This window comes from Eptatretus burgeri, chromosome 9 (genome assembly GCF_056783735.1).
Source record: "Eptatretus burgeri isolate ZD-2024b chromosome 9, Ebu_testis_v1, whole genome shotgun sequence".
Lineage (NCBI taxonomy): Eukaryota > Metazoa > Chordata > Myxini > Myxiniformes > Myxinidae > Eptatretus > Eptatretus burgeri.
In genome coordinates, this window is record NC_140969.1 from 66,448,175 (window position 1) to 66,520,263 (window position 72,089).

The following is a 72,089-nucleotide window of genomic DNA, read 5'->3' on the forward strand; positions in this document are numbered from 1 at the left end:
CTCTATGTTGGAGGTGACGCTTTGGTGTGGACTGTGTCCAATGGGGATCGGCAGAGTGCTCGTCACACTCCACATGTTTCGATGTGTCTGTATGTGTGTGTATATATATATATATATATATATATATATATATATATATATATATATATATATATATATATATATATATATATATATATATATATATATATATATATACACACACATTACGAAGGACACAGGACAGCAACGGAGATAAACTCCGATTGCCAGAGCCAGAATTGCCTGTTTATACATGAAATAAGTCCTTAACATACGTTTATAATAAGTATTCTGCTGTTGCACGATAAGTCCATTTGGCTCAATGGTTATTGCAGAGGTTTAAGCAATACGAGCAACTCAAGTGGGTTCTGTGACATTTTCAGCAAATACATTTGTGATGCACAATAATAATAATAATAATAATAATGTATTGAAGCAAATGCATTCTTATTCATCTGATGGTGCCAAACTGGATATTATCTTCGACAAGATGGACATCTCTTTGCTTTCTTTTTCCTCCAGAACATATTTTGCAAAGCGATTAGTTTTGCCGCAAGACCCATGTTCCTTCCTAAATGCTGATTGATGATTGCTTGTGTGCCTTGTGGCATACACCAGGGAACTTGCACAAAATCACTTTATGGACAGGTTTTCCTCTATTGTCCTGTGGTTGTGACTTTTAATCATCTCTCCTTCCCTTTTTTTCTGACGAGATGTGTAGTTAAGGTCTTCTACACTGAAGTCCAGTGGACCCAAAACTAATCAGCTGTATAATTGATTTTGCAACTCATCTTGCACAACAATCTCGGATTGCAACTCAAGTGCACAATTGCAAAATAACAGTTCAGAACCATGAAAAAAATTTTCCTTCAAATGGATAAACAAGCATCGACTGCAAACAAAAATGTCTTAAACTTACAAGATTAAATCATTTCTCCCTCATGCGCCACCACCCTCCCCCACTTCAATCATTTCATGAGAGAATACAAACATTAAGCAGGAACTAAATTTCTAAGTAATCAGTAGAGAAGCGGCTATGACTTGCATTTGTTTTCTTTATTTGTAGCGAAACATGTTACATGCTTTTCACATCTCATCGGGGTAAACTACCTGCACTGAAACCTATTTGGTAAAACAAACAACAAAAAAACAAATCGCAGCTCAACAGTGCCTTTCCCAACAAGGATATGAAGAATGATTAAATCGAAAGCAGCAATTGAAAGATGTACCTTTCACTTTGTGTTGCATTTCCTGTCGAGCACTACACAATGGGTGTTCCATAAACATGGTCCTTAGGAATCCCATTGAAGCTCAAATCCATAATTTCATATGTAGCCTGTGGGTGCTGCTTGCAATATTGCTGGGAGCACAGCTGTGCCCCCATCCCATTTCCAGTGAACTGGTACTCATTTTTCCGACCTCAGAAGGATGACAGGCCAAGTCAAATCACCTGCTATTTAACAGCAAGATGGGCTCAAACTTAAGAACCGAAGATCTTAAGCCAGCCACTTCAACCATCAAGCCAACACCGGGCTTATCGCTCAAGTACATGGTGGTGTTCCAACAATACCACTTGGTCAAAATTAATAAATAAATAAAGTCATGTGAACAAACATCTGCCATTGGTATGAATTTGTACATCATGTTACATCAGTTTTTTTTCATGGAATGGTGTCATGATTTCCATGCGAAAGCGTATTATTGGTGTCTTAGCATACTTTATCAGTATAAAGTCGACGCAGCTGAGACAGCAGCAAAATCGATCAATGTTCATAAATAATTATGAGCTGCAGCATCTTATGAAGAAACCTCTGAGATTTGCTTGAAATACAAGATCATGGGAGGGATTTAGTTCAACTTCAGTTGCACTTATTCTGCGAATCCTTTGAAAGGCATTATTAAAGATCAATTATGAAAACGCTTTCGACATTATACAACATTATGGACAAAGCTTTGTAAATACTGGAGGTTTTTAACAGTAATAGTTTTCATAATGCCTTGGAGAATATCCTGCAAATCTTTAAATTTCCTCAGAAAGCTACGATGAGCATTGTATAAACAAACAAACAAACTTGATCGAATGCATTGTTGGTTTTGCCTCGATGCAGACAACTCGGTCTGCCTCAAAAACCAAGGAGAGAAATTAGCAAAAATCATGCAAACAATTAAATGGAAAACAATGGGATAGATTTTTTTATGGAGTCTGTATACAAAGAAGACAAATGGTGGGATTTTATGTGCATATATACACACACACACACACAGAGTCAAGAAGGCTCGTGGAAGAGCCAGTGCACTGAACGGATCAGGCCATACAGGCTGCATTTACAGAACACAAGATGAGCAAGCCTCATTGGAGTGATGGATTACTTTTGGATACAGTGTCAAAGCTTGTGGAGGAGCTAGAACACATGTCACAGGATGCAACAGAACAAAAAGAACAGTAGAAAGAGGGTTGAGACACAAATTTGAGGCAGATTTGAAGAAATAAGGGACACTTGGAAGAACGAGAGGCAAGGGGCAAGAAGGCAAGAATAAATAAGGCAAGGGGAGGAGACAGGGTGAAGAAGACTGATAAAGTGGCAAAAAGTCTTTTCAGAGAAAGTTGGTTCCAAGTGTGGTTTGTCCAAGGAAGACCATGGCTGGCTGGGAGGTTCAAACGTTCGCACAACAACTTCAAGCGGATTGTTAGGGAAGTAGATGAGAGGGTTTGCCAGATTGTCTTTTCAGAGATGCAGTGAGTCTGACTTCTCAGGATTGAAAAAAAAAATATATATATATATATATTCCAAGTTTTTGACTATCTTATGATTCTATCAAGGTCTGAAGAAAGGAAGGAGGCTGCTGCCTGCCGATCTGAATGATGAAGGATGTTACAACAGAGGGTGAAGTCAAAAGTGATGGAGAGGATTTTCCAAAGAGTTGGAAAGATCGTTGAAGATTAGGAAGAGCACTGTTCAAGTGATGGTACGATTGGAAGAAAAGTTGCTAAATGCAAAAAAAAAAAAAAAAAAAAAAAAAAAAAAGTCCATCTTGTAACCGAGAAAGAACAAGTGCATCAACATCAGCAGCTTAAAAGAGAAACATATAGGGCAATGATTTGTACTTGGATACAAACCAAACAATTTCAAATTCCCAGCAGTTTATACGGCAGCTGCCCGAAATAGATTTTGCAACAAAGGTGAAATGATTTTGGTTTAGGGAATTACAAAAGCTTTATCGCATATTGCATCGTCACAGGGCCAAATGAGTTAATCGGAAATCTACTGCAATGTATCGCCATGGAAAGGGACGGAAAATTAAATAAATAAATTAAAAGCATAATATATTTTACAATTGGACTTTCTGAAAAGCAAGAACCATTAGTATTGCTATCCAGAAACAATGAAATTAAAATATATTTTAAAAAAATAACTGTTGCACGATGCTTTGTCAATTTGTTCATCACTTAACCAGTGTGTCCCATGGTTTTCACACGGCTCATCAGCAGAAAGCATAACACAAGAGACTGAATCAAATTTTTTTTTTTTATTAGTGGTACATTTCAATACAACATTCATAAACGTACCAAAAATATTACTTTCACCGTGGTCTTGAGCACTACAAATCTTCAGCAGCTATTCTGTGGGACTGTGTAGGACTGTACACCTGTTCCTTTCTATCCTGTTGGGGGTGGGGAGGCAAGGCATTAAAATAAAAACAAACATCTATAATTTTATCTCAAATAACAAGAAAGCAGCAAATCTTACTGATATTGCTTAATGAGTGAGGATTGAAAAAAAAAAAGGTAACGTGAATGGAACACTTGCATACAAGTAACAAAGTTCAAATAACATTTTCATTGCCCATTCATGTCAGATGACAAACATGAAAAAAATTAAAATAGAAAAAAAATAACTAAACCCAGAAACCAATCTGATTTTGAAAGCAACAGGATCCTTGCAAACCAAGAATTGCTAAATAATACATGACCATCATTAGAAAGGGCTGGCAGGAGAGCTGAGAGCTGTGCACACTCACCACTCGGCTGTCCAGCCTGAGCTTGAATCTCAACCCAACTATAAACTGCCATCCCAGTTCTTCGTCGGCAGGAAATAATCAATGTGCACATGTTCCCTCGGATGGACATTAAACTGGGTTGTGCATTAAAGATCCCAGGGCCCTTCTTGAAGAGTAGGCGAGTTATAGCCGGTACCCTGAACAATTTCAAATTCCTGCCCTAATTGACTGCTATAAAGGCAACAGCAAACCATCCAGCATTAACCATGCCAAGAAACTGCATCGGCAGCACAAGCGCTCTGTTCAGTGTATGTGTATGCACTGTGTATGCATACACAGTGTATGCCACATTGATTGATTGATCATCACAAGGGGCAGAAATATTTGCAATCAGTCAGAGGAAAACATGTTAAATAGAAAGCATTTCAAAATGCAAAGCCAGGCCACTTTGTACTCGTACTAAAGTTGATGAAAATAGCAGCTAAAAATAAAAATAAATAAAAAGTACATTTTAATTACTTTGTGTTCTCCATATTTTCATAATAAAGATTTGTTGAAATGTTAACAAAAGCTCAAAAAAAAAAAAGGTTATTGCCTGGAGACAGACACACAATTGCAAAACCCTGTCTCACTGTGCTGGAGATGGGCCAACTATCGCGTACAACCAAGTGGATGTGAACATTTTTTTTCTCCGCTGAAAAGTTATGTAATAAGTTTGGACCTCCTGTACAGATCATAATTACCTGCCTCTCATGTAGACTTTTTCATATTAATCAATCAATAATCCACCAATAATTGAAAGCAGGATGAAAATGATACACTGTCAAGTCTCTTCAGAACAGCAAAGTTTTATGGACTTGTGGGAATGGATTCCACAGGTTGAGGGACTGAGGAAGGCTGGAGAGTGTGAAACACTTTTGGTCAGTTTTACTACCTCCAAAGAGGAGGATAAATGCATGTGGGCTAAAGTTTGGATATGCTGACACTTTTCCCAATGCCCAAAATCTCAGACATCAAGTGCCATTTCCTGGACATATTACAGGCATTTGATGGTCTGGCTTCCTGCTCCGATTATCAAGCAAACTGCGGATGGTATACAAAGCGACCTTCACATGTATGTGACTGACTTCCACTCAATCAACACATCAAAGAATCCTTTCTTCTCTTTTCAATGGAGAATCTCTCAGCTCAATTGTCCCTCTTTTGTATTCCTTTTACCAGGTCCAAGGCTCATGAAGGAACTACAACAAAAAAATAGCACCGTGGGGGACCGACGGCTATTTCCCCAACAGGTAGGGTGAAAATGAGGGATTAGGGGGAAGGGGTCATGCCTCCCCCCCCCCTTCCTGAAGTGGTATGGTCATGGAGAGTACAACGTAAGTTCATGGCATGGTCCTTATGTTTCATGAAGAGTTTGGTCTGCATTTGGCCATCAGATTTTGACAAGATTTTAAAATAAATTACCTGAATTTGAGGCAAACCCCCCCCCCCCCTTTTCAGCCTCTTCTAGGGGGCAGACAACTCCACGAGACCCGTCCGGATGCATTGCACCAAATATGATCTGTATCGCTCAGGCAGTTGTGGAGAAGATGTTTCAGTAAAAATGAGGGAATCGGGGAGGGGCCCGTGGCCCCCTTTCCAGGGGAGATACGGCCATGACGAGCACAACTTCAGGTTAGGGCATGGTCCCGATGCCACATGGTGAGTTTGGTCTGCATCCGTCTGACAGTAAGATTTTTTTCAATATAATATCAATATTTGGGGCAAAACACCCCCCCCTTTCAAGAGGGCACATTTAGATGGGGAACAACCCCCAGATACCTCGCTATCCTGATGTATCGCAGCAAATTTGATCCATAACACTGAACAACAAATTTCAAAAATTTTTTTTTACTGGAGATGTGTAAAGTGATTAAGACTAATTTGGGTACGCTGATTTCAAAAATCATAACCGTTTTGCTGTATCACGTCAGGATTTTCAGGAACAGAAATATTCCCATTGCCTAGAAGTCAGGATTTCAATTAAATTTACATATGTCTTTAACATGTCTATTTCGTACAATTGTTGTTAACTTGTGTTATATTTCTTTCTTTCAGATAAAGATGAGTAGGCGTTCCTGTACCAATCATCCTGACAACTTCTGTTATGTCTGTGGTCGGTATACCAAAAAAGATCAACAGCGAAGTATATCTGCAGCAGTGAAAATGAAGGCCGCCTACTTTCACTACTTCGGGTGTAAGGTGGGGGACCAAGAACAGAGCTGGGCACCACACATCTGCTGCACAAGCTGTCACACAACCTTGACTCAGTGGTTGGTGGGCAAGCGCGCGAGCATGCCATTTGCGGTGCCCATGATATGGCGTGAGCCGCAGAATCATCATGATGATTGTTATTTCTGCTGCACAAGCATCGCCGGCTTCAACAAGAAGAATAAAGGTCACATCAAGTACGCTGACTGCATCTCTGCTCGTAAACCTGTGCCTCATGATGATGAGAACCCCGTTCCAACACCTCCAGCTGATCAGAACATAGCTGTAAGCAGTGGTGAAGAGGATGGTGATGATGAACCTTTTGAACCCGACACTCAAGAATCACACCTTCTGAACCAGGGAGACTTAAATGATCTTGTAAGAGATCTCTCGCTGTCAAAGGCGAAGGCAGAGCTGCTTGGATCAAGGCTGCAGCAGTGGAATCTACTTGAACCTAACACCAAGATATCCTTGTTCAGAGCACGTCACAGAGACATGGCCGAGTTCTTTGAGATGGAAGACACGATGACATTCTGCAGTGACATCAACGGTCTGTTGAAAGAACTTGGGTGTGATCACGATCCTGCAGACTGGCGCCTCTTCATCGACTCGGGGAAGAACAGCTTGAAGGCTGTTTTGCTCCACAATGGCAACGAGAAACCATCAGTCCCACTGGCTCACGCGTTCGGCATGACAGAGACCTATGAGACTATGCGGCAGCTGCTTGATTCCATCAAGTACAATGACTTCAACTGGCACATCTGCGGAGACTTGAAAGTGGTGGCGGTGTTGTTAGGGCTGCAGTCAGGCTACACGAAATACATGTGCTTCCTTTGTCTCTGGGATAGCAGAGACGACAAGAATCACTGGACGAAGAAAGATTGGGAAGAGCGAAAAGAGCATGTACCTGGTCGACACAACGTGAAGCATGTCGTCCTTGTCGACCCAGCCAAGGTTTTCCTTCCACCACTCCACATAAAGCTCGGATTGATGAAAAGTTTTGTACGGGCAATGGATCTGAATGGGCGTGGGTTTTTTCAAGGAAAAGTTTGGCAACACCTTGTCGGAGGCCAAGATCAAGGCTGGTGTCTTTGTTGGACCGCAAATCCGACAGATTATGAAGGACGAAACTTTTCCGACAACTCTAAACCCCAAAGAGCTGGCAGCGTGGAGGAGCTTCAAAGCTGTGACGGACAACTTCTTGGGGAACGAGCACGCGGACAACTATGAAGAAATAGTGCAGCAGCTGCTGGAGTCCTTCAGGAAACTTGGCTCCAGGATGTCCCTGAAAATCCATTTCCTACACCAGCACCTGAACTTCTTCCCTGACAACTTGGGAGCAGTCTCGGACGAGCACGGCGAGCGATTCCACCAAGAGATTTCACTCATGGAGACGCGTTACCAAGGGCGGCACAACCCGAACATGATGGGCGATTTCTGCTGGTTCCTGCATCGTGAAACTGACACAGAGCAGCACAAACGCAAAGCCAAATACCTAAAGCATTTTTAATTACATTCTAATGGAGTTTTTCTGTAATTTCTATAATTTTGAAGCATTCATGATGAAATAAATGAATAAATGAATTTTTGTAAATTTCATTGAAATCCTGACTTCTAGGCAATGGGAATATTTCTGTTACTGAAAATCCTGACGTGATACAGCAAAACGGTTATGATTTTTGAAATCAGCGTACCCAAATTAGTCTTAATCACTTTACACATCTCCAGTAAAAAAAAAATTTTGAAATTTGTTGTTCAGTGTTATCAGAGTAATGTGCACGTGAACTTTCGGCATGCTCTGCCTCCATTTTGTCCTTTCAAAACGTTTTTAGGAATCTAATTTTTTTTTAACAATCCGTTTGTTCTTCTGCTGATAAGGTCTTTCAAGGCAGAATGAGCACCTCCTGTGCAAGACTTGTGTTGAAGGCAACATCTGCAAATCCATGTGACCATTACACACATCAGTGGCTCTTTTGATTGGTCTACATACCTGGAAATGCTGTGTGGAGGTGTAAAAGTACGAAAAGCATTGCAACCTTGCTTGGATTTTTGATTTAAATTATGAGTGACAACGTTTTGTGAGTTTTGAAAAATTCGATGATCAGATAGGGGGGAAAAAAATGAAATGTCACGACTCTGACATCCTTCGTTTGACTAAAATAGGGAGGTTGTAAACATATTGAATGGACCAAGTCCTTTATCCCTATTTTCTACCTTCTTTGTCTTCATCTCATTCTACGTATCTCGTAAAGTGGACTGAATGAGTAGTCAGCTGCAGGGCTCTTTCTCATCAATGTGGTCTTTACGACCATTGACCATCTCTGATGGAATTCAACTCCCTGACTTCTCATTCGGTCAAATTATCCTACGAGACAATTTTCTGTCTTATTTCAACTATAGTTGTGCACAGGGGCAATCGCCAGGTGAGATTAAGTTTGGTCTCACCTGCCGTTGAAAAGTAAGGGCCATGAGTCCCCACCACATTTTACTTGAAATTAATTATGTCCACATCCTTAAAACCCTTGAAACCCTAAATGGATAGGTTTGTCCCTCTTTTGTTATGGAGAGAGGTCGAGGCTCATGAGAGCTTTTCAACATTGATCCACTGATTACTCACAATCTCCAGATCAGTTCACTGCCACCTTGTTATCAATCTGCGTATACCAATTTCACGCTCACAATTTACTGGCGGCATGGATCTCTACCTTTATAAACATGACTACATCGACTTACTTACCCCTCAAGTAGTTTTCCAAATATTCCGCATTTCTGAAGCACCGTTCACACACACACACAATTGGAATGCTTTTGAATATCCTTTACAATGTCAAATTATCTTTAATGTCACGATGCGCTGATTCGTTATGTGTTGTATGTGTGTATAGCAGAGTCCTTGATATTGATCCTTGTTGTGAGAATACTTCCAAGTGACCTTAACACGCAACTCAACTCTATACTGTTCATCTTCGGATCAAAACAGGTACTTTTATTGATTACAAATGGCTTCTCATTGTTAACGAAGCATACACTCACAGTTAAATGGAACTTGCTTCTCATTTGAGTGGAGACCCTGTTTACCTGTTATCTATATTCACGTTTGTGAGTTTGTCGAGATCGATGTTTATATTTTGTGGAAGCTCCATTAAAGAGGTCCTATGATGTTGCATTGTAAACTTGTTTCTGGTGTATATATTTGCTCTAAATTTTATGGTTTCAATCAGTTTAGTCTACATGTCAGTCGTCTAATATTGATGGCTTTCCGAGTCACACAACGTCTTCATCTGACTGTCTAGTTTCTCTCCTACAGTCTCTTCTCATGAACCACCTGTGTTTTCTTCTCCCATCAATTCTTTACATCCTGTACTTCTAGGCAATGGGAATATTTCTGTTACTGAAAATCCTGACGTGATACAGCAAAACGGTTATGATTTTTGAAATCAGCGTACCCAAATTAGTCTAAATCACTTTACACATCTCCAGTAAAAAATTTTTGTTGTTCAGTGTAATCGATCCGGTAGTTTGTGAGATGTTTTCGACAAATGGTAACAGATGTACAGACCCAGGGACTCGCCATGAACTTATTTTGGAGAAATAACCTAATCTCTCACACATCAGTGAGACAAATACATGAGACAACAACAGACAAATAGCCACTGAGAATGGGAGAAATAACTTTCTGGGGCACTGGATATTGGCGACACCATATTCATGACAGTTTTTCTCTTCTCACTAATCAGGTGTACAAGATACCAAAATATGCAATGTGTTTGTACTCTATCCTTTAACTCAACGAAGCAGCACAGCATTTCTTGGTACGACTAGGCCATGGTCGGAAGCGAACTACTAACAAACAACTGCCAAGTCTTGTTCCTAACTTACAAAAAATGACCTAATGATCTGACAAATCCCATTTTCATTGAAGATTACCCTCACAGCTGCAGCACTGTTGACCTGGAATTCATAATGCTGCTCATCTTTAAACCATGGCAAACCTCAGCAAAGTTTGTCAAATATATCCACTTATCTATGCGAGTGAGTCAATGGAAGAGATTCAGTCTCTTTAGAATTCCTCAGCCTCACCTTTAGCAGAGACTTCTTCTGGGCTGACCATATAAAGCTGGTCTCCGAAGCCAGTCACAGACTGGGCATCCTCTGTCATTTCTTGAAAAATTGGAACTCAGACTGGACAGGCCTTTGTTTGTCATCAAATGGAGCACTGAGCTCTGCATAGTCTCTGTCACCTCTGGATTATGTGGACTCATAGCTCTCAACTAATGGCATCCTCCACGAGGAGGCAGAGCACACAAAACCCTTTGTATTTAGCTTGGTGCATATTAATTTTCTCCCTCTCTCAATGTCGCCACCTGTTGCCCCCATCGTCAGTCCATTGCCGACAGGAGAATATGTCAGTACCTTAATTGTCACATCACTTTTCCATTAAACTATGTTTTGTACAAAATAAGTAAAAAGGCATTAAATCTGAAGTGTCATCAAAAGCAAGATCAATCTTCGTCATGCATTCAATGAAACACCAGATCAAACTGTGCTCACTAGCGTTGACCGTCAGACAGTAGCAATGACTCACAAAAAGGCAAACAAGTAAAGAAAATAAATGCAAAAATTATTTTCAAAAGAAATCTCAGGAAACTACAACACGATTCGGAATAATGCATACCCCCGCCAGGCTAAACGGTTTACATTTTGTATCGCACTGAGAAGCCGGATCTGCATCCAGACCATTCGTCCTCGTCATACACTAAAAGCTAATCAGCTTATTCAAGTTTTATATTTTTTTGTATACAATGTCGAGGCTCATATGAGAGGTAACACACAGAACGTATAACAAAGGGAGCAGGAGACAAGAGGGGTGGGAGAGGGAAGCACAAAACGGTGGGGAACAGAGACATGAGGAGATCTATGGAAGGGAGAGGATGGGGTGGGAAGGAAGGAAAGGAAAGGAAAGCAGGGAATTTGAAGGAGGTGGGTTTGGGGTGGATTAACAGGGGTAGCAAAGATCACGGTTTTGGATGGGGGAACATATGAGATGGTGAACAGCTATTTTGAAGATTTGGAGGGAGGAGTGCGATTGAAGAGTGTGTGTGGGAGTACGAGTTTGAAGAGAGTACTGTTGGCCAAGCAAATCATCCACCAAGTTGTCAATCAATGCACAACTTTTGGAAACATTGCGCTATACAGTACTATATTAGTTATGGCCCCATCTCCCAATGGTGAAGAATCACTTTTAAAAATAAATAATTCTCATCCAAATCTGGATTCAGATCTTTACCAAAATTGAATCAATTCTTCCTTATCACACACCCAATGTGTCCACCAAGTTTCATACATATCCATCTACAACCTTTTGAAACATTGTGCTGCACATCATTTTTGGCTCTCTCAATGATGAAGAATCACTTTTTTAAAATTAAAAAAAAATAATTCAAGTATCTGGATCCCCATCTAAACCAAAACCTAATCAATTCGTCTGTCACACAAAGAACCTGTCCACCAAATTTCATCCAAATCCATTAAGTTTTTGAGATATCCTGCACGACTCAGCACCCTCACCTGCATCCTCTTTGGAGGGGTTCACTGGATTCTAACTCAATCATGATAACATCAAGTTACATCGTATCTTCAATAAAAATTGGAAGCAGTACCTGGTGTTTCTATTTGTAGGCATTTTTACTGAAAATGTAATCATGTGCGTTCGTATTCGTAAAATTTTCCCTTATGAATCCCGAACCGGCAGTCGACAAGGTTGATAAAAAATTTTCCCTTATGAATACGAATCCCCATTTTTCCTATTTAAACAATGCCCCGACATTCGTGGAAAATTTTCAGGAACACATCCCCCACAAATGTCAGGTTCTTACTGTATTGTTTTCGGCCCCATCTCTCAATGGTGATCACTTGAAATCTAAAAATTCTCGTATCCAGATCCTTCCCAAAATCGAATCAATCTGTTGTTGTCACACCCAACCTGTTCACCAAATTGTGTCCAAATCCATCCATAACTTTTTGAGATGTCCTGCTCAGACAGACGCAGACAGGGGTGAAAACACAACTGTCCACTTTAGGTGGCAGAGATAACAAACAAGGACTAAAGTCTAAGTGAGCTAAAAACTATTCTGAACACTTGGGCTCTGTGCAATGACAATGTTGATGATGATGCTCAACACCTCCTGACCAAATAAATATGTATTTTTAAATTGACAGCATCAAATGGGTCTCATGACCTTTTTTCTCATTAACCTCCGCCGTCGAAGATGGACGGAGGTTACTGTTTTCACCCGTTTGTTTGTTTGTTTGTTTGTGAACAGTATTACGGAAAAACTCCGACGGATTTCGACGAAACTTGGTGGGGGGATTAGGTATGGTCCAAGGATCATGCCATTAGATGTTGGACTTGGTCCAAAGTCCGATATGGCCGCTATGGTGGCCACTTTGAAATAAAAAATTGAATTTTTGTTTTTGCATTTCTACATGTTTTAAGTGATTTCCAACCAAAAATAAATACATTTGTTAGAGAAAAAAAAATTTGCAACTTTTTTGAAAAAAAAAAATTTCAATTTATTTTAATTTTTTTTTTTGCATTTCTACATGTTTTAAGTGATTTCCACCCCCCCCAAAAAAAAAATTGTTAGAGAAAAAAAACCCAGAAATTTTGCAACTTTTTTTCAGAAAAATTTCGATTTTATTTTTTGCCATTTCTACATGCGTCGATCTAGTTTAGTTTATTCAATCGTGGTTCAGTAGAGTCTGATCCGTTTTGACCTGCAATGAATAGGATATCAGGTTCACTTGAGTGACCCAGCAGTATTGGCGGTGGAGGTTTTGCACTCTACCGAGTGCTCCCCCTCTAGTTTGGATATAGGTTTGAGTATCTGGTGGGAACAGACTGGGAATGGTAATACAGAGACAGAGGTGCATAAGAAGGTTCAGGTGGGTGCAAATGTGGAGGAGGGGGGGGGAGTGAGTAATGGTAGACAAAGATATCAATGGTATTGAAAGGGAAAGTTCTGGTGTCTTGTGGGATGCTGGTATACCTTTACGGCCTCAAAACGCTGGCACTGAAACAACAGAAGTTACAGGTTTGTGAGAACAATTAGGTCAGCAGAATTGCTGGAGTTAAGAGGGTGGATAGAAGGAAGATGGATGAACTGAGGTAGTAGATTGGTGTGCAGAAGAGCCCTTGATAAATCCACAACTACAACCAACTATTACCACTACATTTCAATGGTCCAAATTATTATAATCTTGTAGGATCAACCAGGGAGCATTGTTGGGTCAAGTCTTTCATGAACTGGCTGGCCAGACCTGATGTTTGAAAGTGGCTGCAATTTAGAATTTGACAAGAGTACCGGCAACATAACTCTGCTCGTCTTCATACCCAACGCCATGGTATCTCTATGGTCCACATTCAAGGCTGGCAGAAAGGGTATCTGGCTTAACGTACTACCAATGGATGTCAAACCCACACGATGAATCGCCCCTCTATGCAAAACACCAGGGTGACGATCTACGGCTGGGTCGAGACATGAACCCAAACTTGACAGCTCAAAGGCAAGTACGCATACCTCTTACAAGCCCTTGATAAATCCACGTGTTCCAGAAACAATTGATAAAAAAGTACTAATAATAATTTTCAAAAAGGTCAAAAGTGACTTGACCATTCGACCCACTCAAAATGAGCATGATAATGACCATAAGGAAGGTTTCTTACAAATTGTGAAAATACCAGTACAGATTTTGGAACATTAAAATGTTAACATGGTGCACCCGATAATATCAGTCAAGGTTGATAATAATCATCTGAAACCAAGCAGTTAATCGTGCTGATGATGTGATGGTTACCCCAAGAAAGGTTTATTAGCCACTATTCAAACCTCCAGATTTTTCTCCAGCGAGCCCAGGGTCGGGGAGCCGAAAGTCCAAGGAGCTCAGGGTTAAATAAAAAATTTTTTTTTTTTTTAAAATTCAGATCGGCAAAGTCAAAACTAAACATCCCTTAAGCAAAGTGTGCAAAGACACAATTATATTTCAACAAAACATCAGATGACGCAGCTTTCGCAAAAATATAAATCAAAGATCTATAAAAACCAATGCAGCACTGAACTAGAAGAGCACTCGGTAGTGCGCGTACCTCCGCCACGGAATTCCTGATCCACGAGAACATTTCTGGCCCAATACATTTTTGATATATCATGCTATATATCGTTTTTGGCCCAATCTCTCAATAGTGACTTTAAAATATATATATATATATATATATATATATATATATATATATATATATATATATATATATATATATATATATATATATATTCTCGTAGTCGGATTCTGATCTTCACCAAAATCTAATCAGTCCGTCATTGCCACACACCCAACCTGTCCACAAAATTTCATCAGGATCCGTCCCCAACTTTTTGAGATATCCTGCACATAAACAGAGGGGTGAAAACGAGCTCCTTCACCTTCGGTGGCGGAAGTAATGAAATACCATGTCTTGTAATAGCCACAGAAAGGGCGGGTTACCTATTGTGCTTTACTGCTTACCAGGCTTGCTCACATTTTGCTGCTCAGTTTCCTTCAGTTCTTCTGCAGTGCAACAAAAACAACAAAATTAGTTCATCAGTTGCTTCTTTCAGTACTGTAAGGTCCTGTGATCAGGAACACTCAAATGTCAACACAAAACTAGCACCGTTGGATAAGCTCACTTTAGCAAATAAATTACAACAGCGAATATATTTGTTTAATCATCAGGACGATCACGCCACCTATATGGCCAAATACGAACTGCATGTTGAAGTTATTTTAGGGGGCAAGGTGGTTATGTCAACCCCAAATTGTTGGGGGCAGGCTTGGAAAAGTAAACTGGAGAGGATCCCTGATCTAATGAATGTTGATAAATGACCGGTCAGCAAGAACCCATCTGTTAGTTTATACGAGATCAAAATAATCATGTTATATAAATAATAATCAAGTACATCAAGTCTTCCACTCCCATTGAACAGCATGTAGTCTGCAGTGTAACAATTTAAGATCTGAATGGTCAAGTGTTGCATCTAATAGATAATGTAGTACATGCATGAATGCCAGTGCATCCTGTCTTGTGAAAAATAAAAAAAAATTAAAGGTGATGCATCGTGCGAGCAAAATCAGAGGCTATGTTCAATGATCGATTGAAAGTTGCATTTTCCACTTCACAGAAAAAAGAAAAAAAAATTGTCCATTTACCTAATGATATGGAGAGGGTAAACTGGTCAACGTCAATAATAATGAGAAATCCTGCATTCTAAGGTTGGTTGGTGACCATCTCTCAACATGTGGTCAACCTCTGGACAAGGTACAGTCCTTGGAGCTCTTCAGCCTTGCAATCTGCCATGAAGTAGCGACATAAGGACAATCGCATACCCAAGCAGCAAGTTCAATCATGATGAAGCCATAACAAATCAAGTCTCTCACCCACCCCCACTGATACTTTTTGTGGATAATCCCACTTTACAGATAGACAAACAGAGATAAGCTCTGCATCTTCACCAGTGGTTTGGAAGGCCACAAAATGGTGGAGAGTGCATTGGCCATCTGATTCCCCAAGAAAATTTTCCTATCCAATATTTCCTTAATCTTCACGATCAAATTGGTGGCTATTCCTACTGCTCTGCAAATAGCATTCCCACCTGATGCCCAAAGTGACCTTATTCAGCAACATACAGGCAAAACTCCAAAAAAAAAAAAAGTACCTGGACAACGGAGTTTGCAGAGAACATAATTATATCCTTCAATGGATACCAGCTCATGTCAAAATGAAGAACGAGCACTTTTACAGAGTTGCATTTTTTTTCTTTTTTTTTTAAAAGATGAAATGAACCACAGCACTGCTGGACAACAGAAGATTTTACATTTGCACAAAAACATGCTGCGTTCATCCAATTTAAAATATATATTTTTATATGTCCCAATCATCGACTTGATCGACTCTTGATCGTCGACGGCTCTTGATCGACACTGCTGTGACGAGATAGCGATTGAGATCTAGCCATACTGCGGATTGAAATTAATTACCAGTGGATCCAATGACACGACAGGCTTTTGATTGCAACACTTTTTAGTGAAAGCACGCGTTTTAAGCAGACCGTTTCAAAATGATGCTTTGCAATGATCTAATCTAAGTAGCTCACTCCATCCTCATCAGTCTATGACGGTTTTTAAGAGATAATCAGGACGTGACAAAACCAACCAACTCCAAGCAGGCGTCGTCTTGCATTGCCTGGGAGCTGCTTAGAGTTTAATCCTTCCTTCGATGTCTTAAATGTAACATGTCGAAAGTGTCTTCGATGTCTAGAGCTCTAAAATGTACAACTCGCCTCTGTAAAGGTGGTACAGAATCTTGCATTCCTTCCATGGAAGGAATGGAATGGAATCAAAGGCCCTGAGGCTAATTGGTCTCTCTTAATAGGAAGATAAAGCAAAGGAACTCATTCAGCTGACCAGACAATGCAATCCGACACACATCAAATGAGGCGTTTGCTCAAAAGATGCCTTGCGAGATTTTGTTGCAGTATAAAAGCAGAGTAGTTTCAAAATCCATTTTAAGCAAATTTCATCCTGCCATCTAAAAAGGTAAAATCAGATTCACATTGTCCAACTATGATTGTTCCACCAATAACATCAAATATCATTTGTAAATCACCAATATTACACAACTCAGGTCTTTTTATTAAAATCGGGGACAATTTGAGCTGCGATAACACAACTAAGCACCAGCTCTCGGAATGCAAACGAGCCGGAGTGCGCACGCGCGCAACTCTACATTCCCTGCCTGCCTTCTCCAAACCATGAGAGAAATTACATATCAGCCGCTCCACTGTACTTTCACCAAGTGAGCGTTATGCAACATGTCCATTTTGGAACCATGTCCAACAGGATGGTGGAGAGGTAACGCACCTACCTTTGGAGCTGTCAAATCAGTTCAATTATTAGTCAGACTATAAACTGTCAGATTGTTGGTTCAAATGCAAAGTGTTGCATCAACTAATGCGAAATCCCCTTGGATAGATGATGATCTGGGGACCCCTCTGGTGGAATTGCTTGGTAGACAATAAGACCCCATGGTGTCTTTCAACAAAGAGTAGGTGTGAAATCACCAGCATCATGATAAAATTATTGCCCTAAACTACAGGGAGCACTAGACCCCCTCCTTGTAGAAATTTGTGCACAACTCTTAATAAACGAACAAATTTTAGTATTTGCATTTTGAAAACGAGTTTACTGTGATTATGGTATTGATGCAGAGGAAGAGTGGGGGAGGGAGGGAAGGGTTGCACATCTGAGACAAATTCCATAAAGATGACTGCCCACTCAAAGGTTCGAGGAAGCCTGGTGTTCGCTTAACGGTGAAGGTGGCTGGCTTAAGATCCTCGGGTCTCAAGTTCAAGCCCATCGCTCCGTTTAATTAACACCGATGGGATCACACCTGCACCCCCAGAAAATGATGCAGCCAAGCAGCCACAGGCTGCATACAAATAAATAAAATAAATGTTTTCGAAAGTGTGCTGGAAAGACCTCAATTTGAACGCAGTTATAAATAAATAAATAAATGAATGAATAAAACCAAGACAATGCAATTAAAAAAAGAAAAAGTGCAATCGGAGATTGCAGACCCTCCGGACGACTTGTTTAGAGTGGTGTTTGTGTAGTTTGTATGGTGTATTTTAGGTGGTGTAATTAATGAGACATAACTAGAAAGTCACTTTATAACTGCTGGCAGTGATGACCGGGTGCCAAGAAATCCCACTTTGAAAGGACACTTGCCCTGACCCATGACGTTTATTATTATTATTATTAAAATTATTATTACTGATTCCCGATCATCAATTTGGATTCAGACCAGGTCACTCTACCCTGGATATGCTGTTCCTGCTTTCCCCAACAATGGATGGAGATGCTCAATGCCAGACATGAGATCAGATCCATTTCCTTAGACATATCATGTGCTTTCGATATGGTCTGGCACACTACCCTGCTCACCAAACTCTTCCTATGGTATCCAAGGCCATCTCCACTCATGGCTCGCATACTTCCTCTCCTGTCGCAGTCAACGTGTGGCCCTAAATGGAGTTCTTTCATCCCCTCTTCCTGTGCAGGCTGGAGTTCCTCAAGGTAGCGTTCTGGGCCCTGTTCTTTTTCTGGTTTTCAACAATGATCTCTCCAACACTCTGGATAATCCTCGTTATCTCTTTGCAGACGACACCACCATCTACCATCCTTCAGATTGGAAGCAGCAGCCTCTTCACTCTCTGCAGATCTGGATAAAATCACACGCTGGTTCAACACATGGAACACGTTTTTAAACCCTGACAAATCTCACTCTCACTATGTCTCTCCGAAAGGACTGTCTAGGATTGTGCAGAGCTAGCACTGTTGAACGGGGGACATTGTCTCACTTTATGATATCGGGAACACCATAGCGGACAAAGATCGCGTCAAGTCGTGGGATCACTGACTTCGCACTGGTAGAGGTCAAAATGTCTACCTCAACGAACCAGGAGCAAGATTCGATGTCCACCAGGAGATATTGTTCCAATGGAAAGGGTCCTGCGAAGTCGATGCTCACTTCAGACCAATGATGAGCAAGCAGGCAGTTCAGCAAGCAGCAAGCGGCAAGCAGGTCATTCGGTGGGGTTCTGCAGAGTGTTCTGGAGTCGTGGAAAGGCAGGCAAGAACGGATTTGACAGTTATCTCGACGAGGCAGTCGATGTACGTGAACCACACTTTCTCGTGGAGTAGTCTCTTCGTCTTGCTGATGCCTTGGTGACCTTCATGGGCGATATTGATGACTCGCTGTTGGAGTGACTTCAGGATGATGACTTGGGTACTATGTAGCAGAACATTGTGCTCGTCACTGATGAACAGTTAATCTCTTACAGCCTTCAGTATATGAAACGCTGAGCAATCGATTGAGTGGTCTCGAGGTGGATGCCACTGGTTTAAATGCACTGCATTCATCACTGCTTGTAGAGTGGGGTCAGCTCGCATTGCAGTCTTAATTTCCTGAAGCGTCAGTGACTTTGGCACCATGGTGGAGTACAAAGTGAACACATTCATCTTCCACTCTTGACTCATGGGATGTTTTATCAGCCGTCAGAACTGGGTGGTGACTGAGGTAATAAGCTGGGTTGTTGTTGCCTGGCTGGTAACGAAGCATGAAATTATTACACCTGAAGCCATAGGTTCCACCGTTCGATGCGGATGGACTTTCTGGAAGTGGAAGAGTTGTAGATACCTTCCAGAGGCTTGTGATCAGAGATGACTGAAGTGATGGCCATAAATGTTGAGATGCAATTGTTCACAACCTCAAACTTCCACTTGTGCTCCACGCTCTGTCTGCGAATAGCGAGACTCCATGACTGGCATCGGTGACAATGTGATGAATGCCCTCATCTCTTTGGGATATGTAGGGTCCAGTATCCACAACAAGTTTCCAAGTCAGGGCTGTAGTAGGCCATGACCGTAGAACTAGTCAGACGTGGCAGAAGTTCATTTACAGCCATCTCGTGTTGACGTCCAGTCCCATGGTACATCGTTGCATGCCAGATATTTAAGTGGCTTCGTGACCTTGGCATAATCTATAATGAAACGTGAAATGCAGTTGGTCAGGCCAAGGAAGCTTCATACTTTTGTATTGGTCAGCCTCGACGCCTTGTGGATGGTTTCCACCTTCTTTGGGTCAGGTGAGATGCCGTAATTACTGAAAATGCAGACATAGAATTCTATTTTGTCCTTGTTAAATTTGCATTTTCCTTTGTTGAGCAACACTTGTCTTTGTTGGAGGTGAGCAGTAGATTTTTTTTTGCTCGATTCAAAGCAGGAAATCCAACCTTCACCGCCGGATGTAGTGGTGTGAATTTTACTAACGCTCAACACGTACGAACACAGCTAGGTGTGCTCAAAGGAAACCCAGCAGGCTCTTTTATTGAACGGAAATTATTTTATTAATTAGCTCACGTCACGGCCATGTCTCCATCCTCTCTCAACCGGAATGCCTTTTCCCATTCGTTGAAACCCAGCTCAAAGATCATTGGCTCGCTTCTATGTTCAGTTTCACAGAATACTACACATATGGCATCATATGTGTGAACATTGTTTCCTCATGGATAGGTGGTCATACGTGTAAAGTTTTGCCTCGATCTGTTCAGCCATTTCAAAGAAGATTTTTTTTAACAATGGTTGCTAAATCATGTGACATCAATTTTTTTTTTTTCTGTGGACCAATTTATCTCAAGATGACCCTCAATTTTTCATACTGATCGGATGTAGCATTCTTCATATGCAATGACGTCACAACAAAGGCACCTATGACTTTTTTATTTATTTATTTTTTTTAATCACTTATTCCCCATGAAGAGTACTTACCATTTGCCAAGTTTCAATGTTTTTCATGGAGAAGTTTGAGTTAGAAGTCCAAATTTTTTTTCTGTTTTTCCAACATGGATGCCACACCACATGATATCATAATTGTCGTTAACACATTCTACATGAATAGTCGCTTCGATGGTGAGAATTCTCAATTTGACTAGCAGTCGCAGAGAAAACAAGCTCGAATGAGCTAAGATCCTAATCCTCTTAATGATGACGTCATAAAAACGAATATGACGTCATTGTGATGTATAAGGTTTGCGATAAATTATCTGTGCTAATGCCCGGCTTGATTCCCGCAAACAAAATTCAAACAGCTTGCTCAGTTTCGGAGATAATGGTATGGGCGATTTCCATTAGCGGCGATATTATGACGTCAACTTTTTTTATAGGAACAATTTCTAAAATCGGAGATGATTACTGCCTGTGCGTGGGCTTTCTGCATATACGTGGCAAGTTTCACGAATATCCGATGAAAACTTTGGGTTGTGAAACAAAAAGTCAAAAAATAGGGATGACGTCATAAAAATTCATATGACGTCATAGTGATGCATCAAAAGTGCGATAATTCATCTCTGCTAATGCCCTGTTCGATTCCCGCAAACAGAATTCAAAAAGCTTGCCTAGTTTCGGAGATAATTTGTTAGGCGATTTCCATTAGAGGAGATATTTTGACGTCATAACTTTTTTTTCTGGGAGGAATTTTCAAAATCGGAGATGGTTACTTGTCTGCGCAGGGTATTTTTACATATATATGCCAAGTTTCAGGAAGTTTCGATGAAAACTGTAGGCTGTGAAACAAGAAAGTCCACAAAAACAACAACGTGAGCAAGACTTAGAGATCCTCCACGAGGATCTAAAAAAAAAAAAAAAAAAACCAACAAGTTCTGTGCAGACAAGCAACAAACAAACGGACGGACGGACCCAAATGCAATACCCTCTCCTCTGGCAAGGGTAAAAATTCCCAAAAGCATGACAATGATTCAAAAGGGATCTCTAAAATAAATGTAATAATCACAATTTTAAGCTATCCTCCCAACATCTGTTAAACAATCTCATCCATCAAAACAACCCGACAAGACTTTCCACTTAACCACTTGGTGATCAAGCTAAAGGAGTCAGCGTTAAGGATAATTACTCAAAGCAATTATACACTTTACGAGAGCACAGATGGGATAAATGTACACTTACTTAGTTGTTTTGCCAAATGCCAAGATACAGCCTTGGAGATTTTAAGAGGCAAATGTTTGAAACAGCATCGTTAAACAGGACGGTACCAACACTTGCAAATAAAGCCACTTGCAAAATGGCATTGTCATTTGATACCAATAGGGTTCATAACACTGGGGGTGGCAAAAGAGGAAGCCTGTGGTAATAGGGAGGGGGGTGCAGCATGACTAAAGGCAGCTTGGGGGCAGGACAGCATAGCAAAATGTGTGAAGGGTGGGGGGGGGGGACAAGAGCACAAGGAGGGGTGGGATGAGGGTCGTGAGACTCCAGATAGCTTGGGGAGTGGGAAGCAGGGGTTGGGGTCGTGTGCCACAAGATGGCAGGGGTGGGAGTCGTGCACTGCAACATGGCCCAGAAGAAAGGGGTGGGAGTTGTGCAACGCAAGATGGCGAGGGTGGTGGGGGTGGGGTGTGGGGTGTGACGTCATGTGGCGAAAGATGTCTGAGGGTCACCTGGTGAAAAGGTGGCAAGTGATGAAAAAGAGACATTTCCAGAAAAGTTGGCATAAATACAATCCCATATTTACTCAGTACAACAATGGAGATAAGTGTTCATACCTCAGTGAAATTGTCTAATGCACAAGTCAAAGATGCAGGGAGATTATTGGGCTACAACTGGTTGATCACACATCAATACGACTGCACATACGGTATAAAATGTCTGTCCTAATCTCCCCTTTTGATCCTCAAATTAATGACTTTCCCAATTCACCCATTTGTGTGCATCCTGCTTCGATCAACAGTTTCGATAGGGATCGATCAGAAAATGAATCTTTGTCAAATGTAGTGCTGCAAAATACAATGTGCACGGACGCTTTGAAACAAGCTGACGAGAGCCTTGCCTTGTTTCTCACTCCTCGACTTGTGCAATTGCTCACATCCAATGATGATGGAGCACAGCAACAGAACCTCAGCCACAATGGCCAGGAAGGGCCAGAGTGCTGCACGCATGCTGTGGACACGCAGGATTTGAACAAAATGTGCCGTGCCAGCTGAATTTCTCGCCTCGCACCTGTACTCTCCTGCATCGATAAGCTGTACTGAATGCAGCAGCAGCACCGAGTGTCCGTCTGTGCTCGTCACAGTTGCATGCGTCTGGTTCTCAATCTGCAGGTAAAGATGACATTTTTGAGTAATATTCCCAAATACAAAAATAAAAATAAAAAATACAAATTTAAGCTTTCAGCACAGGTTAAAGTCTGTAGGAGTTGGGCCAGGAGAATGATATGGCCATAAACTACAATAAATTATACATTATTCAAAAACATAAACTCAATTTCTCTTCAGTTAGTTTATTGAAACTGCTGGAGCGTATTAATGTCACGTTCACAATATACAGTATCTTCAAAAATATATATTGGTCCAACATGCCTTCTGGAAAGGGCACACCAAACACCAATTTTCTTGATCATGTAATGGTTTTTTTTGAATAATGCATGGGAATTTTCTGTGGTCAAAATCCCGGCGTCCTGGCTATTCATACAAGCAGACATATGGAACCACGCCTCATCCATAAAGGTGCCGTTTAAAACCTGATCCCCCTTTTCTATGAAATTTGGGATCTACCGACCAAAGTTCACACGACTTTCTGTGTCCGAGTGCAAGGTCATGAACAACATGCAGTTTATATGGAACAACCTTCATTTTATTCTGTCCAGCTACATATGTAGAGGTTAGTGAGACACCTACTTGTTACTTGTTGAGAGTCGAGACAACCATCCGAGCAATTTTGAGCTGCTTTGCAAATTGTCGAAAACATCCTGCAATACCACATCGAGACTTGCCTGTAACACTACCAAACTTTCCAATAAATGCTTTTACACAATATCAACAAGGTAATGGTCCTTTGCGAAATTTCTCTTGAAACATCCTGCACTTCAGTGGTGCGATATCCGACCACAGTAAAAACTAGAAGGGCACTCGCTCGAACACACACCTTCACCACGTAATGCCTGATCCACGAGAACATAATCGGGCCCAATACATTTTTGAAAAATCATGCTACACATCATTTTTGGCTGTATCTTTCAATGGTAAAGAATCACTTAAAAATTAAATAATTCTCGTATCCATCTCCAGATGCGGATCGTCACCAGAATTGAATCAATTCTTCCATGTCAAACACCCAAAGTGTCCACCAAGTTTCGCCTGAATCGTCCACAACTTTTTGAGATATAGCGATATATTTTCAGTTTTTGGCCCTTTCTATCAATTTTAGAAATTAGGCCCGTGTTGACCTTTTGACCTTAAAATTAATTGGTAGTTGAATTCAGCGACCTGACATGAAAATGCTCTTCAAATTTCAAGTCAATCGGATTAAAATTGAGGGTTTTCGAAATTTTGCCTCAAATTGACTTATCGGCCAAATTTTACAAAAACTCCGGTGCGGGACCGTCGCAGGGTCGGTGCCATGAATCTGAAAATTTCAGAACGATCGGTTGAGCGGTTTGGGCTGGAGGCGAGCAGACACACACACACACACACACACACACACACACACACACACACACACACACACACACACACACACACACACACACACACACACACACACACACACACACACACACACACACTTGTCGAAAAAAAAAATTGTCCTCCCGAGGTCCCCCTCCCCCCGAGGTCCTCGAGGCTCATGCTGGCTCTCGATGCCCCTGCTAGCACCCAGTACAGATTACAAATTTCTGCTACAACTTGAATGTCAAGCTTGGCCAGACAGTTTGAAATACTGAAGATAAACATTCCTCGGCTGACCCCACGAGGAGGTGGGAATAATTCTGGTCATTAAAGTACTCATCATCGTATAGTAGTCAAAAGGCATTCCAGTCAGTCAACACAATGGGAATTATTGTCACTTACTTATACAGTGAAATGCAACCGCCACGTTTATGCCCCATTCTGTAGGAGACTCGAGAGTTAATCTTTTCAAAAATTATAATTAAAATTATAAGAAAGAGCCTTTTTAATTTGTTAATTTTGTTATAGATATCCCTTGGCAACCCCATTGTATACGCACTGACCAAATCAAAATCACCTTGACACTAATTATTATTCATCCTCCCCTTTGTTTCAACTTCATCATTCCAACCAACCCGAATCTCACCTTGTCAAAAGCAGTGCCATTCAACTTCATCCAACTCCATGACACCGGTGGGAAACCATGAAGACCAAGAACGCAGTGCAGCTGCACCTTCGAACCAACGTACACAGATGTGTACATGCGTTTATGTTTTGAGAGGACAGGAGGACCTTGAGGGAACACATTTATTGCTTTGTGAACCCTCAAGCTCATTGCATTCACCACAAATCAGAAATTTGTTCAATTTACCCAATCTTGAATTAAATCAGTCTTCTTCGTCTCCTCTTCCGTTTATAAGGGATGAGCTCCAATGGCACCACACCTCCACCCTGCCCATGATACTACTCCACGTCAGTCCTCAGCCAACTCTCCACTCCCCAATCTCAACTCCACCTTACCATTATTCTTCCTCACACAATCCTCCCATCTCAACCATGGTCTACCTCTTTTCCTCCTACCTTGCTTCCTCAACCGATCCACTCCAATTGTCCCACCCATCTCAGCCAGCATTTCAATAATTTCCCCATCAGTTCATCACCCTCCTCATATCCACTCTTCACTCTTGCGATTCTCCTGACCCAGTTCTCACAAACATGCAGCAACACGACGTGCAGTCTCACAAACGTGCAGTCAGTGCCACCATCTCCAGACCGTAAAGGTAGGCTGGCTTTGCACATGACATCAGAACCTTCCCTTTCAATTTTCTTGATATCTTTCTGTTTGCCATTAATCCCTCCAACCTCCTCCACTAATTCGTACCTACCTGACTTGCCATCCTAAGTCAATGTCCCCCCCACACACACCTAAACAAATTTCCCTGTCTGATCTCCTTCCCCTCGAACCTGATCTCCTCTCCTCCTCTGCTACCCGACCCACATCGCCTCAGTCTTCTCCAGACTCATCTTCAGCCCGTGCTTCCCAAATGCCTCCTTCCACTCCCCCAGAACCTCCTGCATCTCCCACCCACTCTCCACCATGACAGCCAGATCGTCCACATACATCCTCCCAGGATACCCCTCAAGTTTACCTTCCAGCTTACCAGTTCCATCACCATGATAAACATGAGTGGACCGAGCGCGTTTCCCTGCCTTGAACCGATGTTCACACTGAACTCAGACAACAACAACAACAACAACAACAACAACAACAACAACAAAAAAACTCTTCCCTTGCACATCCCTTCTACTGATGGAATTTCTGCTTCCAGCACTCCCATCACCATATCTCTTGACACAGTGCCTCAATATTATCCAGAAATTCTGCATCTTGCAGGTAAAAGGTTAATGGCTCATAAAACACCAACTTTAATACGCCGACACAAAATCAGCAAACTCGATGTAAATTTTCACATTACCCCATCTTCCACAACTGGTACTACTCTTCATCTCGTCTCCATTTAAGGTTTCTTCTTGAAGGAAAGATTTGAAGGTTCCTGAGTGTTCCTTAGATGCTCAGGCCACACACCTGCTGCACACCAAGTGATCTTATTTTTTTTTTATCTCGATGGCAATGCGACATGTCGTCCGAGTATGCCCACTGGAGGCGGGATCGGCCTCAATAGGTCAAGTGGCATTGAAACCCGGGAGCTCCGAACATTTACCACTTTGCTGCCTTTTGGTTTTCAAGCCTACAATTGGACTCTTGCAAAAGACAATTGGCAAGCTCTGATTAGAACACAACATGATTGTGGGTTTTGCATCGATTCTATTCTGGTAGAAGGAACCAATGAAAATAGGTTCGCTATTTCACGGAATAGAAGGCAGTAACCTTTCTCAGCACAATGGAGCACGACAACAAGCTATATCCAGATGAACAATGCAGAAATATCACATTTTCAGATCAAATGGCCATTTCCTTGTACCCCATTACAGGTAGACATCATTTTAATTATCAAGGTCATCAACACTAAACAGTTTCATTGTCATGAAGAATTATATCCATCTTGTGTTGGCTCAACGGTTGAAGTGGCTGGCTAACTATCTTAGGGTTCCGAGTTCGAACCCGTCGTCCCGTTGAAATACCACCAAGTGGGTTGACTCAGCCCATCACCCTTCCGATGTCAGCAAAATGAGTACCAGCTTATTGGTGAACCAAGCCATTTGAGTATCCTGTGTCTGAGTTGTGACCCGTCCAGGAATGTCCTCCTTTGCCAAATGAAACTGCCTCTGCAGCCCTATGGGCCTCATGGTGTGAAAGGAACAGGTTTTTTGTATTCTTTATCGAGACCTCCATTTTTTGGAGCGATGCGTTGTGCAAAACAAGACCAATGCCATTTTGTTTTTGCGGCTTGGCTAATAATAGTTGCCCGTCTGCCAAAAGAGGACTAGTCTTTGCGAATACATGAAGCTTGCATTTATCTGGAGACGTCTGGCTGGTTATTCAGTCGTGAGTAAACCAAGTTTGTTTACAATAAGCTCTTCTGCAAGTGAAGTAGTAGTTGTCATGCGTGACATTTCGATCACGGCATTGTCACAAACACGCGAGTTGCTCGATGGTCTCAGCTCCTAGGTTCCGTATCAATCGTTTCCAGGTGGCTTGTCAATAAAAGTCTCGCCTTGAGAGCAAGATGCAAGTTCATCACAATTCCAAAAAACAACAACAACAAAAAACATCTTTATACTATATTTGCAATTTTTGGATGGAAAATATAGTCGAAAAGAACAGCCACCTCCAAATGGCAGAGGCAGCTTGTCTACAGTCTCCCATACTTCATCCAGAGATGCTAGCTTTTCCGCTTGCACATGCTCACACCTGTTTGAAAGTCCAAAAAAACCCCCAAAAACAGACCATGTTCTTTAATCAATCGAGAGCCGATATTTAGATGGGTTTACCTTTCTCAGGCTTTTGTTCAAGATGACTAATCGTTTCCAAGATGGATACAAAGCCCAATTACTGCCATCAGTTCCCCAATTGCTTTTTCAGAGGCATTTTTGGCCCTTATTTTGAGCAGACCCATTTTGTATGTCAAACGATAAGGTCCAACATTTTATCAGTCCCAAACTGAAATCACCACCAAGTGTGTCAATATTTTGCTACAATTTATAATGCCTGGATATTACCAAAAAACATTTCCATTAGGAACATGTAGTGCCAAGTTTAGCTCCAGTGTGATCCGTCGCCTTCGTTTTTACAACCAGAACCACGGATGGATTCCTGCTTCTGACATTCACCATGCTCTATTAGCTATGTGTTTGCTCACATCCGTAATCCAAGGATCGCAATCTGAACCAGATTCTTCACTACCTATTACCACATCAGAGAGATAGATGATCTACAGTTTTAGTTTTTTGGGGTTTTTTTTTTTCAAATCTCCCTGCAAACCTTCCAGGATCATTTTGGAAACCTGCACTGCAGTACACATTTCCATCTGGCAACAATCTCTTCCATTCTGTTCAGAGTTATTCACCTGAAAAACAAAATAATCATCTCATGCCATTCCTTTCGTGCCGTAAAGGCACATAGGGCAGTCGAGGCAGTTGAGGCAGTCTCGTTGGCAAGGAGTACAGTCCTGGACGGGTCGCCACTTTGACGCAAGTTACCCCGAATGGTTGTTACCACAGTACGCTGGTACTCATTTTGCCGACGTCGGAAGGATGACAGGCTGAGTCAACCCCACCTGGTATTTATTCACAGTCCAGTGTCTTGTACTCAAGACCCTAAAGCCCCAAGCCAGTCACCTTAACCACCAAGCCAACAACAGGCTGACACACAAAACAAGATATTGAAACAAGCAATGAAATGTAACCATAGTTGAACACCTACTCACCAATAATTATGTTTAGCAAGTCGATCAAGTTTGGACAAGGAAGTTTAAGGTTTGCAAAATTAAATTATATATATATATATATATATATATATATATATATATATATATATATATATATATATATATATATTAGGCTGCCTTGCTGGCATTTACCTGTTTCAAGCAGACACCCTAGAGTACATCTCAGGTGTATCGATCACTGTGTGCTTTACAACTTGCAAGGTTTTTGAAAAAATATCGCAAGAAAAAAATTTCACATGCAATCGAGAACACCTGATGGCATCATGGGGAACAGGTACAATGAATGCTACAAACAGAGGAAAATTTACAAACAAGAGGCTGGGGTACATTTAGCCTGACGTGCAAGTCAGAGGATTAACAGCAAGGTGCTCATGTCTTTCGAGCTAGTTTTTCTTCACTGGTGAAATAAATCTGCCAATGCACATGTTAAACCTACCTTGAACAATGATGGTTGTGTTCACTTGATCAGGCCCTTTGAAGACACAAGTGTACACGCCAGCATCCATCAGGTTTGAAACCCTACGAGCGTAAAGATCGACAAAGGGCAAAACCAAATCACTGCACAAACAGATACATGGTTTCACGGGTATCTAACCAAACAACATACCAACGGGGTGTTGACGGAATCAAACAAAATATAATCCCCAAGATCAAAAAAAAAACAAAAACCAGCATCAACCATGAGTGCGCACTTCAAAATCATCCGGCTCATGCAAGCACCGCCGAATGGTAATTTAACTTTAGTACAAGTCCAAAAACTGGATTCATTGTGTGCATTGTGGGGGGAGGGGAAGGGAGTTGATAAAAAGGACAGTTTGATTGACAATTATGAAAAGGTTTATTTTTTGTTTTATGTCCAGCCTTGGTGATAGTTGGTCAGAAACAAGCCGTTAAAACGTACAAGGGGCAGGCAACAGGTGGACCACACAAATTGATAAAATAAAAATTTGTTTAAAAAAAAAAAATTCAGTCATACAATCTTCCCAGATCATTAAACAATTAGCCTGGAGATTTGCTTCAAATTCAGCTTCCTCCACCGCTTGTACTCACGTCATCGAGCATGACATTTCAGTTAGCTCCATTTACCATTGCCTTCTGAGTTCTTGCCTCACACTGCTGCAATCTCACTCGAATCCCACTGTCCACGTCGATTATGCCACAGTTCGTCCCCCACCCCCTGCATTAACATCCATCCCCTATCATAGACAACATGCAAAAGCTCTTCCATGAGACTTACATTAAAACATACTTGCATCACCACCTATGTTCGAGGGTACTCACAGCATCATACAAGCAGGGTGGACTCTATTCCCCAAAAATAAAAATAAATAAAAAAAAAATCAAGAATTACATACACATCCTTGGCCTCTGGTATCGGTTCGACAAAACAACTTCAACCCCACATGATGGAACTTGGATCTCCATCTTCACAATTTCAAGTCTCGGTGTCACAATAGACCCAACACATAAAACGTACAAGTATGTTCTTAAAAACTTGCACAATATTGTCCACATCTGTTAATGATGAAATTATGGATTACACTGAACAACAAATTTCAAAAATTTTTTTTTACTGGAGATGTGTAAAGTGATTAAGACTAATTTGGGTACGCTGATTTCAAAAATCATAACCGTTTTGCTGTATCACGTCAGGATTTTCAGGAACAGAAATATTCCCATTGCCTAGAAGTCAGGATTTCAATGAAATTTACATATGTCTTTAACATGTCTATTTCGTACAATTGTTGTTAACTTGTGTTATATTTCTTTCTTTCAGATAAAGATGAGTAGGCGTTCCTGTACCAATCATCCTGACAACTTCTGTTATGTCTGTGGTCGGTATACCAAAAAAGATCAACAGCGAAGTATATCTACAGCAGTGAAAATGAAGGCCGCCTACTTTCACTACTTCGGGTGTAAGGTGGGGGACCAAGAACAGAGCTGGGCACCACACATCTGCTGCACAAGCTGTCACACAACCTTGACTCAGCTGTTGGTGGGCAAGCGCACGAGCATGCCATTTGCGGTGCCCATGATATGGCGTGAGCCGCAGAATCATCATGATGATTGTTATTTCTGCTGCACAAGCATCGCCGGCTTCAACAAGAAGAATAAAGGTCACATCAAGTACGCTGACTGCGTCTCTGCTCGTAAACCTGTGCCTCATGATGACGAGAACCCCGTTCCAACACCTCCAGCTGATCAGAACATAGCTGTAAGCAGTGGTGAAGAGGATGGTGATGATGAACCTTTTGAACCCGACACTCAAGAATCACACCTTCTGAACCAGGGAGACTTAAATGATCTTGTAAGAGAAATTTTTTGTAAATTTCATTGAAATCCTGACTTCTAGGCAATGGGAATATTTCTGTTACTGAAAATCCTGACGTGATACAGCAAAACGGTTATGATTTTTGAAATCAGCGTACCCAAATTAGTCTAAATCACTTTACACATCTCCAGTAAAAAAATTTTGTTGTTCAGTGTTACCTAAACTCACCGAGCAGACATACCTGCCTCTCCTTTCAACTTCTTCAGAATATTGCAGTGAAGTTGTAAATTTGAATTTTTCTTCCACCATTCCAATCTTCAAAACCCTTCAGATTTCCATTTTTCAATGCACAACCAATTGTTTTTCTTCTCCCTGCCTTAAAACCTTGCCTTCATTCTTCCCTTCCTCGCCAAAACCACAAATATTCATCAATTCCACTCATTCAGATTTCATTCCTCATCTCCCCCTTTCTCTCCATCTATATAAATCCTTTAAATGATCAATTTTATCTTTACTCTTCCCACACCAACTACTCGCTGTCAAATGCTCTCCAAGATCGTCCGTCTCCCTCTTTCCCCCCCCACCAACCCCCAAGTTTCACTCCTGAACAGCCAGCATACCTGTGCCTATATCTCGCATTACATTCAAACCACACAGTCCTTCTTCGTGCAAAGTTGGTCTTCACCTTTCTGCCCTTCAAATTCTCAAAAGTTAATTTTGTAACGAGTACAGCATTACTGTTAAACCCCTGCACATCAGTACCACCACCCACACCTCTTTTATGCTCATGTCTTCCCACCCCAACCCATTTTCTTTGTTTCTCCACTGATATACCTCACTGCATCCCCAATGTCCCCCTTCAGTCCACCTACACGGTGTCCCTCACCCTGCCAAAAGTGCCGTCTCCAGTCCCCAACTGTGTGGACCTCCAACATCAGAGGACTCCGCTCCAATCTGACAGATCTCTCAATTCAGGCAGCTGCTGATATGTTGAGCAGATAATGTCAGGTTTAAGCCTTGCTCACAAAAGATATCCGAGATTTCTTTGTCTCTCCCTTTCAATGGGTCTGAACCCAATCCCAGTGGCAGAGTTGCAGTTTGCATCAATACCTCCATTTCTCCCTTTCCATGTACTGCGTACCCTTCCAAATCTCCAGGAGCACCTTTGGCTGCGTCTTCCCCTCCACTCCCACTTCATGTTTGTCTGCATGTTGTACAGTCCCAACAATTACTCTCTATTTACATCTTTCTCTCCAACATGGACCAACTTTTCACTCATTCCAACTCACTCTTCCTCATATGCAATTTAAATAGTCACCATGCCAATTGGTTGGGTGTTGGTAAATTGTTCACCAGCCATGGAACTTTAGCGACCCCAAGGAACAGACTCAATCTGTGAACTTTCTGACCAAGATTTCTGGCAATGGCAAATCCACCTTTCTGGTCTTGGGTCATATAATCATGTGCTTCTGAGAGTCCACATCTCTCTGGAAAGTCTGGCAGTTCACTCAGAAGATGAGTCACTTCCAATCTGCCCATCTCAATCACCGCCCCCCCCCACCTCCCCAGATATTCATGTATTGTGGCATAATAATTATTCCACAGAAGCTCACATTCTCATATGCACTGCTCAATTCCATCTCCGCTAGTTATCATACCTCGAGTTCCACCAATGCATATACATACCTCAAAATGCCCTTTAATTAATCTTCCCCAACATCCCTCTCCCCCTTTCTCCCAACACTCAAGTGCTACCGGCATGTCTGCCAGAAGCTACAAGGAATAAAAGGTAAAGGTGAAAGCCTGGAATAAGGATCAAGAAAGCCAGGCAACAGAAGTATATAATGTCCAGATATTTAGAAGCAAAGGCCACCAGAATAAATGGATTGCAGCCTTAACCTCAATAGTTATTAATCACCATGTACAACAATAACAAACAGAGAATATATTACAAACCAAATCAAATGCTCAAATTTAAGATGCCTTTTCAAAAGGTACCCAACAGCAGGTGAAAAAGTGCAGGTTTGGTTGAATAGTATTTCACACATTACTTCCTTCCTTCCAGGTAAGTGCTGCTTCATCAGGAAGATAACCGCACTGCGACAAATTAGTCAAATCCACACGTTCTTTTACATTAATGGTCGATTGGAAATGCACAACATTGGGTTCCAAGAAGGAATATTTCAACACCATTCATGATCGCCCTCTGGTGGCTGAGAATGCATACAGTGTTATAAATGGGAACCACTACCCCTAAAAGGAAAAATAAATAAATAATATCTATGTCCCAGAAACATACCTGTCAACCAATTTTATAAGTGACCTATATTCAAGAGCTCTCAGTTATATTATTGACTTGTCCTTATCAATTGTCAGTTGTCCTTATCAATGTTAATTAATAATGATGTCATGAAAATAAATAAATAATAATAAAATAAAAAATAAAAAAAAACAACAACAGCACAAGAATGCACCAATAGTATAATCTTACTAAATACAGGTGAACCGTATATGGTCCGTTGAACAAATAAAATGTTTGAGTGTGCACTCACATTCACAACTGCGTTGCAGAATAAATAATAAATGCACATTAACAACACAAGTTCCTTCGTGTGGAGTATTTTCAGTCACCAAAGACAACAAACCAAGAATGATAGATAAAAATAAAATCACAAATCAAATAATAATTAATAATGATAATAATGATAATAATAATAATAAATAAATAAATAAATAAAAATGACACTTGTATTCGGTGGTGGCCGACTACTGTCTGCCATTGGTTTTACTTCATAGGAAGTTACATCACAATTGATCTTGCATTACAGGAAAGCTGTGGTGCGTGTGGATCTTATGAGCCATGGAAAAGACATGCGTACCTTGAGCATTGCTGCCGGGCAGGTAGAGCAAGAAAGAATACCTGGGATGAGCAGGGGGAAACCTGGGTAAGTCCAAAGCAAAATCTTCTGCCCAGAATCGATTGATCCTTTTCCACTGGCGCTGGTCATCAGCCACAGACACTAATTGTCAAGAAGTTGGAAGTCCTCCTCCTCTTTCTGATGTTCAGCATCAACTGAAGGACAATGGCCTGGATGCATAAAATTCCCACATCCTGAAGGAAAGATTTCCCTGAAGGGACACAAATTCCTTAGCAAAGCATTTCCTTAGAGTTGAGGAAATCCTAAAGAGCATAAGCTATTTTAGGCAACCAATCAGATTTGAGATAGGAAGAAGTGTTCGAAAGCTTGATGGCAGCAAAGCTATCTACAAACTGGCTTCAGGACGAGACAGAAACACGCGTGGAGGCCTTTCTCAAACTCGAGAGACAATACGTTGTATAGTTCTCCCTTGGTTCTCCCTTGAGTTTAAGGAAGGTTTTAAGGAAAAACTCAAGGAATATTCAAAGTTGCAATGATCCTTAAGAATGCTTTATGCAACCAGCCCAATCTCTGTGCCAGCCTCCAGATACGAGTTGTCATCCATGTCTGCTTTATAGGTGGGGTTCAGAACACTCAAGTCAAGCAACAAGGGATCATCGAGAGTGAACTTCTTTATCATTAAAATTCCAGCATCAAATCCCTGTGACATCACTGAAGAATCTCCTCTGAATTTCTGGAAAAATGAGGTCTTCATCACAGAGATGTCAGTGACCCCCACAGAAACCATCATGCTGAAGCTGTGTGCAACACACATTTTCTGCAGGATCATCCATTTTAACGGGTTTCATTTGGACAAATTTCACAATCAACTTTCGAAGGTGGCGATCCATCTCAAGCAAGAACCCCAATAGTCATTTCATCCACTTGAAAGTGTTCAACACCTGCAAGATGAGTCGAGACAGCTTGGTGAGTGGATATTACGGTCTTATTTGGATCCGTTTCTTTGCTTGGTTTCCCATCATCAGGATTGCCTGGAAAAATAGCTATTCAGTGTAGGTTACTAACAGTTCTGGGCTGACAACTATACAACACAAGGAAATCAGACATAGGGAAGACCATTCAGCACATCGTGCCGGTGCCACATCAACGCCACACTAATTTATCAACACAAGATCAAAAGAAGAAAATGCAAAATGTTGTTTGTGTTTTTTTGAAGTTTGTGTATTTTCTTTTTGAGATACATTTTTTTTTCCCTCACAGTGGAGGGGGCAATGGGCTTGGTTAAAAACACACAGCATCAACCACACCACACACCTTGACAAGACCCCCACCAACAGCACTCCGGACACATGCATATAATCGCCCATCAATACTCAAACTACCGAAAAACCCTGCCAACATCCCGATACCTCTATCTCCATAACTTCCAGGTATGTATCCAATTGGTTCACGAAAAAGTGACCACTATATTCGTTATTGGTGTCTGTCTGTCTGTCTGCCTGTCTGCCTGTCTGCCCCGAGCATAGCTCCGTCGGTTTTGATCCGATCCTGATAAAATTTTAGTGGGAGGTTTATATCTTGATCTAGTTGTGTTTTCCTGAGAATGTGCGTGGTGCGCCATTATGGGCGGAGCCGCGCCCAAAAAAAAACGTGTGTTTAGGGGGTAGCCGATTTCAATTTGCATCTTCTCCGAGGGAGTTTGTCGAATCTGGCAGGGGTTTCGGTATTTGGTTATCCCAATGGCACCTGCCTAGCCCCACGCAGATCGATTTTTCATTTTCCTCCCAAGGTCAAGGTCACAAACTTAGAAAATTGCGAATTTTGACATAAAAATCCATCTTCTCCGAGGGGGTTTGTCGAATCTGGCAGTGGTTTCAGTAATTGGTTAGCCCAATGGCACCTGCATAGCCCCACGGAGCTCGATTTTTCATTTTCCTCCCAAGGTCAAGGTCACGAATTTAGAAAATTGCGAATTTTGACATAAAAATCATATGACCGCCCAAACTTTGAGAGCTAGGATGACTATTTTTTATGCATAATCTTGAGGTCATTCCCCACCTAAAGTCTTGAAACCATTTTGCTCTATCTCGAAGACCATGCCGGTGGCGCCCCCCTTCAAGTTTGTTTTTACGCTGATGTCATCAAAGTATGGATAATAATCCGAGGAGTACGAAATGCCATATAGCCTATATGACATTATAGTGTTCCTGGAATGTTCCAGAGGAAGTTTTGCACCAAAGGTCATAATCCTTGACCTTTGACCTTTAAAGTTCACAAAGGTCAAATTTTCAAAGTTGTGGGAATCGAACCGGGTTTTCGACCTTCTTCGACGAACTAACTCCAATAAGCTATAGCACGTATCCCGTTTCCTTATTTTAATGTCCACAACATTGTTTTGGGACCTTTAAAGGTTATGCAAAGGTCAAATTTTGAAAGTTGTTGAACGAAACCGGGTTTTCGACATTTTGCAGCTAATAACCTGTCACTCGTACCACATCATGTTGATCATTTTTATAACTTGGTCAAAAATTATCAGTCTCATCCTTGACTTCTGAAATAATCTACATAGTCAAATACCGCTCGTGAACCATCGTCGTCTTCAGACTTGTTCCAATTTAAACTTATCTCCTGTTTCTGCTGCCATTACCTTTCCAGGGAGACCATTCCATGCATGAAGTACTCCAAGTAAAAGTCCCCTGCCTTACTTATATCTTAACTCTCCTCTTCTTTACTCTCAAGATATGGCCCCTGGTCCTATCACTGTCTACTCTGTTAAATCATTCATCTGCACTTATTTTATCTTTACCTTTCATTATCTTAAACATCTCAAACATATCTCCTCGTAACCGCCTCCTTTCTGGTGTATAAAGCCCTGTCTCCTTCAAGCGCTCCTCATAGCTGAGTCTAGCCAGGCCCGGAATCAATCTAGTAGCCCTGCGCTGAACCTTCTATAGCATTTGTCCTTCCTGAAAAGTGGTGACCAAAACTTTACACAATATTCAAGATATTGCCCTCACTAAATTCCTGTACAATGTTAACACCACCTCTTTGGATTTATAATTTATCCCCCACAATTACAACCTAAAACCCTATTTACTTTACCTATAGCTTCCTGACACTATGCTGCCTGCTTACCTCCCGTATCCATTACCACCCCCAGATCCTCCTGTTTGACACACTCCAAAATTACCCCTTACATCCTGTAATCTCTATTTTCATTGCTCTTTTCCATCCCCAACACCTTACACACGCTCAGGTTAAATTTCATCTGCCAATCTTTTGCCAATTTACGCAAGTAACAATACTTTCCTGAATTTGATCACCTCATCTGCAATCCACTTTACCTTTGTGTCATCTGAAAATTTGGAAAGCTTACTCTTCACCCCGATTATCCAAATCATTGATGTAAATGATGAATAATAATGATCCGAGTACCGATCCCCGAGGTACCCCGCTACTTACATCCTCCCAGCAAGACATCCTCCCACTCACAGCCACTCTTGGCTTCCTATTACGAAGCCAGTTTGCAATCCAATTACTACCTGACCAGCTACTCCACAAGCCCTCACTTTGGCTAACAACCCCCGATGTGGTACCTTATCAAATGCCTTCTTAAAGTCTACATATACTATGTCCATGCTATTCTCTCATCCAATCAGACACTGCTTCACAGAACTCTAAAAGATTGGTTAGACAGGAACTACCTTTAATTTGTTTGCATTATATCTAGTTGGACAGTGCTTCAGAATTTCCTGAGTGAATCTCAAAAAGCTGAAACGACTCCATTCTTTCTGAGCTATACTAAAAAAAAAAAGAAAAAAAAAAAAAAAAAAAAAAAAAAAGCGCAAGTACAGGTACAAGTACAAGTAAAGGACACCACCCCAATGCCAAATAAATAAATAAATCCTCCAGTGTGCGACATTGCCAGAGTGCCCTTCTATTCTGCTGTGCAGCACGTGGAGACGGAATTAGGAGGGAGCGGTGTACAATTGATTAATTGCATAATTAAAATTAATAATAATTGTAAAATTAATTTCTTACTCAAATCAGCAAATAGCATACCAAAACTACCAGTTTCATCCTAATCCAAGTTTTAGAAAATTAATTCATTAAAAAAAAGATTAAATAATTAATTGAATGATCAAAAAAAAAAAAAAATCAAAAATCCCCTTTATAGCCAAATCATTTGGTCACAGTCATGTCGAAACATCAGCTTCCTAGCTCAAAAGGTGTGTGAGATATTGCCCAAATAAGAAAGAAAATAAATAAGGAATTAATAAAATCGATAATTAAGTAATTAATCAAGAAAAAATAATTTGAACAAGTTTCTGTCAAAACGCATCTTCACTTTTGTCCCCAAATTTAAGCTTCCTAGCTCAAAGGGTGGCCGAGATATCGCCTGGGCAAACAAGAAAAGACAATAAAAACCGAGTCGTCCCTTCCTTCGGTGCCCGGCGATGACATCATGAATCACCTGGAAATGGAATTTGGAAGGAGCAGTGTACAGTAGACGTCATCCATAAACAAATCTCCAGAAACAGGGATTTTCTTGGTGACAAATTTCGCACAGGTTTATGAGATGAGACTGACGCACCGAACACTGAACACCTTGTGTTCTCCTTCAGGTGGACAAGGACATTGGTTGACTCCCACCGTGACATTCCATTTGTCACTAAACCCAATTAGGTTCTCCCACAGAATGGTGTGTTGGCTGAGAAAGTAAATAGTTAAACTCAAGTTTAAAATGCAGAAGTAAAGTCTTAAAGAGGAACTTTCAAAATCAATGTAAAATTCAAAGAAGAAAAATCCTGTTTGTTATTTCAATTGCTCAGCTCAGATGACAGACACAGACACGATCCATTTTAATACATTCACGAGTATTTGGTAGACTTGCCATTTGCAGATTTACCGCTTTTACTCTTTCAGACGTAGAACTAACAAGTTCCGAAATTTTCTCTCGTGGGATTTCTGTCCAGGTTTCACGCAAACGGATTAGCAATTCTGCCCGTGATGTTGGTTTACCGGAATTTTTCCGCACAGCTCGATCCAATATGGCCCCAAGAGGTGTTCAATGGGATTCATGGCAGGAGACAGACTTGGCCACGGAAGTCACTTGATCCCATTTCTGTCCTGCCATTCTTTGGTGTTTTTGTGGCATGGAGCTCCACCTTCGATGAACAGTGGAGAAGACAGGGAGAAGTCCATCCTCAAGGATAGAATTGTATATCGAAGAGTTGATGTTGCCAATGCACTCCACAAGCTCTGACCGACCAGCGCTCCAGATTGCTCCCCACACCATCACTGAAAAACCACCGTGTTTGACAGTTGGCTGTAATCGGTTCAAAGAAAACTCTTGGCTGGGAAGTCTTCAGACCCATACACATCGTCAGAAAATTGGGACTCATCTGAAAAAAACTACAGTACGACAAAACTCCAAGGGTCTGGTAGTCATCTCGTCAGCCCACTTCTTTCTCCTTTGAATGTTGGCTGGTCTAAGAAGAGGTTTTCTCCTAGCTGCACTCCCATAGTAACCCAGTTGATGAAGGTACCGCACGACAGTTCTTGAGCTAACCTGGACCTCCTCTGCAACATCTGCTGCCTTGCAATGGGGAGTTTTCTCAATGGACCGCTTCACAGCTCGAAAACACCTTTCTGAGGGCCCAGGTCGACCAGAACAGGAATCTTTGGATTCCTTGCCTTCGCTGGTGAATTACGCAATCACCCGATTGACCGTAGAAAGCGGAATGCCAAGGTTCTGAGCTATCCGACGCTGGCTGACTCCACCTTCTGAATGGCCAACAATTCGTACTCTGAAAATCGGAAAGTTTGTGTGCTCCCTGGGTTCGAGGCAGAGTTAATTGTCATACAAGACCCAGGAGCTCGTTTCTCGAGTAATAGTCGAATATTAGTACAAATCACTGAGTAAAACTGCATTATACAGATGAAAAGAAGAAATTTAAGGTGTCTATTTACTTCTGTCATGTCTCTGTACACACACACACAATTTCAATTCAACATTGACATGCCTTTGATAATCAATGAACACATCCCACTCAATCTCAAAGAAGAAATTTAACCAGGTTACTAGAACACAACAGCCTACTTTCCAAGAAAGACCATGGCATCCAACATCTAACCCAAACAGGGAGGAAAGTCAGTTTAATGTTCCCTTCTGAAAGATGGTAGGCTCTGAGATAATTGGAAAGGGGTGGGGGGGGGGGGGATTGCATGGTTACTGCACAAAGGCAAGAGTTTAGATTACGTAGCGGAACAAATCTTCAATTGGAGCTTATAAAGCATGCCATCAACCAAGCTTTCGAAGTATCAGCCTCAGCATACAACCCCAGCCTTCCATTGTAGTGCTTACCAAGCCAGACTTTGCTAAACGTTGATCCGATACAATCAGGTGCATTCCAGCTGATATGTCTGGGTTCTCAAACTCGATTTATGGTCAATCCCTTCAAACGATCAAGTTCGCAGAAAATGACAACTTTTCACCCAACACACACACACACACCTCCCGACTAAATCCCACAATGGATCGATCCTTCTCACCGACATGATGTCATATTTTTAGTCACTGCCCGATTTCTGTTGACAAAATTTTGGAGACATGATAGACACATTTAAGACATGAAAAGAGCAGATGAATTATTCAGAGTAGACAGTGATAGGCTGTGGCCCCTGGCCTTGAGGTTAAACAAGAGGAGAGTCAAGACAGTCGTAAGGCAGGAGACTTGTACTCCGAGAGTTGTTAATGCATGGAATGGCCTCCCTGGAAAGGTGGTGGCAGCAGAAACAGTAGATAAGTTTCCATTGGAATTTGATAGGTACCTGGAAGATATGGAGCTAGAGGGGCATAAGGATGTTGGCAGGGCTTTTAGGTAGTTTGAGCATTGATGGGTGATTGTGTGCATGTGTACGGTGTTGTTGGTTGGTGGGGGGCTTGTCAAGGGGTGTTATGTGGTTGATGTGTTTTTTTTTTTTAACCCAAACCCCCTGGGGGGGGGGGGGGAGAAATACAAAAACCTACAAAAGAAACAAAAACAAAAACATTTTGCATTTTGTTATTTTGATCCAATGTGATTATGTGGCACATGCATGATGGGCTGAACGGCCTCCAGCTGCATCCAATTTCCTTGTGTGTGACATTTAATGGCAGATTCAATTGTGGACCATTTTAACAAAGTTTTAAGTAGACATGAATCTCAAACCCAATTTGTTCAAATGTGCTATAGTCCCCTTTTATATATTTTTATTTTGTAAGTTGATGGAACTTGCTCACGTGTAGTTCATGAAGTGTTTTGAAGAATTGACTTCAGTGTCAGGCATCTCTCTTCCATTCCTGAGCCAGACATTTCCATTCACAGTGTGCGCTGCTGTATTGAGGCTGCAAGAAATGGTGGCACTCTCCGTTCCATTGCCCAGAATAACATTCGCAGAGCGCTCGATCACACCTGATGAGGACATGCAGGAAAAGGAACACAAATATAATGCAACTACCACACAGAAGTTAAATACTTCAAACTTTTAAATTAACAATATTATAGTCATCAAATCGGACAGTGGACTCGATCCTTTCAATGATCCATCTTGTACGTTTAAAAGTAAATGAACCATTTTTGTAAGACTTCCATTACACAATATTTAAATGTTAATTAACCAGACTCTGTGACATTGTGGTTAGTGTCTGGTGTGAATCGGAGGTTCATTTCTGACTCTAGGCACATTATACGAAAGATTTTTTATTTTTTATTTTTTTTTTTTACAGGCACGTGCCACTTCCTCGCTTGATGCTCAGCATAGAAGATAAAGCACAGACACCCCCCCCCCCCCCCCCCGAGCATTAGAATCCACATGGAGGGAAATTTCTACAAAAAAAATGCCCCACTGACTATGAAGTGAATCAGATTCATGTCATAGCTGGAATTCAACAAAACAAAATTTTTATTTATTTATTTTTTGATGTACCATACTCCAAGTATGCCAATTGTTGGCTTAATGGTTAGGGTGGTGGGCTTGGGATCCAAGGATCCTGAGTTCAAATCCCCTTGGCTGTTGAATTTACACCATGTGGGGTTGACTCTGCCTGTCATCCTTCCGAGGTCGGCAAAATGAGTGCCAGCATGCTGGTATCCTGTGTCGGAGTGGCGACCCGTCCAGAATTGTGCCCAATAGCCAAGGAGACTGCTTAGGCAGCACAGAGTATGGTCCCAATGGGTGGATGGATACTCTGAGTGGTGTCACCATTGAAGGCATTTATTGGCAAGGGTTATACTTAGGTGGTTTGCCATTGCCTTCCCAGAGTTGTTTGTCCATGCTCTATCCTTTTAAATGTTGAGCATCAAGCAATGAAGCAGCACATACCGTTTTTAAAGTCTTTGCTACGACTCGAGCGGAGTTCGAACCACCGACTTGCCAGACAAAGCGGACGTTCCAACCATTACACCATCGAGTCTGGTAAATTGCAAGATTAGGACACATTTAATTGTACGACTTTTGCTGGCACAAATGCAACCTTTCAAAGCTACGATTTCGAGTGCAGAAATTTTGATTTCAATCGTTTTTCAACAATTTTTTTTTGGGGGGGGGGAGATTGTGCTGGTTTTAAGGGAGAATCACCCAACAGTGAATTTTGAACGTTGCTGCCAATATGAACGTCTCAAACTGGGTGGAGAAATTGACACGTTAATGATGTGCACTCGAGAAGCAGCAAATTCAGTGGATGGGAGGGGAGGGAGTGGGGGGTAATGTAACAGAAGTAAACTTTGACCCTAATAATGGAGTAAATACCATAAAACTTTAAGTATCACATGAATTGTAACAGTTAAAAGTCAAATTCAGTGCATCTGTCTGTTGAAAGGACAAAATGTGTATTCAATGACACATTTAACCATCGTTTTTCACTCACCTACATTTCGATGCAGACTTAAACTACATTCATGCCACATTCAAAATAAATAAGTAAATAAACAAACAAACAAACCTACGAGCGGACATTTTGATTCTCAATGTCTCCCAGCCCCAAAGGCAACATTCTTACAAGGAAAGCAGTGATTGGTCAGTGCAGCTGGTGTGGTGAAGCACTGGGCAGTGTAAAGCAGGAAACGACGCCAGCCGAAGCAATACATGACTTTTGAAATGACACAATCCACCACAGAACGCTCAGTATGCATGCACAGAAACCACGAGAAACAGTGATGTTCAGGGCACCATAAAGCATATGTGCGTTACCTAAAATGGCTCACAAAGCTTATAAAAGCTGGAAATACTTGGAAAAGTACCCAAGAGAAAGGGCTGTGCCTCTGCACAATGAAGGACATGGAGAACTTTCTCAGTTTGCCAAATGGGCAACTGCGTGGACTGCAAGCTCCGAGGAGAGGATGCACAGAGTGGGCAAGATGGATACAGAAGGAAACCATCACGAGGGAAAACTGGAAATTTGGAAGGAGGGCTTGGGATAGGATTGATAAAGGTAGAAAAAAATAAAAATAAAACCAATCATGCTTTTTGGATTGGGGACAAACAGCTGTTTTGAAGACCGGAATGAAAAAATGAGATTGAAGAGAATGTTGGAGTTGGTTCCACATGTGGAGTGGGGGGGAAATAATAATATATTTTTTTTTTAAAGAGAGGAATAAATGAGTGGAGATGAACAGTGATGTTGGATTTAGGTAGTTTCATCAGAAGGGGGTTGATGGTTGACAGCGTGTGCACTGCAGAAACATGGCAGGACAAAAGCAGGGAAAGAGCAGAGGGTGCAAGGCCAGAAAGGAGGCCACCGACCCATCTGATGGAAATGATAGGCCCACAGACTTGGCTTCATCACCGGACATTCCAATAACCCCAAAGGCCTTGATTTCCACAGACTCAAGCTGAGCAAGATGTGAGGCAGGGGAGCCAGCCCAGAGGAGAGAGCAGTACTCCATCAAGCTGTGGATGAAAGTCTTGTAGGTGGATAGGAGTTCAGGTGTGCCGAAGGAGAATATTGTATGGAGGATGCCAAATCGGCAGCCGACATTGTAGGCCGACTGAAATGTGGTTTGCCCAAGAAAGATGACTGCTGATAGTGAGACCCAAGAGTTTGAGTGACAACTTCAAGAGGATTGTTAGAAGGGGAACACAACCGAAAAGTTTTTTTTTTTCTGAAAATCATTGAGAATCATTAATGACAGTCCAATTTGAAGGACATAAGGAGTTGAATTTTATTTTTTTGCCAATCAAAAAGTGTCAAAAAAAAAGCCCAAGTGCTGTCACACCTTGAAGCCATATTGATCCGAACAGCAGCTTTACATCGAGAAATAGTGCATAACCGAGCTTGGATTCAGATACCGATTCCACTGTCATTAGCGATTCCGAAGGTTCTCAATGTTGAAACTGATCAGTGGGATTCTAAACAAACGGTTGGAGGCAAATTTATTTATGGAAACGCTTACGGGGAGGGGGGGGGGTATGGAGCCCAATCATCTTGAGCCTTGTCCGAGCGATTCATAGGAATGCGGCAGAAGTGTTATTGAAGATGAAAACCCTGGTCACATGATCACTTCAGCTCAGTAGGGTTTGATTTCCCGTTCAATTGGCGGTTTATAAGGGAGGGACTTTGTATTCATTGATAAATCAGTTTACATATTACTCCAGAAGAAATACCCATCATCGCCCAATAGCATGGACAAAATTGGCAACAAATGCTTTGTCTCACCTTCACAGGCTGACCAGGTGTCTTGATTATTATGGGATCGTCCCATTTCTTACTTTCCCTGGATACCATGTCCCAGCATCATGTCGTGAGGTGTTGATGTCTCTTCCCAGTGGACAGGGAGGAGGGTGGAGGGTGGAGGGTATCGTGGGGGTGATGGTTGAGGGGCATACCAAGTCAAATCCCCTCGGAGTAGATGAAATACACATACATTCTCTCCACTATAAATATAGACGGTGGTTCATTTGATTTGTAGAAATTCGTTTTGATAAGAGATACTTACTTCCTGGTGCTCATGTGGCAACTGCAGGGCAATGACAACAACAGGTGTTTGATTCACCTCTCAAATCATCCGTGCACATGTAATGGTAGCTGGGTGGAGATGGTATTACAGTTCAGCGACGGCAGTTTCTTCCGCTTAATTCATGGGGATGGATCCCTCTCTCAATTGTGGTGGATAACCACAATATCTAGCAATCTCCGTTATTTCATAACACTTCTCTGTAAAAGGTTCCGAGCACAAAAACAAACATTTTGTAGGTCCGATCAACATTCAGGTATTTCGGACAAACCTCATCCAATTTCTGGCAAACTTTGGGTCTTTCAGTCATTGGTGTAGCATGAAACCATCTCGGTTTATATTACTAATCCAGCACGAAGGACGCTTCGACTCGGCATAGTTGGGGAAAAAAAAAAAAAATCGAAAATTATTCACCGTTTGAGTTCAATCGTACAGCAATGTAACCCGTAGACAGTATGAATCCGGTGGCCTACTTCCAGATGCGGAGTCACGGCTAATCTGAAGATAGACTTTTAATTGCAAATTTACTTGCATGAAAATTTGGAAAACGGAAAAAGGCATATCTATTTTGTAACGTATCAAGGGATAGATTAGCGTGGCAGTGGTCTGAGCATTTTAGTTCCCCTTAAAGTAGATTGGGTAAGGAGGGGTGGGTTGCCAGGTAGCCCTTTCAGAGATAGTGGAAGTGTGAGATTTGTCAGGATTGAGACATATTCCAAGTGTTTGACCAGCTTGCGATTTTATATTTTCAGCGTCTGAATAGAGGAAAGAGGCTGTCACCTGCCTGTTTAAGGTATGAGCGATATCACAGCAGAGGGTAGAGTCATCACAAAGAGAGATAGAGGATTTTCCAGAGAGCGAGATCACTGATGAAGATAAGAAATAGGACTGGGCCCAGAACACTGCCATGGGATACTCCAGCCTTGACAGCAAGAGGAGATAAGAGAATTCCATTGAGAGCCACATGTTGACTGCAACAGGAGAGGAAGTCTGCGAGCCAAGAGTGGAGATTGCCTTGGATACCAGAGGAAGATAATTTGGTGAGCAGTATGTGGTGCCAGACCATAATCGAAAGCACGAGATGTCTAGGGAGATGGCTCTGATCTCATGTTTGGCATTGAGGACCTCCATCCATTGTTGGGAAAGCAGAAGCAACATGTCCAAGGTAGAGTGACCTGGTCTGAATCCAAATTGACGATCGGAAATCAGGCCATTGGAGAAGAGGAAGGATTTAATGTTTTAAGCGATGACGGATTCCATGACCTTGCTGATGATTGGAAGTAAGCTGATAGGGGATAAGTTTTTGCACCTTTTTTTGTAATGCAGTGATGTTAGCTGACTTTCAAGCAGATGGAAGATTACCAAGGACATGGATGGAGGGGAACCACAATCCAAAGAACGACTTAAAAAGGTGTCACCAGGTTTTAGAGGGAGACACACACGGATCCGGGCGTAGTGGCGTGCGCCTGTAATCCGGCTACTCGGAGGCTTGGGTTGGAGGATCGCTTGATGACGGGAGCTCTGCGCTGGGCCGTGCCATGAGAGGGTGTAGGGCAGCCCGGAATCATGGTGAAACCCAATCCTTATCCCTGTGTCGTAAGAAGCGACCAGGGTTGCGTCAGGAAGGGCATCCGGCATAAAACCTATGCCAAATCAGTATGCGGATCATAACGGATGATCCACTGTGGCGACCCCTAACGGGAGCAGCCGAAAGACGAACAACACAACACACAAGTTTGAAAGTTCATTCTTGAGGTTGAATAGATGTTTTCTGGCTCTCATGAGTGTGAACACACATGTTGCAGACTTTTTGGAATGCACAGAGATTGTCATCGGTCGGATTTGCCTTTCGGAGAAGGCAAGTTTCAGAGCAACTGCCTCACCACAGGATTCAGTGTACCAGGGGCAGGAAAAAGGGTATAATAATTGAAGACAAGGTGGCATTAATCTGTGCGAGAGACAGAGAGACACAGAGACACAGAGAGACACAGAGAGACACAGAGAGACACAGAGAGACACAGAGAGACACAGAGAGACACAGAGAGACACAGAGAGACACAGAGAGACACAGAGAGACACAGAGAGACCAGGTTTCTGTGGAAGAATTCCCAGGCTGAGTTAACATCAGGAGCAGTAGATATGGGAGATCAGTCATAGAGAGATTGCTGCTCGCAGTCCCTGCCAATTTGCCCGAGTGAACTGCCAGACTCACCAGCGTTGAGGCAGCTCTCTGAGAATAGCCAGAGAGATGTTGACTTTCACAAGCATTTGATCAGATGAATCAATTTGAGCAGAGGAAGAGCAGGAGACACTTGCAGGGAAGTTGGTCATCACAAAGTCCAGAAGGGAGAATTTGCCATTGAGAGTAATCCAGGTTTGAAAGTTCACAGATCGAGTCAGTCCCATGGAGTCACAGAAGTCATTTGCTGAAGGTGAGATGGCTGATGGCTGGTGGCTGGTGAGATGGCTCACCATGGAAAAAAAAAAAAGAGAAGGTGGCTCACCATGACTGGTGAGAGAAGTATCAACACCCTGCCAAGTTGCATGGTGACAATTGAAAACACCACATACGATGAAGAGAGAGAGTTGGGATGAGTGGTTAAAAGTTTGTCCATGTCCACCAATGTTCCAGATTCAAGCAAGTCACATTCGTTTCTGGACGACCATAAACAGGTCATTGAAAACACAGTGCATGCAAAGGTCTCATTCACGTTCATACATTTGAGCGACTTACAAATACGACTCGATTTAATCTGAAGCACTGACAAATAATAATATGTATCAAATTGTATAAAGATACCAGTCATAAAAAATTGAAGAGTTAAATTACAACTTTTGGACCCCTGTGATGTGAAAGATATATTATACACATTTATGATCTGCCATTTTCTGCTATAAATGGATGGTGTGTGTGTGCGTGTGACTTTTTTGTGGAGTTCTACTTGTGCTGATGTGGAGTATAATACACCAAAATGATTGTCATGACCTCCTGAGTTGATTCAGCCAACTCCAAAAAATAAAAAAATAAAGAAAGAAAGAAAAAGATTGTTTTTTTTTTTTTTAAATCCGTTAGAATTCCCATGTTTTAAATTCATGCCATGTTAAGTTATATATAAAAAGCAGCTTCATATATATCCTACTGCCAAGGCATTGTAATCACAAAACAACAAAAACAATGACATTGAAACAAAGCATACATTAATTAACATTAATAATAATAGTATCAAATGGCAATAATAATAATAATAATAATAATAATAATAATAATAAACATATCATCCCCACACTGGGCCAAAGTACATCTGTGCTTGGTGAAAGGGAAGCTAATATGCTCAAGCAGTACAGCAGGTGGATGTGTAACAAGGCTGTGAAAAACAATGAATATTTGGTCTATCAGACCAACTAGTTGTGCAAAATATTTGTTACATATCTTGTGGTTCTTCCACTCTTGAAATCTTGTCATGTGGTACTCAATTTTGATTTAAGCAGAGCAGAAACGTGTTCAACTCCTGTGTTCATAGCATACGACACCCCAAGCAGTTTTTTTTTTATTACAGACAATATCGAGCCTCATATCAGAGCTAACACAAAGAACGTACAACAAGGGGTGCAGGAGACAAGAGGGGCTGGAGAGGAACGCACAAAACAGTGGGGAACAGAGACATTAGGAGATCGGTGGAAGGGTGAAGGATGGGGCGGGGTACATGGGGTATACAAGATGGACACTACAGGGACTTTCAGGAAGGAAAGCAGGGAATTTGAAGGAGGTGGGTTTGGGGTGGATTAACAGAGGTAGAAAAGATCATGGTTTTGGATGAGGGAAGACAAGAGATGGTGGTGAACAGCTGTTTTGAGGACCTGGAGGGAAGGGTGGGATTGAAGAGAATGTGGGAGTTTGTTCCAAAGGAAGGAAAAAATTTTTTTTAAATTAAAACATGAATGACAGAATGAAGGTGAGCAGCAATTCTTGATTTTTGGTAGTTTTACCAGAAGGGGGTTGCTGGTGTACGTTGAGTCCCCTGCAGAAATATGGGGGGGGGAGACAAATCGCAAATAGAGCGGGGGGGGGCGAGGCTGGAGAGGAGACAGTAGAAGACAGACTACCGACCTGCCTGCGGTGAGGGTGAGACACCCAAGGACCCAATATAATCACGTGAGATACCAATGATCCTAAATACCTGAGCAGTACTCCATCAGATGAAAATGAAAAGCTTTGTAAGTGGTCAGCTCAGATGCAAGCCTTGTATGTGGTCAGGAGCTCAGGTGTGAAAGTTTTACTTCAATTTTAATAAAACAAGTAAAAAAAAAATAATAAAAAATAAAAAAAAAAGACATCAAATGTCATAGCCCCCATTCTTTTAGTAATTTTGCTGTTTAGGGATAAAGGGCGAATCCATATTTATGTACAACTGAAATGGCTGCCAGTCTACCATCTTTGATCAGACCGCAAAATTTAGTGAAGCACACATGAATGCCATGGTGGTGGTCATATGGCAGCTTAGCTGCCAGGGTAGCTATCATTTCTTGATGCACGACTGTCATCATGCAGTGCCCCTCTACCAGTACACACACTGGAACTGGTGCACATTTCGCTGACCTCGGAAGGATGACAGGCTGACTCAACCCCCCCTGATGCTAACTCAGCGGCCAGCGGGGCTTGAACTCAGGACCCTCGGATCCCAAGCCACCACCCTAACCACTGAGCCAACACCAGGCTTCATGTATGCCATCATGTACTGTGCTTGCCAAGTTGGAACAAAAATCAGACCATGCATGCGAGAGATCATTGGGGACAAAATGGCTACCAGTTGGCCATGTTGGTTCTGATATCGGGGGGAAAATAAAAATAAAAAGGACGTGATTATGCAAGCCATCATTCATTGTGTGCGTGCCAAGTTTGAACATCGGTAAATGCATGTCCGAGAAATAGTTGAGGACGTGTTCAACATCGGGTTTCTTTTAATAACCAAAATGTACACCAGTCCGCCATCTTTGATCTAATGTTGGGGTGGGGGTGGGGTGAAATGAATATGTATACCATCATGTACCGTCTTTTTGCGAAGTACAAATCAAAGTCGATCCGTGTCAGAGATATGGTTGTGGACGCACGCACCGACATGAAAAATCGAGACCAAATTCATAAGCCCACCCTTTCGGACCAAGTCCAATGGGGGCTAAAGATTTTGATGATCATGAGGGGGAAAAAAAAAATACAAAAGTACAGTACTATTGTAGTAATCCAGAAACAATCCCAAACACCGATTGAATATTTATTTAAATTGAAGTTATTGTGCTAGAAAAATCTAGGTGTTTGGAAGTATTATGATGAGAAAGTTGTGTTCTACAGTGAAGTATACAATTCATTTCAAATAATAATGATTAAAAAAAAAAAGATTGTAAAAGTTGTATAAACGAATCAATTTGAGTTTTACCGCCATTTTCCACTGTTTATTACACCACCCAAACATATTACATTAGTTCTTCATGCCTGTCATATGTTCATTTTGGGGTCCTTACCTTAAGAGTAAGGATCCTGTTTGGAATGATTTTCAGTTTTGATTGCCAGACAAGCAGAGTAAAAAATACAATTAATAGAAAAAAAAAAATAAAAATAATTCACACTGTGCACGTGCAATCTGGAATTGTGAGCCAAAGTATGGTAAAACCAAAGACAGGTGTTCCTATTCATGTTCATAATATATCATTCAATCGAAATAAGTTGTTCATAAACTGATAAGACAGATGGACATTAACCAATTGTGAAACCACACTTTTTGCTTCCTAATAAATCAAAATGTTTACAAGTGAAAACAGACTTCATCACTTTCAGGTGCTTCTCAAAGGAGAGGAAAAAAAAAAGGAAAAAAAAAGTGAAATATATTATATGATATTATATACAGGGTGTCCCAAAAGTCAACTTGGGATTTAGAAATTAAATAACATTTCTGTTTTTTAATCATTTGTTTTTTTTTCCTTTCAGAATTTAGATGAACATTTGAAAATTACCCATGAAAAAATTCACAACTGAACAAAGAACCAAAAATCGTGGAATTTTATTTTAAATTTCATCGATCAATTATTCTCACCCAAAGAGCATGGACAGCGAATAATTTCGTGAAATTCAGAAATTTCTTGGCCATCACATTCGCCTGATTTGACGCCTCCAGATTCTTTTCTTTGGGGTTACCTAAAGGAGCGTGTTTACATCAATTAGCCCCATACAATTCAGCAGCTCAAGGACATCTGTGCAGAAACTCGAGGGCTGCAGCCAGAGTTATTGTCCGCTGTTATGGAAAATGCTGTCGAAAGAGCCCGTCTCTGCGAAGCCGAAAATGGAGGACATCTAAGCTGCATCATTTTTCATAAATGTAGCAAATTTATCTCCATTTTGTAAATTTTCTTTTGGTATAAAAATAATCATAAATTATTAAAAAACAGAAATGTTATTTAATTGCTAAATCCCAAGGTGACCTTTGGGACAGTGTGTGTGTGTGTGTGTGTGTGTGTGTGTGTGTGTGTGTGTGTGTGTGTGTGTGTGTGTGTGTGTGTGTGTGTGTGTGTGTGTGTGTGTGTGTGTGTGTGTGTGTGTGTGTGTGTGTGTGTGTGTGTGTGTGTGTGTGTGTGTGTGTGTGTGTGTGTGTGTGTGTGTGTGTGTGTGTGTGTGTGTGTGTGTGTGTGTGTGTGTGTGTGTGTGTGTGTGTACTGAACAAAAATATAAACGCACCAACCTAAATATCTAAGTCAAGATTGCCATTATGGGAAAATGGTCAAACCGATGATATGTTTGAGCAATGGTTCCTTTGTTTTGCTCAAGACAGATGTTCCCATTGAAATTGACCACTCGGAGTGTGTGGACTCACACGTTGAGTAATCCTTCCCATGAGCACCATGGGGCTTGACAGTGATGGTCAGTGAGCGTGACCAGGACACAAACACTCCCTATAGCTTGCCCGATAAAAGGCCTCCCTAAAATGTGGACTGGTGCCAAATGTCAACATGCCACAGACGTCACAAATCTTGAGGGAGCGCGCCATTGGCATGCTGAATGCTGGGACGTCAGTACGGGCCGTTGCAGCACACTTCAATGTCCACCACTCCACCATGAGCCGCCTGAGAACGCGCCTCAGAGAGACTGGAAGCACCGTGAACCGCCCACATGCCCGGCGACCACGTGTGACCACCGCCGGTCAGGATCGCCACATGAGGCTGCAACATCTCCGGGATAGACTCCGACCGGCCACGAGGACTGCCAATGAGACTGTCGGGCTGCATAACAGGCGCATTTCAGCCCAGACGGTGCGTAACCGCTTGAGGGAGGTCAACCTCCGAGCCCGCCGACCACACCGGGGACTCGACCTCACTGCAGTCCGGCGTCAGACCCGACTGAACTGGGCCAATGTTCACTTGCGCTGGACCCTCGCACGATGGAGGAGAGTGCTGTTCACCGATGAGTCGTGGTTCCAGCTGTATCAGGCTGATGGCAGACTCCGCGTCTGGCGTCGGGCTGGGGAGTGCTACACTGACGCCAATGTCCTTCGTCGGGTGTCACACGGTGGTGCCAGTGTTATGGTGTGGGCAGGCACATGCCATGGAGAGCGCACTCGGCTTCATTTCATTGAAGGCAACTTGAACGGGCAGCGGTACAGGTACGAAATACTCAGACCCATCGTCGTGCCGTTTGTGCGCCTTCACCATGTGACGTTTCAGCACAACAATGCTCGCCCCATGTTGCCAGGATCTGCATGGACTTCCTCGGTGAGGAGGACATTGATGTCCTCGACTGGCCTCCATATTCTCCCGACATGTCGCCCATCGAGCACCTTTCGGACGTTCTTTATCGACGCGTACGACAACGTTACGCAGTCCCAGAGAACGTCCGCCAGCTCCGTGTGGCTCTCCAGGAGGAATGGGAAAACATCCCTCAGGCCACCATCGATAATCTTGTGATGTCCATGCGCCAGAGATGCACCGCTCTGCGCGACGCCAATGGTGGACACACCCGCTACTGACTGTGTGAACTCTGACAGTGACACCTCGGTTGTTGTAGCGCAAAGACTGTCGCCAGAATTCTCAAGGAACTCTTTGAAATTTAATGCTCAATTGTCCTGGATTCTATAACCAAATTGTTGTGAAGATTTAGTATTAATGAGTTCGAGGTAAAATAGTAACAATCGCTTGGTGCGTTTATATTTTTGTTCCGTATATATATATATATATATATATATATATATATATATATATATATATATATATATATATATATATATATATATATATATATATATATATATATATATATATATATATATATATATATATATATATATATATATATATATATATATATAGTGACGGATCTGGAAACCATTTGCATACAAACATACAGATGTCCCAAAAGTCAGTTATCCCGTAAAGTATATGCGAGACAGGTCCCTTCCTTTTATCTAGTGGGAGAACCAAAGGCATGCGTTGCGATTTCCTTTTAGGTAGGTTATATGATCTTCAAACCACATATTCTCCAACACCACATCCAGTGGACCATCCAACCTGCTACTGAGCGAGCGCTTCGCTCGCCCAGGAAGGGCATGCCGTGGACCCCTGTCCAATCGAGGCGGACGGTGACGTGTGCTTCACCGCAACCCCGCCCAGGAAGGGCATGCCGTGGAACCCTGTCCAATCAAGGCAGACAGTGGCGTGTGCTTCATGGGGCGGAGCTCCTGTCGGTGTAATTTTACCACTGCTGGTAGAGTGAATCCGGTTCGGCCAGGCATTCTGATGGCGTGGATCCCCGGTACCAGAGACCACGTGGTTACTTAGGTACATTGGATCTAGACAAAATAAACCTATGCCACACGGTCGAGATATTGGCGTTCCACGGTCGATTAAGCGACCCACGGAGTTATCCGAGCGACGGCCTACAATTCCAGGAGGTTGGTGGGAGACGTAACCTCCCCCCAGCACCCAACAATATATATATATATATATATATATATATATATATATATATATATATATATATATATATATATATATATATATATATATATATATATATATATATATATATATATATATATATATATATATATATATATATATATATATATATATATATATATATATATATATATATATATATATATATATATATATATATATATATATGAGCCTGGTGTTGGCGCAGTGGTTAGGGCAGCAGCTTGGGATCCAAGAGGTCCTGAGTTCAAGCCCCGTTGAGCCACTGAATTAATACAGCAGGGGGTTGACTCAGCCAGTCATCCTTCCGAGGTCGGCGAATTGAGTACCAGTATACTGGGCCGGTGTATACCCCGGTTAAAAAAAAATAGGTGTACCATATCCCTGTGACGTAAGAGGTGACCAGGGTTGCGTCAGGAAGGGCATCCGGTGTAAAAAACATGTGCCAAATCACGATGCGGATCATACGGATGATCCGCTGTGGCGACCCCTAACGGGAGCAGCCGAAAGAAGAAGAAGAGAAGATATATACATATATATATATATATATATATATATATATATATATATATATATATATACACACATATAATATTGTTGCGGACCCAGGGTGTTATTTACCAAGGCAAAGACCACGAGGGGTGAACTTCCTCGGGTTCCCACCAGACTCTCAGGAATCCCAGGCCGTCGCACACGAATAACTGACGCGGCAGGACGCTAACCGACCGTGAACACCAATAACTCGACCACGTGACTTTGGGTCCTCAGTCTAATAAATACCGTTTATCTAGAGGTCGCCTGATCCAATAACCGAGGAGCACGCCCTCGGTACGCACATGCTCAAACCGGATCACCTTACCAGATCAGATCAGATGCAGTGGAGCGGGACTGCCAAACAGATCGTTGAGAGATAACATCTTGGCTAAACGAGGGTGCGAAACATGCTGGACCAATGATAGAAAACACTAAAACGAGCTGGGAACATTTCTATACAAAGCATATAGTTACAATAGCAAGGAAAAGTATGTGGCACATTGAAGGGGTTTTATTTTATGTATAGCAGGGGATAACAAGGAATTTGTGTGGTGCGGAAAAAGACAAGCAATCTTACAAAAGCATACACAGAGCAGAGTTATCACATTATATGTTCTACAATCTTAATATATGCGAGGACACGCACGCATGCACGCACACATAGCCCAGAGAGAAAGAAAGAAAGCAGATGAGAATAAACGACCTCTCAATACCTGGTGTGGTCGGCAGGCCAACGAAATCCAGAACGCTTCGGGAGAGGTAGGTTGGAGGAACGCTGGTTGTGCCTCAGGTGTGTGAGTGGGAGAGGTGTGTAGTAGTGCAATGTGGGGGGGGGGGTCGTGCCAGAGGAAAATGAGATTGCAAGTCAGTAATGATGTTCTTTGTGTAGCCAAAGAAGACAGGATAGAGGGGTAGATAGAGAGAGAAGAGGATAGATGCATGAGGAGAAAGATCCCTAACCTAGCTGTGTAAAGGTCTTATGTGTAGCTTTCACCTCCGTGGGACGCTCCGCCTGAGCATTCCCACCTCGTGATGTGGCGAGTTATCTCCAGCTTAATTACTTTTCTGGGGCTCGTAGCAACGTTGTCTGTCTGGCTGCACGGGGGTGGCGGAACGTCAACAGTATGGCGGGGAGTCTCGGCAGTCACACCAGGTCAGGCTCTCAAAGAAGAAGCATGTTCTGGCAATTGCACAAAAATAGCGAGACAGGGAGTTAAGCGAAAAGGTGAGAGACAAGCGAAGAGCCAGTAAAGGGCTGAGCAGGGAGCGAATAGAGTCTAATGGCTCTGTGCTCCCCCTTTTATAAGCCCCGGGCAAAGAGTGGGGTGGTGACTGGAAAGTGACACATTGTGGCCCAAATCCTGCTCCTTTATTGGGCCACAGCAGTCCGAGCCACACCCTGCCAGGCTCCGGGACCAGAAACCGTCTCAGTTGCCCACCCACTTTGGCACAGGTCGGAGCTCCTAAATCAACATTGGGCATGCACCCCAAGCTAGCAACCCTGCCCTGAATGTGCTCCGCGTGCAGTCTGAATGTCGAATAGTAATGTACTTTCCCCGGCCCCCATGAGCCAATATACACACCCGGGCCCCGAACCAAACTCCCGGGTTGCCCTTCTCATGACCACTCCTCGTTGCCCCTGGTCTTGCTACGGTCTGGTGACTGGATGAGGGTTTTATCAATTATGGATGCTCACCTGGTATGTCCCTGGTGAGATGCGGTCGAAATATTAACGTCTGTTGCATGGTCAAGAGTCGTGCGGCGCCGAGGACAACGCGAGTCGTGCCGAGCCGAGGACAACGCGAGTCGTGCCGAGCCGATGACAATCCGAGTCGTGCAGTGTTCCTCAAAATAGAGTGGCAAATTGTAGTGATGCAGAAGTACGAGGGTGTGCGGAATCGTTTGTAGTCAAAGTGATGATGATTGTTGAGTGAGGTGCGAAGTAAGTTGAAGTGCTGGTTGGGAATTGGCACGCAGATTTGAACAAAATAACGTCACGTGATGCATGGGTGGTATCGTGTGTCGTGGAGTGGTGTGGTGGATCCGAGCCATGGAAGGCATAGTGATGTGCTTTTTATTAATTGCCTTTTGAATAATGTGTGTGCTTGCATGCTTGTTATGTACTATGGCTAAAAGGACAGGTTCGGGTATGAATCAGAGCTAGTTATTGGACCCAACTACGAGACACCCCCAACACACTTCATCCCATTAACCCACTGGACATGAGTGGAGGACGAACTGCACGAAGACTATTGAAATAACTGCCTGGGGATCACTATGTTGGGTGCCATTGCTTTAAAGGCATGCGATTTTGCAGAACCACAATAATAATAATTTTTTTGTTTGTTTGTTTTTTTTCAAACAGCAAACTTCGAAACTTTGACACACCTTTTTGGGGTCTTTAATGTGAATTTTATTTTATTTTATTTTTCGGTTAACAGCTAGTTTCATAATCAGGCAGGAAGAAGTGACCCAAGACCATCTTGTGATAGGAGCAAAATCAAAATGCACGATCGTGTCATCATTTGTAAAATCTCCACCGGTCTGCAATGGGAGAAAAGGATAAGAATCTGGGAAAAGGGGAATGTTTGATGAAGATAGGAACAAGGGAAATGGGTATAAAACAAGGGAAATGGCATGCAAGGAATAAATTGTGTCAAGGAATGTAAAAATGGCACATTATATTATTAACAAACGTAATAAATTAATTATCTATCCCCTCATGGACCACCCATGTAAATTACCAGGTTTGGAAAAATAAGTTGTTTTCCTTACTTGAAGGCACATTATAGTCGAAGTGTCAGAGAAGACCGAATTGATAAACGCCTTGGCACGCACAACACACACATATATATATATATATATATATATATATATATATATATATATATATATATATATATATATATATATATATATATATATATATATATATATATATATATATATATATATATATATATATAGACCACAAGAGGAAAACCAGTGATGTCGCTTTTTATAAATTTCAGGGTTATTGCACCTGCCAATAGTTGGCAACACAAGGTTTCCTCTCACAATATTACTTTAACAAATAACCAGGGTGTCACATAATTTATATGGAATAAAGTTTAGCCGTGCAATGAAAAAACAAGTGTTGTCAAAGCTGAACAAGTAGAAAACCAGAGTTTTCAGTACTTTACTCCTGGTTATCTCCCTTTCATTCATGTTAACTGTTCCACCATAATATTCAGAGTTGAGAAACTAAAAAATGAAAGGTTGTAAAACTTTCACAGCATAAACTCTGAGCACTACAATAGCCTATTTGGTTACATCATGGGCTCCGTAGTTGGTGCATATCGTGGTTCAAGCCTGGTCAAACCTTTATTGTGACTTTTATGGGACCCACGCCGTGGCTTAATGGTTAGCGCGTCTGAGTACCCATCCTCATTCGATGTACCCACCGCCCAATCAACCTGCTTAGGTATATGAGGGAGTCACATGAGGTGACTTCGGCCATCACGGGGGTGGTTTATCCTTGGTTTCCTCCCGGTTTTCCATCATATTAAGTAGTACGGAGTAAGAAATGGAGAATCCGTCGTCATATAAGCGAAATACCCTTGAGTATGGCGTTGAACACCAATCAAACAAAAAAACAATGACCGTTTAATGTTGAAAAAAATAATCTGTGATCACCAAAGTCATGTAATGTATGCTAATAACCAACAAGCATGAATTTGCTACACATCCTGGGTTAAAACTGCATGGTAATTATAAAACAAGGGAATAACCAGTGATGTCAGTTTGCAACATTGATTCGTTCTTTGCTCTTAAATTAAATAACACAGAAACTTGGCAAATGCTACATGCTTCATTTGATTGGCCAATGATCACTCTTCCTTTGACTGAAAAAGAAATCTATATGACAGTTACTAAACAGTCCACCAAAGTCTTGAAACTTTGTGTTTCAGTTTCTTCAAAATTGACTTATCCTGACATCTCTGGTTTTCCCCTTGTGGTCTTCACACATATATATATATATATATATATATATATATATATATATATATATATATATATATATATATATATATATATATATATACACACACATACATATATATATATATACATATATAGTACCATGAAGAAAAAAAAACCACCTCCACACAAGGTTCGCAGGATACGACAAAGAGTTGGTCAATATCGCCAACGAATATCGAGATTTTAAAACACAAGAAACACATGAATCAATGCGTTGGATTTTGAATCATTTTTCTCAATCAGCTCGCTCGCAGAACCTTGGGAACAACAAACTCACCGACTGGGGAGTCAAGAGCAGAGGAATTTCCGATCAAGAGACTCATCAGGACAAAGTGTAGGACGTTGTGAAAGTTTCCCAGCACCAATCTGAGCAATGTCGTGTTCATGTTTCCTTCCTATCGTCCGCACTGCGCACACAGGCGGAGCAACACCCACCGAGGGCATCTTTAACACGTGTCTGTGATTGCTCGCAAACCACGCCCACAGACGTTCTCGCAAACCACGCCCACAGACGTTCTCGCAAACCACGCCCACAGACGTTCTCGCAAACCACGCCCACAGACGTTCTCGCAAACCACGCCCACAGACGTTCTCGCAAACCACGCCCACAGACGTGCTCGCAAACCACGCCCCCCCACCACAACCACCATGAAAACCCCCCATAATTTTGACAATGACCTTGAGGATCGGATGTTCTATTTCGGTTTTGTCTCTTTGACTTTCTTGTTTACTTGTTGTTGTTTTTTTAAAGAGAGACGGGGATAAACATTCCGTGTGATCGTGCTTAATTAGTGTTCTGTGACGATGACAGGTGCGCTGGCTGGATAGGCTAATTAGACATCATAATGCCCACATAAATATGCTATTGAGCTATCTGTCGAGCCTGGGTTCGAATGTTGCTCCAACTAGAATTAATGATCTCATTAACTTGGAGTTCTGAATGCAGAGCAAAGTGATCGATGCATCATTGTGTTCACCTTCCATCGAATGGACATTCTTTATCCCACACCCACCTCACCCCAACCTCACCCCAAACTCACCCCACACCCACCCCCACACTCACCCCACACTCACCCCCACACCCACCCTCACCCCAAACTCACCCCAAACTTACCCCACACTCACCCCACACCCACCCCTCACTCATCCTCACTCATCCTCACTCATCCTCACCAGATGCCGCAGAACGATGCAGTGCACTGCATAACGGTAGTTGCTCTCTTTAACTACAACCAGAGAGACGGGTACTTTTGCAAGAACACGACGATAGAGGCCAAGCAGGGTGAGAGAGGAACACAGCAGATGTTGGATGAAGAATTCGTCATTACCAGATCAGATGGCGGTGTGGGGTGAGTGTGGGGTGGCACGGTGAAGGCGGCACAGTGTGGGATGGGGCAGGGAGGGATGGGGTGTCAGGGTGTGGGATGGGGTAGGGCGGGATGGGGCGGCACGGTGTGGGATGGGGCAGGGCGGGATGGGGCGGCACGGTGTGGGATGGGGCAGGGCGGGATGGGGCGGCACGGTGTGGGATGGGGCGGCACGGTGTGGGATGGGGCAGGGCGGGATGGGGCGGCACGGTGTGGGATGGGGCAGGGCGGGATGGGGCGTCACGGTGTGGGATGGGGCAGGGCGGGATGGGGCGGCACGGTGTGGGATGGGGCAGGGCAGGATGGGGCGGCACGGTGTGGGATGGGGCAGGGCGGGATGGGGCGTCACGGTGTGGGATGGGGCGGCACGGTGTGGGATGGGGCAGGGCGGGATGGGGCGTCATGGTGTGGGATGGGGCGGCACGGTGTGGGATGGGGCAGGGCGGGATGGGGCGTCACGGTGTGGGATGGGGCAGGGCGGGATGGGGCGGCACGGTGTGGGATGGGGCAGGGCGGGATGGGGCGTCACGGTGTGGGATGGAGCGGCACGGTGTGGGATGGGGCAGGGCGGGATGGGGCGTCACGGTGTGGGATGGGGCGGCACGGTGTGGGATGGGGCAGGGCGGGATGGGGCGTCACTGTGTGGGATGGGGCAGGGCGGGATGGGGCGGCACGGTGTGGGATGGGGCAGGGCGGGATGGGGCGTCACGGTGTGGGATGGGGCGTCACGGTGTGGGATGGGGCAGGGCGGGATGGGGCGGCACGGTGGGGGATGGGGCAGGGGGGGCGGGGGCGGCACGGTGTGGGATGGGGAAGGGCGGGATGGGGCGGCACGGTGTGGGATGGGGCAGGGCGGGATGGGGCGGCACGGTGTGGGATGGGGCAGGGCGGGATGGGGCGGCACGGTGTGGGATGGGGCAGGGCGGGATGGGGCGTCACGGTGTGGGATGGGGCAGGGCGGGATGGGGCGTCACGGTGTGGGATGGGGCAGGGCGGGATGGGGCGTCACGGTGTGGGATGGGGCAGGGCGGGATGGGGCGTCACGGTGTGGGATGGGGCAGGGCGGGATGGGGCGGCACGGTGTGGGATGGGGCAGAGTGGTGCAGGCGGAGCAATGCGAGATGGGGCAGCGTGGTGCAGGGCCGTTTGGCGCAGGGCGACGTGGGTGGTGCAGGGCGCAAGCATGGCGTGCAAGATTCATAGGTTGAACCTGTCTCATGGAATCACAAGCCTTAGCCCTAGATCACTACAGGCAAAGGTTGCCATCGTGCCATCCCAACCAACTGGCAGTTGAAATTGCCACTGCAGATGAGGAATAGACAGTTGAGAATATATAGATGGTGTTGTATAGCGGAATGTGAAGGAAGCTCACATTATCAATGTGAATGAGCCAACGTCCTGGGGAGAGGGTGCACATGTGTGAATAAAGCATTGTGGTTACGTCCTCCATACTTCTGAGTTGTTTCGTCCACGTGGAATATGCGGACTGGCATAATTCAGTGTATTCACCTGTCCAGGATATAACAAATTTGCGACGATGGTTGTCGCTTGTTTCGGAACCCAAAGAAACAAAGAAGCATATGGCTGTGTTTGGAAGTAATGGGGCTTTCGATGAGAAAGTGGAGTGCTCTGATGACTATGTGGACAAAGTCTTATGACTATTTGAAGGAGCTGTTGGCAGAACATTTCACTCCTAAACTCATCGGCCATCGTGATTGTGGAGCGACGCAAATTTTGGATGGCCAGCCAAGGAGAGCACGAGTCCATGGCGAACTCGGTCGTACGTTTGAAGCAGCTTGCTTCTACATGTTCGTTTGGAGGATTTCTAAAGGAAACCTTCAGAGACAAATTTATGTCCTGACTTCACCCAAAATTGTCCAGAACACAAAACAAATTTGCTGTTAAAGGCAATTTTATCTTTTGAAGATGCCAGAGTGAATTGTTTGTCAGAAGAATTAGCTGGCAAGGCTAACAAGGAGCACGTGGGCAGCTACGCAGCAAGAACCGATGACGGCACGACAAACCGACTGCAGTAGTGCAGCCGGGCGAAGAGCAGGAGTGCCATTTTACAGACCGTCGAAACGTACGTGCATGTGCTGTGGACTGTCAAGACGTCCATGCAAGTGCTGTCGAAGGAATCACCACCTTGAGAAGTGTCCACTTCGAGATGTGACCTATTACGAGTGCCATAAAATGTAAAAAAAAATGTGCCCCATGCACAGTTCAACCCAAGATGCAGATTCGTTGGTGAAGGACAACATGGATTTGGACAGTGATCAGGAAAATGACTATGAAGGCTCAGGCTCATACTGTAACAGTCAACAACCCATAAGGTAAGCCAGTGAGGCTCACTGTGACAGTAGGTCACCCAGAGATTGTCATGTAACTTGACATGGGAGCATCATGCTCAACTGTTTCAGAAACTGTATACAGTATTGGGATAAGTTATCTGAATTTCCATTGTACAACAACAACATAACTTTATATAGTTATCCGGAGGAATTGGTTCCTATTGTTGTATGTACCAAGGCACCAGTACGGTATGGGGATAACCAAGAGTTCATGTTAGAACTTGTTCTTGTGAAAGGGAGTCGTCTGTCCTTGCTTGGGAGGGATGGGCTGAGTAAGATTGGGAAAGTATCTTCTCCGTTAAAAGTGTTGAAAAGCCCATGGTTTCTGTCCCTCAATCAAGTCAATTTCCACAAGAGTTTAACAAGCTGTTAAATTAGAATAGCCCCTTGCAAAGCAAAGCGGAGGCTATTCAGAAGGCCCCCAGACCGAAAACAATTGTTTCGGTACTGAAGTCATTTTTGGCATGCAAAGTTGTTCTGTCAAGTTTGTCCCAAACTTATCTTCCAACTTGCACCCCCAATGACCTATTGAACCAGTTCACAAAGTGGACATTGTCTGCAAAGTGTGAGGAGACATTTGTGTATGTGAAAACCGTTCTCACAGGTGACCGTTTTGCTACATTATGACCCTAAGAAACCACTGGTGTTAAGTGTGGATGTCGTCCCCAGGGGTTGGGGACGGTGTTAAGTCAGAAAGACCAACACCATATGCCTCTAGAATCCTCAGTACTGCAGAGGAGAATTTTTGCGCAGCTTGAGAAGGAATGGTTGGCAATTGTGTCCGTCATAAAGAAGTTCCATTTGTATTTGTATAGCCGGAATTTCAGGCTGGTAACGGATCACCAGCTCTTGACGCGTATATTTGGACCAAAAACAGGAATTCCAACACTTGCTGCAGCGAGACTGCAACACAGGGAATTGTCGTTGTCAGGGTATACTTACCAGATAGAGTACCGTACCTCTGAGAAAAATGCTAACGCAGATATGTTGAGTAGATTACTGGTAGCTGATCCAAATACTGTGGATCCTGAGGAAAACTACCCATTACCGCAAAACGAATTGAAGAGTGTGCTAACAAAGAAGCGGTCTTGACCAATGTGTATGAGTGCACTATTTTGGGTTGGCCTAATCACAGTACGAACAAGGCCATCCCACCATATTGGTGTGACAGACACGAATTGTCAGCACATGATGGATGTCTGTTATGGGGAAGATCTGCAGTTATACTATCCCCACTGAAAGGACACATGCTTGCAGAATTTACATGAAAACCACCCAGGTATGTGTCGGATGAAGGCCCGAGCCACATCATCCATTTGGTGGCCAAGTCTGGATGTGGATATGAAGGACAGGGTTAGGTCATGTCCTGATTGTGCGGACACAAATGTCCCCAAAAACCGTTCCGCTTTTATTGGTCATGGGCTATGGAGCCGTGGTAATGGATCCACATAGATTTTACGGAAGTTCAAGGTCAAATTGTTTTTGATGGTTGCAGACAATTATTCAAAATGACTTGAAATTTTTCTCATGCTACTATTGTTTGGTACAACAACCAATGCTACTATTGTTGTGCTAAGATCATTGTTCGCCCGGTATGGTTTATCGCAATACATCGTGTCTGATAACGGACCACAATTCATTGCAGATGAATTCACAACATTTTTGACATTGAAAGGCATAGATTACACATTATGTCCACCATACCATCCTGCGAGTAATAGCTTGGATGAGATAAATGTTCAAATATTCAAGAGAATGTTTGAGAAATCTGACAAATCACTAACTTTGTATCACAAAATAGCAAATGCATTTTTGCATTACAGGAACACTCCTCATACGACAATTGGTGTAACTTCGGCAGAATTGTTTTTGAAAAGAATCCCCAGAACTCGTTTATCTATGGTCAAACCTCATTTACAAAGAAAGGTAGAAGGTAAACAAAATGCTTCTAATGTTTACCGTGATGGTCCCAACCCTAAAATGAGATAATTTGACTTGTATCAACCCGTCCATGTCAGAAATGTGAGAGGAGGAAAGGAAAAGTGGATTCCAGGGACGGTGGTAGCTATTAAAGGTCCACTTACTTACCTGGTAAAATTTCCAGGAAATAATCGTTGATATGAGCAAGCTGACCATCTGATAGCTGACGATTCAGGTAGAAATGAAAATGCTCAAAGCAGCAAAGTTTACCTGGGTATGAATCAACGTCAGAGGTTCTTGATGTAATACAGAGAAATATACGGTAGTCACCTGACTTAGTAGTTGAACCCCACTCACCTGTTCAACATCGTATTGTTCCTCAGACATTGTTTACTATTATACAATATACGTAATTTGAGTAGTATGTGCTTATGCAGTTTTTAGCCCCCCATTGGACTTAGTCTGAAACGGGGGCGTATGGATTTGGTCCTTATTTTGTGTACGTGCGTGGGTGCGTCTTTGACCATATTTCGGACATGTATGGACCGATTTTATTCCTACTTGGCAAAAAGACAAAACATGATGGTGTACATATGCAAGTCATCTTTTTTCGAGATCGAATCCAAGATGGCCGACTGGCGGCCATTTTAGTTGTAAAAAACCCAATGTTGAACATGTCCTCAACCATTTCTCGGACATGCATTTATTGATGTTAAAACTTGGTGCACAGATAAAGAGTGATGGCTTACATATACACATCATTTTTCTTCGAGATCAGATACAAGATGGCTGACTTGTGGCTATTTTGTTACTTAAATGTGTCCCCAACCATTTCTCAGACATGCGTGGTCCAATTTTGTTCAAAGTTGGCACAAGCACAGTACATAATATCATACAAGTGCACCTTACTTTATTTTACGATCTGATCAAAGATGGCCGACTGGTAGATTGGCGGCCATTTGAGTTGTACATAAATATATGGGCTAGCCCTTTAACTCCTCACAGCAAACTTATTAAAAACAACGGGGGCTATGATATTTTATGTCTTTTTTACCTGCTGTTTGTGTATTTCTTTGACTTTTTTGCACTCCTGAACCGCTAGACGGAATGATTTGAAAACTTGTGGTTGAACTCGGGTTGTGCATGGGGAGGTTTTGTGGAGTAAAGTTAATTTATAGTCCCCAGGGTTCAGGGTAGGGGGAGCACCCCAATTAACGATAATGTAAATTTGTATGGAATAGTGCTGCCTGGTGGAAGTAGCCATTACAAACGATACAACAAATGAGAAAAGACCACACTGTGGTCACAACCTGCGATGCAAAAAAACAAACCCCAGGCAGTGTATAGTCAGCAGAGGTCTACAGGCCTAATGTGTTAGGCCCACAAGAAAACCAAGATGACGGCCGCATCATTTCGTCTCGGTGCCATGGTGGGTGGAGTCTGGAAGCTGTCCGACAAATGGGTGCACATTTAAAAAATCGACCACCAACAAGAACCACAACAATAGCAATGTGGAGCTCATATCGACCTGCCACATATGTCACAGGTAAAAATAAGCCATTTCCAGAAGAATTACCCCTACCATACAATGCTAGCGAGGAGGAACCCATAAACTAGTGAGGAACCTGTAGCCAAAAGGACGGGTTCCTCGCTAGTTAAATTAACACAGTGCTGAAAATCAACATGGCGGCCAATGACAAAAGAGGGCCATCCATCTATTTATAACAGCACATACTGTTGTGGGGGAAGAGGGGCTGAAATTGAGAAAATAAAAAATGATAGAAGACGATAGAGTGAAAGAAGAGTAGAAAATTGTAAGAAGAGTAAAAGAAGGAAAAAGTTTGGATTATGATGAACCAGACTCTTTTACAGAGTATTGGAGCTGCCGAAGCAGTTTCTTGGCAAATTACATAACGGGTGGTTTGCCATTGCCTTCTCAGTGTTGTTTGTCAGTGCTCTATCCTTTCAAATGCTTTAAAGTTTAAACAAAGAAACAGCATGTACCATTGTTAAGTCTTTGTTATGATTCAGCCAGGGGTTGGGTGTGAACCACTGACCTCCTCGACTCAGAACAGATGCTCTATCGTCTTTACCATTACATCACTAATCCACTGAGTTGAAAAAGAGAAAATACTGGAACGACACTCAGTCGAGTTAAGTGCATACCTCTGCCAGGTTGAACAGTTTATGTTTTGTATCCCATTGATATATGCCACATGTGGATCTGGACCAGACAAATTTGACCATAAAAATAATTGGTGGTTGAATTCAGTGAATGGATATGTAAATCCTCTTCAAATTTCAAGTCAATTGGATGTAAATTAACAATTTTAGAAATTTGGCCCATGTTGACCTTTAAAATAATTGATGGTTGAATTCAGTGAATGGATATGTAAATCCTGTTCAAATTTCAAGTCAATCGGATGTAAATTAACAATTTTAGAAATTTGGCCCATGTTGACCTTTAAAATAATTGATGGTTGAATTCAGTGAACGGATATGTAAATCCTGTTCAAATTTCAAGTCAATCGGATGTAAATTAACAATTTTAGAAATTTGGCCCATGTTGACCTTTAAAATAATTGATGGTTGAATCCAGTGAACGGATATGTAAATCCTGTTCAAATTTCAAGTCAATCGGATGTAAATTAATGATTTTAGAAATTTGGCCCATGTTGACCTTTAAAATAATTGATGGTTGAATTCAGTGAACGGATATGTAAATCCTGTTCAAATTTCAAGTAAATCGGATGGAAATTAATGATTTTCAAAATGTAACAAAGTTGTTGCACCTTTGGCCGATGTTCATGTTTGGACCTTTGCACCTCAACATCAATAAGCTTGTTGCTGATGACTAACTCTACCATTTCGTGAAGTTTCGTGAAGATCACTTTAAAGTTGTGACCTGTAGGCAATTACCATACAAGCAAACCGACAGATAGTCAGAATTGCAGGCCAGACTAACCAATGTTCAGCACGAACGAATCTTCTATTTCCTTGTGAATCTGCCGAACTCCACCCACACATCAGTCGATAGAGAGACAGGGGTGAAAACATAACCCTCAAGGCTCCGTTCACCTTTAGTGGCAAAGGTAAAAATGAAAGGGAGAGGAGTGTGTGTGCGTGCGTGCGTGTGTCAGTGTCGGTATCGTTACAATCCTGACTATAATTCAAGGACTGGTGTTTATTTGTGGGTTTGTTTGTCAGGCTTCTCCTATAATTCTGGCCCAATTGTAGCCAGACTTGCTCCAGAGGATCAGCGTGACCCCAATTAATGTATAGTAGTGTTTCTATCTTTGCCGGTGGTCTTCTGGCGGTGTGAGGGGGGAGGGGGGACGCAAATTCTCCATGTAAATGTGTATCATGTAGCGCCGCCACCAGGTGGTGGAGGGTATTACACGTCTCCACCATTTTCAGTGCTGCATTCCTGTCCCTATGTTTTCCAGTGCAGTGAGGTGTTTTGAATTATAATTCAAAACTTCATGGTATATTTTTCGTGGTATATTTTTGCTTCATGCACGTAACCTGGGTTATTTATTTTGCCGATACAGAGCTGTCACTTGCCGATACACCGCTGAAATAAATGTATGCATCAGAAGAACGTGTTGCATCCTTTGAGCAAGATCACCCAGAGGGCAGGAACTCTGATAATCTCCATAATTCTGGTTTCAGAAGGTAGAACAGAGTCCTCCCAGGAAAGTATCCACCTTCGTTTCAGTGAAGGATCATGATTCATGGGCTAAGTTGTGAAGTTGTGTTGCTCGCAGAGTTTTGTTTCTGAGGGCTCTTTTCAGGATCATCACTGAGCCCCGGACAGCCTCCAACTGTAGTTTGTGGTAATGTTCCCAGGGGTGGTTTGTAGGATCTTTGTGAGGTTCTTTATCATACCCATTGTTCCAATCATCACTGGTACAATGTCGGTGCTCTTCAGCTTCCAGGACCTTTTCACTTCATTCTCGAGGTCTTGATATTGTTGTGGTGCTGGGGTTCGGTGGCGAGGACGACCGCCAAACGGAGCAATAGGGCCGTCTCCCACCGAACACCGGAATTGAAAGGTCGTCACCCCGGATAACTCCGGAGTCGACGGGTCACTTAAAGGACCGTGGTCGCCAATATTTTGACGGCATGAGGTAGGGTCCAATTGTCTATTCCAATTTACCTTAGTACACACGCCGTGTAGCTACCGGGGAAGCCACACCCTCGGCCGTCTCTGTGCGAACCGAGTCGCATGGACCGACTCAGGTCTGGCTTAAACGAGTGGGAGTTAGCAGAGCCGAGCCGGTCTCAATGACAACTTACGGCACAAACGGCCTCACTAATTCTAAAGCCTGCACCATGCTGGGTCAATGATAGAAAGCACAGACAACGAGCTGGTACATTTAACAATTGGGGTTTATTTTTAATGGGTATGGGGAGGGGGGGGACAAAGAGCAGAGTTATCCGAATAAAAGAAATGCAATTTACAATGAACACAGGCACTTAAAAGTCTCTACTTACAGGATGGACGCAAAAAACACACACACACACACACACCCAAAAGAAATGAGGCCAGTTGGCCTTTATTTGACCCTTCAGTTCGGGAGCGAAGGCGAGCTGAGGGTAAGAGTTCAGTTGGGCACCTTTCTGCCTCATGCGGTCTGGTCGAGATGAGCTGGTTCGGGGGGAGGGGGGACTCGAACTCACACCTTCGTCGCCACACCAAGCACCAGGGACCGGGAATGATGCAACGGACACCAGCCAACACGAGAACGGACCAGACGAGACGAGTACTTGCGGGCAAGACGAGAACACGAGCAGGCAAAACGAGGACAAACAAGGCGACGAGGCTTCTTCCTTTTTGCCAGCCGGATTGCCCCCACTATTATTCATTCTTCACTTGAGGTGGGAGTGGTCCGTCCTGAGGTAGCTCGCCTCATTGGATGGGGGCGTGTCGGGGGGGGGGAGGGGGTGTCGGGGCGTCTCAGTGGCCTGCCCCCCCGAAGAGGCTCTGTAGTTGTTTCTATTTTTGCATATGTACTGCCGAAGCGAGTACTGGTATTCTGGCTTCCCATTGGCTGGAGGAAACGCTCCATGGATTCTTCGGAGCGGAGCCTTGATCTGAGGCGATGGAGGCTCCGCCCACGCCTTCAGCCAAAAACACGTGGACAATGGAGTCGGTGCGCGAAGGTTTGGTTGGGTGGCGGAACGAAGCAGGTGGTGGTGTTGTTGGATATAAAAAAAACTAACTACAAAATAACTCGCAGCGCACATACACTTAATCACCCATTAAACATAGGGACGAGGCCCTAACTATAAACACATACTTATCGAGATAACTGAGGTACGGGGACCGCTGACTGTGCAAAAGGCTTCCAGATCTGTAACAATATATTTGCTCATTTTCTTGATTTCTGGTTTATTTAGACCAAAATCACTGGATCCTGAAAGCCTCAGTTATAAATAGACAAAGGTCCGGTCAAATTTGAACCATTCATGTTATATCATTCGATCACCATGAAGAAAATGGCCGTGGGCAGTGACGTCATTACGTCACAGTTCAGGACGTCACGACGTACCGTCCACACACGACTATTATAAGTTACACACGAGTAAATTTCGGATCGATGAATCAAAAAAAAAGGAAATTTTTTTTCTGGTGAAAATGACATTATTGTCTTGCACCGCAATCGATCGACAAGCGGATACGTTTGAGTATTTTTTTCGTCCGTGTCGAATTCTCTGAGGGGAATTCGCGGCTCATGCGCACGATTCCGTGGCCGGCGAACGTCGGTCCGTTGACATTGGCGCAGTTAGGCCTCGGTTTCAATGGTTTACCTCACAAAACGTGATGTTCTGTTTTCTCGGTTATTTTATTAATTCGCTTTAAAGTAAATTACTTCGAAGGTTTTTCGATTGAAAATTTGTAATTACCCAGCGAGCACGTAGTGTGTGTGTGTGTGTGTGTGTGTGTGTGTGTGTGTGTGTGTGTGTGTGTGTGTGTGTGTGTGTGTGTGTGTGTGTGTGTGTGTGTGTGTGTGTGTGTGTGTGTGTGTGTGTGTGTGTGTGTGTGTGTGTGTGTGTGTGTAAGTAATCAAGTGTGATCTGATCAGACCAAGGGACCGTGAATCGATGAGTCAGCATGGTGGCTCGGGCTCGGGACGTCGAGTTGGAGTGTGAGCGACTGGAGAGCGACCACTTCTGGCGAGTGGTTAATGCTTTTCGCTCTTACAGGTATGAGTATGATCCGGTCTTTTAATACCGAGTTTTAAACACATTAACCCGACAAGCTGGTGCTCGAGTTTTAAAGAGATTAGGAAATGTTAAAAAAAAAATGTCCCAAGGAAGGAGTGTAGTTTGGCATTGTCACGTCCAGTGTACGAAACACCGGGGAAAACACTCGTTACACTGCTGGTCTCACTGTTCTCATCCCCACAACCCCTTCCATAATTAATTTAACCTGATAAACTGTGACAATGAATTATTGGTATGATGCCCAATTGCCTTCTCCTGCCTCCAACTTCAACGTTTCTTGGAAGCAGCGTTGCCACAATTAAAGCTTCACCGAGGCGCGGAAAATGGACTAAAAGGAGCTCGATTTGAGAAAAAAATTCAAAATCGCCTAAAGGCGCAAACCCAGGAGTGCAGACCGCTTCAATATGTGGTACGTCCTTCCACCCCGTCCTTGCTTCCACCCCGTCCTTGCTTCCTTCCTCCCGTCCTTCCTTCCTTCCCCCCGTCCTTCCTTCCTTCCTTCCCCCGTCCTTCCTTCCTTCCCCCCGTCCTTCCTTCCTTCCCCCCATCCTTCCTTCTCCCCGTCCTTCCTTCTCCCCCGTCCTTCCTTCTCCCCGTCCTTCCTTCCCCGTCCTTCCTCCCCCGTCCTTCCTTCCCCCGTCCTTCCTTCCCCCCGTCCTTCCTTCCCCCGTCCTTCCTTCCCCCCGCCCCTCCTCCTTCCGCCCCGTCCTTCCTCCTTCCTCCCCGTCCTTCCTCCTTCCTCCCCGACCTTCCTCCTTCCTCCCCGTCCTTCCTCCTTCCTCCCCGTCCTTGCTTCCACCCCGTCCTTGCTTCCACCCCGTCCTTGCTTCCACCCCGTCCTTGCTTCCACCCCGTCCTTGCTTCCACCCCGTCCTTGCTTCCTTCCTCCCGTCCTTGCTTCCTTCCCCCCGTCCTTCCTTCCTTCCCCCCGTCCTTCCTTCCTTCCCCCGTCCTTCCTTCCTTCCCCCGTCCTTCCTTCCTTCCCCCCGTCCTTCCTTCCTCCCCCCGTCCTTCCTTCCTTCCCCCCGTCCTTCCTTCCTCCCCCCGTCCTTCCTTCCTCCCCCCGTCCTTCCTTCCTCCCCCCGTCCTTCCTTCCTTCCCCCGTCCTTCCTTCTCCCCGTCCTTCCTTCTCCCCCGTCCTTCCTTCTCCCCATCCTTCCTTCCCCCGTCCTTCCTTCCCCGTCCTTCCTTCCCCCCGTCCTTCCTTCCCCCGTCCTTCCTTCCCCCCGTCCTTCCTTCCCCCCATCCTTCCTTCCCCCCCCCCCATCCTTGCTTCCCCCCCGTCCTTCCTCCTTCCTCCCCGTCCTTCCTCCTTCCGCCCCGTCCTTCCTCCTTCCGCCCCGTCCTTCCTCCTTCCACCCCGGTCCTTGCTTCCACCCCGGTCCTTGCTTCCACCCCGTCCTTGCTTCCACCCCGGTCCTTGCTTCCACCCCGTCCTTGCTTCCACCCGGTCCTTGCTTCCACCCCGTCCTTGCTTCCGCCCGTCCTTCCTTCCTTCTCCCCGTCCTTCCTCCCCCGTCCTTCCTCTCCCCCGTCCTTCCTTCCTTCCCCCCGTCCTTCCTTCCTTCCCCCGTCCTTCCTTCTCCCCCGTCCTTCCTTCTCCCCGTCCTTCCTTCTCCCCGTCCTTCCTTCTCCCCCGTCCTTCCTTCTCCCCGTCCTTCCTTCTCCCCCGTCCTTCCTTCTCCCCCGTCCTTCCTTCTCCCCGTCCTTCCTTCTCCCCCGTCCTTCCTTCTCCCCGTCCTTCCTTCTC

General features: G+C 43.2%; 2 protein-coding genes and 1 pseudogene across 6 annotated transcripts in view; 2 read left to right on the forward strand and 1 right to left on the reverse strand.

The window, feature by feature from the left end:
* Positions 1-1,058: 1,058 nt before the first annotated feature.
* LOC147020257 (neuroplastin-like) lies at positions 1,059-59,881 on the reverse strand. Of its 4 annotated transcripts, none has more exons than XM_085895492.1 (8): positions 59,644-59,881; positions 58,748-58,877; positions 41,226-41,397; positions 29,226-29,308; positions 25,027-25,172; positions 22,766-23,030; positions 14,833-14,874; positions 1,059-3,684 (listed from the first exon to the last, which is right to left on the reverse strand). In XM_085895492.1, exons 2-8 carry the CDS (start codon positions 58,854-58,856, stop codon positions 3,680-3,682), a joined length of 822 nt encoding a protein of 273 aa, XP_085751618.1. In that variant the 5' UTR covers positions 58,857-58,877; positions 59,644-59,881; the 3' UTR covers positions 1,059-3,679. The 4 variants fall into 4 exon arrangements, with proteins under 4 accessions (XP_085751618.1, XP_085751619.1, XP_085751621.1 ...); XM_085895493.1 differs by having other exon boundaries at positions 59,799-59,817; XM_085895495.1 differs by lacking the exons at positions 58,748-58,877; positions 59,644-59,881 and adding exons at positions 44,640-44,741; positions 44,920-45,277.
* On the forward strand, positions 46,383-46,523 carry LOC147020258 (signal recognition particle RNA; annotated as a pseudogene).
* Positions 59,882-61,912: 2,031 nt separating the features above from the next.
* Positions 61,913-72,089, forward strand: part of CARNMT1 (carnosine N-methyltransferase 1) — a 59,336-nt gene continuing 49,159 nt past the window's right edge. The window contains exons 1-2 of one of the 2 annotated variants that reach the window (XM_085895498.1): positions 69,700-69,932; positions 70,198-70,318. In XM_085895498.1, coding sequence (XP_085751624.1) covers positions 70,227-70,318 — 92 coding nt within the window. In that variant the 5' untranslated portion in view covers positions 69,700-69,932; positions 70,198-70,226. Of the gene's footprint in view, positions 62,171-69,699; positions 69,933-70,197; positions 70,319-72,089 lie in introns of those variants that run through there. The other variant, XM_085895496.1, reaches the window with a different exon arrangement.

What these genes read in the sequence shown, in the direction of transcription:
- LOC147020257 (XM_085895492.1), bottom strand. Translation starts at nt 58,856, where the DNA reads ATGAACACGACATTGCTCAGATTGGTGCTGGGAAACTTTCACAACGTC. An exon ending in ATGGCACTGCTTTTGACAAG is followed by an intron (nt 23,031 to 25,026) that starts GTGAGATTCGGG and finishes CTTTACCTGCAG; the next exon opens with ATTGAGAACCAGACGCATGC. An exon ending in GTCGAGGAGTGAGAAACAAG is followed by an intron (nt 14,875 to 22,765) that starts GCAAGGCTCTCG and finishes GTTGCACTGCAG; the next exon opens with AAGAACTGAAGGAAACTGAG.